The sequence below is a fragment of the Acipenser ruthenus genome, chromosome 18, assembly GCF_902713425.1.
Source record: "Acipenser ruthenus chromosome 18, fAciRut3.2 maternal haplotype, whole genome shotgun sequence".
Taxonomy (NCBI): Eukaryota; Metazoa; Chordata; class Actinopteri; order Acipenseriformes; family Acipenseridae; genus Acipenser; species Acipenser ruthenus.
Window position 1 is genome coordinate 4,671,687 of NC_081206.1, and position 72,089 is coordinate 4,743,775.

Genomic DNA, 72,089 nt, shown 5'->3' on the forward strand with positions numbered 1-72,089 from the left:
GGTGTGTCACACCAGCGGTTCACCACAGTCTTTTAAACCTGCAATTATTAGACTGTTAGGCATTATCAAACTGAACCAGCTGTTTCCCAGACAGTATCACGCTTTTGGTAAGCAGAATAAAAGTCATTAATATATGTTCATTTCCACTGGGGGAGTCACTTCACTGCTAAGTATTTCATATTGTTTTTATTTTTGTTTGTTTTTTCTTCCCCCTGAGGGCCAGCCATCTTCAGACAAGGCCATTAACAGGAAACCAGTTGTAGTTTTTCATTTATTTTACAATTTTTTCTCTGAACGTAACACTGGCCGTGTTATGTATTCCTAACACGTATGGTGTTTGCTTTTCCTTCCATTTGGCTAGAATCTGTACTTCAAGGACCCAGTAATACCTAATTTGTATCACCATTACACCACAGAAATCCAGTGTTATAAGAAAGTTTTTTTTTTAAATAAGAAAGCTAAAAATGACTTTCCAACATCATTTGAAGCTTTACACGTGTTAAAATGTTATTGTAATACACTGTCAGTCCTTGTTTATAATTGTCAGATCCTTTAATAACACAGTTATATAGGATTTATCGACAGATCCTTATAAATGGAGCCAGCAGTTTTTTCAAGGGCACGTCTCATCTCCTTTAAAGAACATAGATCTAACAAATACATTTTAGAAGTGGTGGTGCCTCTCATTGCCATCTCAGGCTCTACAGGGCTGAAGTAGTGGCCCCTACCCTTTAGAACAGGGGTCCACAAAACTGACCCTTCCAGTCCAGCTCTTTGTTCCAACCATGTTCCATATTTGAACCACTCGAACCTCTCCATGTGGATACAAAAGTAGTTTTAGTGTTAACTGTTAAACGAGGAGCGGAATGGCCATCCAGGACCGTGATTGGGCACCACAGCTTTGGAAGAAGCAAAGCTTCTCCCTAGATGACCCCGTGTGACCTAATCTTGGGGCGATGCTGGGTTGAAGACCGCGCCCTTTGGCAACCAGTTACGGAAGTCAGGGAGGCTGTTTTGTTTCATCTTTAATTGACTGCACCATCTATCACACATCTGGCAGCATGATCCTTTACCATGCAGCCAGAACGGCTGATTTTGGAGACACTAATGATCTGATACCCACGCCCTTTGGCATCCAACTCCGCACAGGTGAAAACGATCAAAATCAGATGCTGAAAAGCCAGCACACACATGCTGGTGACTGCAAACTGGGTTGGGCCTTAATCTAAGCAATGTTTGCCTTCAAGGAAGGATACCGTTTGATAGCTTGCTTACACTATATTATACTTGACGTTATTACACAGTAATAACACAGAAATTGAAACTTGTGAATACACAACTAGATGCTAAATTGCAGTGTCGTTTCAAAAGAGTTACAAGAGTGATAAAACATTTTCAATACTATAATAGTGTTTGTATTTAAATAGTAACAACACACACTGTAGCCACACTCATGGTCAGATCAAGTGGTTCTCAGTCACTATTTACCTAGACTAATGCATTTCTTTTATTAGAAACATTGCTTTAGTAGAGTAATACATAGTTCTGCAACAAATATTAAATGGAGTCTGTACTGTATACTTATGCGATGGAGTATACTGGTCCTACAAGACCCTAAGGGCTTTAGGACCCTGGGGGACATGAAGGCTGAAGGGGACATTTTGGCTTCAGGTTGAGGGCAGGTGGAAAGTTTGGCAAAGCTAATTAGTTAAATAGTTTCAGGTCTGTGTTAGCTCTGATAATCACCTCTGCCTGTCCTCAACAAACTAATGCAGTAAGCTCTATAAAAGAGAAGAGGTGACTACCAGCTTTGACCTATATAGGCATGAAATAGGTTTAATTTTGTTAATTTTAATCTGTGGACTGTTACATGTTTTTTTGCTGTCCAGATAAATAAAACCCACCGCACTGCTCATATGCCAAATAAAATGCAAGCCTAATGTGATGGCTGTTCAGCATTGGCCAGTCTTTTATGTGTGAGAGAGTGTGTGGAGGGAGTGCAGTTGCTTAATAACTGTACAATATTGATTGCTGATCCTAGACTATTAATTTCAAAATCACTAACAAATATAAAATGCATTGGATAGCTGTGTTCTATGTTTTATATTTAATATAAAATCATTAATAAGCCCAGACAATTTGTCCCAGTGATATTTTAATTGAACAGTATGGAAAGTCAGGTTTTACAGCTGTTGCATGGCAATGGATCAATTCTGATAACCGGGGTTCAGATTAGGGAGAGTCCACTAAAGTTGAATGAATAAACAAGTCTCTACCGCGTTGCCATGTGAAATTCTGTTCCCTATCAGTCGTGCATCTGGTACAGGTTCTCTGTGCCTTAAAACAAACCCCAGCCCGTCCCACCCACAAAGCTCAGTTTGTCACTCAAGTTTTGACTATCATGTGGCGCTTGGCAAAAATTTCATGTGCAATAGGTTTTGTATGGCAGAACAGAATGAAAGCATCTTTTAAGCAAATCTCTCTTTAAATATCCAAGACCATGATAGCTTTTCTAATAGACTGACAGACTGGAGTGTATTGTCTTCCTAGGTCGATACTCAGCGCCTCACAAGTCTGACCAGTGGGTCACAACCTGAAAGTGTCAAAAGCCATTTGAATAGTGGAAGGAGAGCTAAGCAAATCTCTGTGTAGCAAGCCAACCCTCTGAGCAGTGTAAGGGGATAGAATCAATACCCCATTCAAACCTTAACGAATTAGTAATGCGAGGAGGAAAGGTTATTTTAATTAAGTGTCATTCTCTTTGTGAAAAGCAATGCCTTTGTATCCTTCACATCTTTTTTTTCCATGCAATATGTAAAGAAAATACTGTTAGTACTTTTTAGAATTTAGTAGTGGCATGCAGTACAATATTTTAAAACACATTGAAATATATTCATTTGTTGTCTTTGTATTACTAATCTAAAACAATTAATTGCCCATGTTTTTCTTTGACTCGTTGATGAATGATATGTGTATTGCACTGCCTAATTACACAATGGTTAACAATGTGAGTTTTGCACAATAATTACACGGCTTGGACGTGTGCTATTACCGTGTAGTAAATGGTTCACACTTCACAGTTTGTTTTATGATTGACTAAAATGATGTGGAAAGTTGTCTAAAGGTCTAAGATTCAGTACGGTTCTCAGTCTAACCAGCTGTACTCTCTGCTGTCATTCATCCCAGTTTATTTCATTTCTTTAATGCAGGATTTCTTACGGCTGGAGTAGCAAAATAAGAATTCATTATAATACATAGTTTGTCGTTACATGATAACCCATGGTAGCACAATGCATGTTAAGACAGCAGAAGGCAATGCCTGAGCTGGGGGGCACAGTAAATTAAACTGCAATGCGATATCATAGTTGTGCAATTATTTTTCCATCACCTACATAACAGCCACCAACTTCTAATCAAATGTACAACACTCATTCGGGGCAGACCATTAAATGCTCAAGCCTGGCTGTACAAATCTATCACCTTTTTAAGCTTTTCTTTAAAACCCTCCATTTAAATCCAACATAATTTGCTTCTCACCCCGCCCAACCCCCCCCGCCCCCCAAGGCAGGTTTGTTTCCAACATCCTCTGAAACCTTGACTGTTTGCTTGAGAGGGCAGAACAGCCATTATCACACTGTAGATGACTCTTGTTTTACATTTCCTATAATACGTAGCATACTCAGCAGTGGAGTGGTATAATTATAAGTTGTCTCCCCCTCCAGATGTATTTTTCTGTTTTAATGTATGTCAGCTTTTGCCCTCGCTCCTAATAAAATTACTACATTTCAAAGCAAGGCCAGTTATGCTAATGGCTTACAGTACTTGATTCCTGTAAATTAACAAACAAAGCCTATTTATTCTCAGCATGCAGTGAACCGAGCCTCAGCATTACATGTTGGACGTGGTTAAGGAAGACAAAGGGTGTGATTGATGAACCAACTAAATGAAAATGTACAGTGGCACCTGTAAACACTTGTAATTGTATCAGTCTCGACTCTGACGCCCTGTAATTGGCTTTCACAGGTTTCTGGCTGGGCTCTAGGTATAGGCCTTGCTTTATCATGTTAAGAGCCAGACCTCAAAGTAACTGATTCTACAGGGTCCTCAAAATTAAGTTACAGTAACTGGAATTACTGGATGTGTGTTGGGGGTTTTTGGAAAAATGTTAATGCTTATTTACTGGTAATACATAACCACAGGCATGGTAAAACCGTTGCAGTAGGTAGTGACAAAATGACCAACTATTGCCATAAGTCAGTCTTTAACATAAGCAGAATATGGTATAATAAATGATTAACTTCTCCATCTCTGGTGAGACTAGGACCCCCCAATGCCCACTTAACAGCTTAAAATTGAACTAAATCAAAGGAAAGAAAGCTGTGTTTGTATTTTAAACAGCGCTAATAGTAACAGTATAAGGAATATGGAGTTCTTACCCTACCACTTTAATATATGTATTTTACATTAAACAATAACTTAATGGAAAAGTAATGAACCATACAAACAATGCATCATTGTGTTCCGTTGTTTTATCTACTGTGTTTAGATGGTTGTTTCGCAGAATAGAACCACTGAGATTTCTCATGTAATTGTAGGGGTGTCCTGTCTCTGGTACTCAGGGTTAGGATTTTTGTATTGAACTGGCCAGTACAGATGGAATCGACCTATACTGAAATATTGCCAGGACACTATGAGTAGCAATTAACAGCTTGCTGTTTTTTTAAATGGTGCAATTGGAAGTTGAATATCTGCAAAGTGGATCTTGGTAGACATTGGCTTAACATTTCAATTGATGGACGGCACCTTTAACAGCACAGCACCCCATAACACCATGCTGGGCTAATGGAAGTGTTGGTCCATTGTGTGTGTATGCATCCCAGTGAGACTCACGGGCTCCACTGTGTACACTGCAGCATCTGCTTACCCTTAAAGAAGTGCTAACCATAGTTTTAAAATCAGCAGCATTGTCACTGGCTCTTGGTTCTTTGGTTGTGTTTTATATGTGAAATGCAGATGTTTCAAAGACAACTGTACAGAAATAAGTTGCTGCTACTTCCTAGTATGATATCACTTCCTGTGCTGTAGCTTGAATGATCTAACTGCAATCAGGTCATGTGACCCTCCCTGAATATCACTAGTCTTGGACTACCTTAGTTAAGATCATCAGGGTCTGGGAAAAATTGATTCAAATCTCTAAACCAGACTTACTTTCGCTTTTCTTCTGCTATTTATTGTGGATGAAGCACTGGCAGTAATAACCGCAACTCGACTTGAGCGAAATTGCTACAGTAACAGCACTTCTTGACAGTTGTATCGCATTGTTATCACAGTGGTACAGGAGTAAGGAGACGGTATAATAATTTAACTACATTCTGTTATCTGCAGGTGCTTTTTTAAACATTTATTGCTTTTCAAAAATAGCCTGCGTCTTAAATTCGAGTGCAGTATAGTGATGTGTCTATTAAAATCGGAAACAAAAGACGTGACCTCCCAAGTACACAAACAGCAACGTGACTGACTGCCAAGAAAAGACAACAAAGGCGTCTGTCCGAATACACAAGCAGCAACGCGACACTGCTGAGAAAAAAACAAACCAAGCTTCCTGAGGAATTCCAAGAGAAACGTTTACAATTTCAGCATTTCTAACAAACAGTACCAGCTTGGACAGATTGGAAATGCTAATCAGACCCCTGTATTTTTCGACATGCCAAGCAATGTTCAGTGCTGTTGTGGTTGCTGGGTTACATGTTGCCTGATGCCGTGGAGTGTTGTGTTGTGCTTGCTGTTGCTGGGATGCGTGATGCCATAAGTGGTGTGCGTACGAGAGAGACGCCATCTTAAGTACTGTAGTACGCAGCACAATAAACGAGCTCTGTGGTTAATGTACAACAACACTGTTTAGTGTCAGTTTTGTTTGATACAACAGCGTAACTGAGGTTGTATCTTTATAAATGCACATTTATTTAAAGTTTTATTTTTTCTTCAAATTGAAGGTGGTAAAATTGGGTCTTAAATTCGAGGGCGTCTTAAACTCGAAGGAATACGGTCATATTGGAACACCAACAAGAAGCCCCAATAATGGGATGATTCTTTTATTTTACCTATTTGTATTTCTTAGTCTGAAAAAAACTTCAAATTCACTTAAATTCAGAATTAACAGGCGAACCAGTAAGCATGTTTTAATCATTTTTTTTCTCAATTTACTGTTTCTTGCAAATGAAAACCCACAGCTGTCACAAAACCTCTGGGGATAACAACCCTCATTAAGATGGCTCTCTGTTTACAAGGTAAGCAGTAAACTAGATTGTATTAACCCTTCGTCAGCAGCAATAATTGAGCCCATATGGAAAGTGGAAAGGGGTACAACCCTCCCCATACATGAATACGGTTAACAGCACTCGAATTAACATCTTCTGTGTTTCAATCATGTGCTCTAACCTCTGAGCACCTCACAGGAAAGGCTATTGTATCAATACTGATATCTGAAATACTCTGACAATACAACCCGAAGATAAAGCATGGCTTTTTGTTCAAGCATCAGCCATTAACAGAAAGGGGACAGCTGTCATACCTGCCATTAGAAAACGTCTAGTAAAATCCCAGCGGTGGCATATGTGGTTCCTAAATGTCAGGATAATTAATAGCAAGGTGCCAAGAAGAATATTGCAAATACCAATACACCAATGTATTGCAATAGAATGACACAGAGAAAAGGTTTTTCTATGTCAGGTCTCATTGAGAGCCTTCATGGAGGAGGACAAAGCCGACGCAGCTGGGCTTCTAGGGTTGGGAAGTGACCTTCACTTACCCCAAAGAGGGAGAGGTGGAGCAGCAGAATAAAGGAGGACAGTGTAGTAGGGGAGGAGGGGAGGATGGTGGAAAACAAAAAGCTGAAGACTGAGAGCAAGTGCATGGTTTAGCAGATGTTATTGGTAGGAAGGAAATCGAGGGAGGGTGAATCACACCCAAGGTTACAATACAAATGTAACAGAAAAATACAGCACACATTTTGGATTTTGACAGCCCTGTAGAAAAATGTTTTTTTTTTTTTTTCCTTTCTGTCAATTTCTGTCAATAATCTTTTAGTTCTGTGTCAGGAGCTTGGTAATTGATCGACTTAAAAGAACTTCATGATTTATGATGTTGAAATGAGAAGTGACAGACCATGGGACAGTCCTGGCCCCAGTGTTTCTAACCCTCTCTCACAGTCAGCATGTGGCCAATTCAATACAAACATTCCTCCACCCCCTACCAGTTAAGTGACAGAGTTTGAACCTTGACAGCTAACATCAAACCTGTCTGAAATCCTGCTCCAAAATCAGTGCAGAGCATTCCAAACTGACTAACCCTTTAAGAGAACAATGACTTTGAAAATAGAAGTGCAATTACAGTTACCATATTTGTCACATTGTGGAATCTGATTAAAAAAGGGTCCTAAAAGACATGAAAAAACAACAGCAGGTTACCATTACCAGTTCCCAGACACCTATAATCTGATATCTTCCTGTGTTTAGAGTGTGTATTTTTGACATCCAACAGCAGATCGTGTCCAGTTTTTCGATACCCAATTAAGAGACACCTCATTCCCCTGTTTCTTCGATATCTAGGGGTTGTTTTTGGGTTTGTGGTTTCCACAGACCTTGAACTGCAGCAATCTCCCCATTCCCAAGCACTCTTGGAAGCCTCTTCAAACAGACCCTGCTGCAAGAGGCCCCCTCATTGATATTCCCATTGGGTGCATACCGGTACTACAGCAGTGACAGCAGAGTGAATGGGAGGCTGGACCAGACTTCTGTGAAAATCAAGGAGATGTGTGAAATGGGAATGAGAGACCACCCATAGAGAAAACAGGGAGAGCAGGGGCCGAATAAGGATCCTTACCAATCCTTAAAGGGTTAACATGTTTGTATTTACCTTTACTTTGTGACCGCTTTTCCCGTTTTAATGTCATTTAATTTATGGAGCAGTTTAGAATATTTACGAGTGGGTTTTCTGTTTTATGTCTATTGATGTTTTCTGTTTGATGCCTTTTGATTTTATGCTTTCCACAAAGCGTGTGGAAAGTGTCAAATGTAAAAACCTTGTCATGAGAGTTCCAAATACACACTCATGCAGTCTAGCACTGTAACGCTGGTGTTGATTTTTATCGTTAAAGGGGTACCCTCTTCATTTTCTTAATAATGAATTTCCTAACAGAAATTCAGCTTTGAGGATTCAGTGCCAGTGGCTGAAAGAGCAAGTAAGACAGGTGTTATATATCAGGCTGACACACAATAATCAAATAGAACGCTGTGTACTTTTTATTTGATCAGAGTCATACGATAAGGTGTCTTAAAGGAGCTGTCACACCGTATTAAAGGAAAACTTTAAACATCAACTGATTGGGAAACATTTATAGTAGACATGATTTACCACAATCCTTATAGACATCAATGAACACAAGACGCCTTGATCCTACAATAAGGTACAGTAACACTCTAACTCTTTCTATTACTCTTCCAGGATCAACAATACTATAGAATAGCCTTCATTGTGAACAGCTCCCAAGCCCTGCAGTAGGTAGAAATTAAATGTGAATGTTTTTGACAGTGTCTGGGCAGTTTTCTGTACTGTTCTCTTAATTTTTCACATGTGCTTGCTCTACAGACATGAGGGCAGTGGGCTGTCTCTCTTCATTACTCAGGAAGTTGCTCTCTGCTTGTTTTTGTGGTCCTGAGCCAGCTGAGCAAGAAAAACAAATCTGAGTGACTTGAGCAATCCAGCACCAGAAAACGTCACAAAACAGCATAAGGGGTAATAATCACTAAAACCAAAGTTTCCAGACTTTATTATTACATTGGCTCTGGTGAAACCATCACACTTTAGGTAAGTAGAGAATACAAACTTGTTCTTTCGTGAGAAAGAAATACATGCATGTTGCAAAAACATTACTGCAAATTTTGCATTGACACAAAAGCTTAGTAAACCTGGCCTCAGATAGAATTGTTAAAAAAAAAAAAGGAAAAATGCTTAGCAGACAATTATTTCCAGTGGATCTACGGTAAACCCTAGTAAATCCTAAACACAACATCCTTTTGTGAAAGGAAACATTAAAGCCGCTTATGTTTATAGATGAAATTTGCATTCAAGGCGATGAATAGCCCTTCAGGTCTAATAAGACCTCTTCAAGTCTGTGGGATTAAACCAATACAACTTCCTGTCATTGTAAATACATGGCAATGTTTTCCTTTTCAACATTAAACAAGAGTTTTATGGGCTTTCGGCTGGAAGGCAGCCATCGAATTTTCTAATTATCCAGAACCTCATTAGGCACGGTGAGCTACGCACTTAATAAAGGTTTCTCAATCTGCTTTTAGGCCTGTCTTGGGAGCTGGGGATGTAATTCTGAACAGCATAATAACATGTCTATGCAGCCGCTGTTCCCAGCACTAAAAATGCAGAAAAAATTGACAATTTTAATAGGTATTCTGGTAAGCTGAAGTATTATATATTTGACGTCAGACAGACGCTTTCCTAGTTATTCAGCAGAACACATCATGACCCTCAGGGTCTCTCTCTCACTAAAGTGTCTTTTCTTTCAATTAGGAGAAAGGGTTTAAATTGCAGAAGGCAGGGTTGGGGAAGTTACTTTTAAAAAGTACTTGGTTACTGGTACAAGTTACTTGAACAAAATTGTAACTAGTTACAGTAACTTATTACTTTGACAAAATGTAAGTTAATTCACAGGCACAGTTTACATTTTACAGTTTACATTTTACAGATATATATATATATATATATATATATATATATATATATATATATATATATATATATATCAGCAATCAGGAACACATATATAAATGTATTATTTAAAGCATGTTAAATATAACCAGTATTGGTGATATTAAAGAGAAATATTGGTGTACATGAAAATGTAACTAAGACATGTATAAGAGTTACTTTATAACAACATAAAGCTTTATACTAGCAACAAGTCATTGAACTGCAATTGTTATAAGCAATTATTCATAGTTAATAATAATCCAAACTTTTATAACACATTTATAACCATTTTATAAATGGAGCCTTAAACTGATCTTTATTTTTTTGCAGTAGTTTTTGTATCTTGGAAATCTGCGAGATTACGGTAAGCGATAATTTAGTGTGTTCAAGAAGAGTTATTTCTTACAGACAATAGACACTTTAGAACATTTCCAATTCATGGTTCTGAAATTGCTTTTTCTCGCTCAGTAGTTTATAGTGAATGTTAAATTGCAGGGACATGTCATTTCTTCAAGTTTCTGACATTTCGGCACAGCTGTCAGCAGTCTGGTTCTCGACAGCATTATCAGACATGAATTTCCTTATTATAGGAGTGATTGCTCAAGTTTCCAAATCAAATTTCAATGCCTTTCATTTGCTTTAGTGCCACCTTCCCCTCAATCTCCTATTTTTGTTTGTTTGAATGTCTAAGATTCAGGTAATGGCTACTCCTGTCAGTACAACTCTGCAGCATGACTCTTTAAAGAAGGTATCTGACCTGGCTTAAAGCCTGGTGAATACAAGGTGGCACCAGTGTGGCACCAAAATACTAAAAGCTATTAAAATTGACACAAAGGCATGGACACACACTGACCTTCAGTTCTCTCGCACTGTTGTGGGGATTTTTGCTGTGAGGGAAATGAATCGGGGAGAAAAAGGGGGGGTAAATTTAAATAAAAACCATATACATTAATGATACAGGAACAAGGCAAACAGACTCTGAGGAACTTCAGATTTGTAGTGCTGTGGTACTTGTGTCTTTTAAGTAGGGCCAAAAACAGCTCTTTGTAACAAATGGGTTTAAACGGGTACTTTATATTATGACCATGTAATTCTGTAATATTTCACTTTATTACCCTAATCCTAGCCTCAGTCCTAACATTAAACTAATCATAATTATTAGTGTGTAACAGAAGGAAATAACACATAATTACCTCATTGATTGCACAGTCATTTCTAGTAATTGTTGCTCAGTTAATATATAAAGCGTGGTCAAGGCATGCATTATGAATGGTAAAACAGGATTCGACAGTGAGGTGGCTAACACAATGGAAGCATCCAGGGCTGTATGACACACTGCTGTTGTCCCTGCACTGTGTAGAAAGAGATTCATTTGCAGTGTTTTATGGGCACGTTATCTGTGCTGGTTTAGAAAGGAGCTGCCTGCTGCACCCATATGTATCAGAGCCTCAATGGTACGGCATACTGATATACACGGATAAAAGGAATTGTTAGCTGCTGTATTTGAACACCAGCTGCATCAGATTACTTCTTTACTTCTTTTATCTCGTAGAAGATGTTTATTACGATGGACTTCAGAGACGGTGTTGTTGAGTGGTGTAGAGAGAAGAGCTGTCTAAGGCAAGGGAGTTGAGTGTGAATGAGTCCAGATCAAAGTGATAAAACACATCAATATTCTGAGGAGATGAGAGCAAGAGAAAGAGACAGATAGACAGATAAACAGAGAGGGGACCTCAGTCTGCTGAGAGTGAAAACAAGCACATGCAGGAAAAGCAATTATTCAATACACAGATGAAAAAAAACAACAAGCTTCACTCTCCTGATGTTAAAGAAACCCACGAGAAATTACACGCCGCTTTTTATATGACCATGTCTTCATTCTGCTATGGAAAAATTATTCTGAGCAGAAATAGTTTCCCCAGCTTGGATTTACAATGCAATTTTTTTTCTTTTATTTTTTTCACATTCTATGTATTGCATTCAAATTATTCGCAGCCCTTTCACTTTTCCTGCAATACTTCCCCATTTCCACTGAAATATCTATTTTGTATTTGCAAATTAAATCATCCTCACCTTACAATAGAGAATGCCTACTGCTGAGATCCTGTTCTATAAGCCTTCATTATAGAAAAGATTGAATATTATCATTCTTGGCAGCAAGCCTCCCCAAAGCACTATAGATATTGCTGCTCATCCAAAACCCTAGTGTGGCTACACTTTACATTGCAGGTGTGTTACCAGTTATTACATTGAAAATGCTGGCATCTTTCATTTTTTAATCAAGCTCGCTGTTGCATTGCAGCTACCCTTTTGCAATGATTTCCCATATCTGTGATCTGTCACGCTTGTCTGTTCTTTAGCGTGTGTTTACAATCCTTGCTAGGTGTTTAACACAGTTAACTTTGATAACAGCTAGTCTTCTTTTCATCCAAAGAGCATGTGTTTTCCCCCTGTTTGGGGCAATACCAGTCACCAGTCCCATTCATTTCTGGCTCTCTTCTTTTGAAACTCCCAAAAAGGAAACTTTTGAAAAGGTGCCTTGTGCCAATTGTGCAAAATTGCTTATTGCTTTTTTGATGTGGACTACAGTCCACTGAGAGTAACAACAACAAATCTTATTTTATCTTCATTGGCTGTCTGTCACTCCAGGGATTAGCATTTGTACAAATAAGTTCTGCCTGAATACTCTACAGCATTTGCTTCTAATTTCCCAGACCGAGGAATTTGCTTTAACTCTTTACCATTGTAAACCACATCTCCTGTTTTACAGTCTGTTTCCCAGCTAAACAGAGCTAGTCTACTAGTACTTAATACCTAGCATTTCCAACTCCAAGGTAAACCAGAGTTAACCCCATGTCCCTGATTGCATCACAATCGAGGAAGAAAGGAGGTCTGGCACTTTACCTTTAGCACACATGTCTAATGTTACCAATAGCGTGCAAAACCAAGCTACTAAATATTCGGTGTAAGCTGAGTAGAGCAGTGCCTAACAGATCCAGGTATGTTTTTTACAGATACCTGCCAACATCCTACCAATTCTGACAAGCTGAGAGAAAATTACACCTTAGGGAGCCAGCATCCATTCCTTTCCTTCTTCTCAAGACACCCAGCCCGGGCACGTCCCTCCAGCGCCTGCTTACCCCCCTCTCCTGCTATTTGGAACAATAAAGACAGATCCTATTGATTTGTAGACCTTGTTTAAAGCGACTCTTTAGTGGTGTCTGCACTTGAGCATGGCCTTATCTATTGTATATTAAGCACAGAATCTGAGGTGTTATAGATGGAAAGATCCACTGAAAAGCAATATCTCATTTGCAGGGAGATTCTAGTTTTCCTCACTTTTGAATTTAATGAATCAAGGTAGAGGAGTTCAGCCATACCGGCATTTAGGATTTAGTCCTGTCTTGGATTAGCACAAAAGGCTATCATTAAATAAATAAATAAATAAATAAATAAATAAGAAATGCAAAGATTTTGGTCCAGCCTAGTGCAATGTTTCCTTTTCCAGGACGGAATAAAAGCCGTTGTGAATGTTTCTCAGTCAGTATGTGGTATGTGGTAAACGGAGAATGAGTTTTTCAGCACTCTCAGCCCTGTGCTCTCCTGTCTGTTTTTTATGAAGACCTCATACACACAGACACAATCACTAAACACAATCACTAAACACAAGAGATTGCCATCTGTTTGGTGGTTGACTGCTTGGCTGGGTGGGCTGTGTACTCTGTAAGACTGACAGACTGGCATCGCCTGTTTCGTTTCTTTGCTAAGAGGTCAGCTAAGGGTGGAAATCAACAGAAGGATGTTTTAATTCACTTGCAGGCACACGTATATGTGTTTGGTTGGGAAATGGTGGCTGCATTTGGATTTCAGTCCTGTTTGTGACCATCTGTCCGGCACCTGCAGTACACACACACACACACACACACACACACACACACACACACACACACATAAAGGTCAGTAACAAATGCACACAGCGTTCTGCTGCACTGAGTTTGTTGCTGGGCTGTCAACAGCTGTGACTGCTTAGCACCCTTTAAATAGAGGGTGTATATAAGCTACTGAGTTTGATTCCAAATTCAATATGTCAATATCCACAATCTGGAAAAGGGATTAAATTGCAGGCACGGCAGATCAGGCCAGACGTGGGCATACACATCCCCACCTGTCTAGTAATAAATAAGCATTTCTGCAATCCCCAAACTGCTCTCTATTTACATTGCGGATCTGCAGAGCTGTGAATATGCATGAGCGCTCAATCCTGTTGTTCAAAGCACACATACAAACGTCAGATGATGTTGGGCACTTGGAACACACAGGAAGTTCTGAGTAACACCTTTTCTTTTTGCTTTTTCTTTTACTTTACAAAACATAAGGTCATATCCCCTTTTTAGGTGATATTATTTGCCGTTGCTGCGGCCAGTATTATTTGTCCTTCAGCCCTTTAAGATGTACAGGTCATTAATATAGCAAAACAATCTTTTAAAAAAAAAAAAGTAAATTCTGATAGCCACCAAAATACCCAACTTCCAAGGTTTGAACAGCGCAGCATATACTCAATGCCAGTTCACCAAGGGTTAAAGTGAAAGTGAATTTCCTAACATCTTATTCTCTGTCGAACAGTTCCACACTCTGATAAGCACCAGAAGAGTGATTATCCTACCAGCCTTCCTCCACTGTCTGAATGTGTGTATCATCAGGGATGTGAACAAGAGAGGGACGAGCACTCTGGAGGTACTGCAGTCATTAGGAAGTTACGGACGGGAGTCCTGCTGTTTTTACAAGTGCACTCCATTAAATGTTTTGCTTTGAAGAGCCACTGCAGTAAATGAAGTCTAATTTGAAGAACAACGTACTGATAGCTTAAAACAGGGATGAATGTAATTAGTGCCACACTGATTTCACAGTGTAGAACACTTGAGTGATAATACAGTTTGATAGACAGAAGGATGTCAAGCACAGCAGGTCAGTTGAGTTCTTCTGTAGTTACTCATGCCACCACTTAGTGTTTAACAGTCTAGTATCGCCCCTCCCAGGAAGACACTAAGGGTATGACGCTTGATAAAGCCCAGTGTGTTTTATAACATTTGAACTACTTACTGTTCCTGCTTCTCGTGTATTGTGGCAAATTCTTGAACGGCTCCGGTTTGTGTAAATTAAATTCCTCTCAATCGTTGCTGTTGTTGAAACAGAAAAACTGCAACAACAACAAAAAAATGATGCTGAGTGATGACTGCCTCCCTCTTAGTCGCTGGATTTCCACATCAGATGCTAAAACAAAACAGTGCGAAATAAAATAATAATAATTTTTAAAAAATTAGACTTTATCTGCTGTGCGATGAACAGCCACAAAAGGGTTGCTGTGTGATTTGGAAACCTAAGTAATTCATCTCTCACTAATTTGATTGTCATATTCATGTTGCTGTTATGCAAGTGTTGACAGCCTGATATCACCGCGGTTAACATAGTCTCACGTTTATTTAAGTATCATTTTTCAGTATATGTGTTTTATCTTGCTCATCTCGTTGTGAAATATGTACCGGAGCATCTGTGTAAATCTAGAGCTTCAGGCAGACGTGTCCCTGAGAGAACCTCACCAGCAGCACTAGAATGAGCCAATATGACAAATACGTACAAGTTTGGGAAACGGTAAATTGAATTTAATTATACGCTGTAACAGCTTGGAACATATTGATCATAACATAATGGGGGAAAAAAATTCATTCTGCATGCGCTACTTGATTTATTCCAAACGTACAGTATCTATTTGAAATGCATGCCATTTTAACAACTGCCTGGCTGCCTTGGTGACAACAACCTTTACTGGGCTTTAGAAAAGGCGTACGCAATTGTGTTAGTTATTTTCCCTTCATTTTTTATTTTCAAATACGAGTAACGAACTCATCTAGTGCTATGTGTGGCCTCCAAAAAACATTTAACTGATGTCGAAAAAACATGCTACAAAAAGAATTCTCCACAAGTACTGTAATTCTGGCCTGATTGATTCTACTGTAAGGCTTGTGCATTAGTGGGTCCAAAAGGCTTTACTGGGAGAGTGCATGGCATTAGTAAACGTACAGAGTGAAAGGGGATAGTGCAGCAATTTAGTCTTGCTTACAAGTCTCACTCATGTTTCCTGTAACCCCTACATAAAAGTCAACCCCAATACACTTACGGGAAACCTAATCATCCATTAATTCAAAGCTGTAATTTAAAGATGTAGACACATATTTCAAACATAGCATAACCAATACAAATTACTTATTTTCTGTCCTAGACAACTTTTTATGCACATCTGTGTGGTCACGAGGTCAACCCAAAAAGTGTGCTGAAATGGTGGCAGCAGTTGCTTTAGATGGTACCTACTGCCAACTGGTACCATCTTTCTAAAGCAAATTGCAATCAGATGCGAAACATATTAAATAAACAAATGTGCTTGCGCCATCCTGGTAGTTGTTCTTCATGCAGTGTTCTGGCAGTACTTCTGAGTGAAGCATTAGTTTGAGATGGCTGATGTTTCTCTAAGTACAGGGTCTGGGGGCTATTGTTCATTCCTTTTGATTTACAGTTACTTTCTGGCACCAATTACCCAACATCAGTTCAAAAAAACATCCACCCAAATAGACACCAGATTTCAAGAATTTTGTTACAGACTCAACAATCCACGTACATGTTTCAAATGCATCTGACAAATGTTTATGTCAAACTTGATTAAATTGAGATGAGAAATTGTTTAAAAAAACAACTAGTAAGAAACAAATTAGTCTCAATGGAGATGCCAACACAATATGAGTTAGGGGTCCTAATGAAGTGTCAAGGGGGTATAGGCACAAGTCACAAACACCAAAAATGTCCCAACATAGCACTGTCAGTAGTTTTCTGGCACACTAACTCTTACATCACATTATGTCAGTGTGTGTTCAGGACTGGCTTGGGCAGTTCAGATCAGTGTCTTAAGAAGCCAACTGCTGTAGTAAAGCTTTCAAACTCATTTCCACAATATAATTTAGGTGCTCTCATCTTCACACTAATTAGACTGCCTGAGGGACAAAGATTTTGAACATAATTGATAGGAAGAGAAATGACCTCATAAAAGTAGACTTTCCAGACCCTGTTTGTTCTTGGAATAGATTTTCTTCTTGCTTTCTCCTAAATAGCTATAGAAATAATGCAGCTTATTGGGTAGTAAATATCTACCAGCAACCCTTGTAGACTAAAGCACAGCATGAGAGTCTTTGATGGTGTACAGTAAATTGCTCTACACACCAGCAGAGTAGCGTGGCTATGCTGCAGTCCTCATCAGCATCGTAACCAGATCTGCCATTCTACCGAGGTCAAACTTAGGTTTCAAGCTCAGTATTTATATAACTGATTGGTATTTACTATTCAACCTCCAAATCTATGTTACATGGCAAACCAACAGAGAAAATGAAGGAGTCTTTTGTACTTTACCAGAATTTTTACATGAGCATCAGCATTGATGATGCAAAAAAACACCCGAGGACACGACATCAATGTTCTCATAGCTAGTGACAGCCATGGTCCCCGTAACTGATCTTAAATGCTGTACACACGTGATGGAAGTGTTTACCTTGTAGAAGCATACTGATCTTAATAATTCATTGCCAAAATGGTTATTAATGATTGGACAGCTTCCAAGATTAAAAAACAGTTTGTAATCCTTTTCAGCCTGCACTTAAGAGTTGGAAGTAATATCCCAAAGCAGCAAAGGAGAACTATTGATTACACGATGTTTAATAAAAGCTCAAAATGATCATTAAACTTAATGATCATGTTCATTAAGTTTAGTTTTTTTTAATTATGTCTCAATCCTAAAATTCTTGGTGATGCAACACTTTTGACTATAGCTGTGCATGACCTCCTCTCTAAATTTGAATCACATAGGAGACAGAAAAACGACCTTATCGGGTAAGGAGACATTGTGCAATCTGGTTTCTGGGAAATGGATCACCCTGACAGAAAACTATAGTATTAGATAAAGCATTGATCATCTGACTAAAGACTTGGAAAGATAAGTCATGTCTAATTTAAACTCGAGGCAGAATGACTGCTGTTTAAACAGAAATACAATCCAATTAGATACAGCTTGTCCAATGCACTTTGCCAACAAAAAGATGCAGGCTTTGTTTTGTTTTAAGATTATCCTGTTCTTTTGACATAGATCAATACGTGTTCTTTACAAAACAAAACAAAAATCAATGAAAGTGAAAATACGGTATTCTTTAAATTAGAGCTTTGTTCTTTGTATTCGTTTCCTTTTACATTTCTTTTTTTTATAGCTCTTTACTGTTACAGGCATGCAGTTAAAAATATTGTATAAACACAACCTATTAAACATCTTGGGTGACCCTCTAATTAAATAATACAAAACCACATGTGTAATTAGAAGAAAAAAATGAATTTTGTGATTAGCAAAATACTACTCAGTTGATTTCTTAAACATTTTAAGAAGTGTAAAGCCTGACAACACTGCTGGCTCAGGGTAGGGCAGGTTGTATTACAACATCCTACTCTGTCACTCCCTCACCCTGCCTCTCCCTCTTACTCTCTCTCTCTCTCTCACCCACGCTCTGACTCTCACTCCCTCTCCTCTCCTCTCTCACCCTCCCTCTCTCATCTTGAAGTAGAAGATGGCCTCTGGGTTGGGTAGTTTGAATTTCTGGAGGTTGTCTTACAGGACAGTCCCAGGTGGAGCGGAAAACCAATCGGTGAAACCACAGGATTAACATTCAATTCACTCACCCTCCCGATCTCAACACGTGACGATCGCTTGTTATTTGGACACTTTAATCAGTTGAAAAACTTTTGTCAGTTTATTGTGTTGGGTTTGAACTGTTGACTGAGGATGTGCTTCCCAAGCCTCTGTTAAGACTAGAATTGTTTCTCGTTATGTGGTTTATTTAATTAGTAGTCTGTGTTTGCATTACATCACTACCTGTCTTGTCCAGGTTTGTGGGGCATTAATTGCACTGCCACCAGCTGAGCACTCCTGGTATTGCATCTTTTAAAAAAAAACTCTCAGATGTAAAGCAGAAACTCTACCATCCCCAGTATAGCAAGTATAGCAAATGCAAATTGAGGACACTTTCTCTATAGTATTGATGGAGGTAGGTCTGGCCAAGCATTCATTAAATAGTATTGTTTTGCTCTTTGCACATTACAAATAATTTAGACATTTAAAAAAAAAAAACATTCAGTAAAATAACAATACAGTAATATTTAACGATAATATAAATATCTCCAATGGAAATGTTCTCAGCCCGAAACACAAAGCAATAATTTAGAGTTCTTTCCCAACTCCAAGTGGCTGCCCTCTCCATCCTGTGCAATGCGAATGTGTTTTCAAGCATTACTCATGTGTTGCTTAGTGGGCTGAGAATTTGCTTCTGGATAGGGCTCCATAGGTGTTCACCATTAAATATAATGGGATATGAATTAAAGCAGTGTTTTGGAATCTTGTACATGATAGTTAATAGGATTATCCATGGCATTTTGTTCTATATCATCGGGACATCACTTTATTTAACATTGTCTGCCATACATGGTTCAATGGACTTTATGTGAAGAGTTTTATATTGACTTCCTCCTTGCCAGTTTCGCTAGAGTTTCCACTAGATTTCTTTGTGATGCAGACTGAGGAGAAAGATGAGACGCCCTGACGTTCATCTATGATGGAACCCAAGACACCTGGGGTTGAAAAAAAAGGAAGCTTAATACCTTGGTACCACAGTGTGGGATTGCTTCACAAGATCAGTTCAGTATTCAGAGGCATCTTTTTTTACTTAGTGCTTTCTTTATTGCGAGCTATTATCCTGAAGAAAAATATAATCAGAGCACTTTGGGAAACAAAACACCAAAAAGAGAATAGATTTTAATAGTTTAATTCCATCTAGTCCCTTAAGGCTTTGTTATGATTCTACTCATCCTATAATACCGACTGAGGCTCTTCTGCTGTTTACACCACCAGGATAGCCAAACGACTGCTTCATTTAAAAAAAGATATATTTAAATAAATTCAGCTATCACAAAAACATAATTAACGTCTTTTAGTTCTTTCTATGAAAGGATGCTTGGCTATGCAACGAAATTCTTTCTGGGATGAAAGAACTATAGCGGTCTGCCTAAACTTGTTATACAAAGAGCCTGCTGTACTGCTTTCAGCGTAATTCAGGACTGACCCACCATTCTAATGGCTAAAAGCACAATGAAAGTCTCGCAAGACACTAAAACTACTGTATGAACAATTCATGATTGCAATAAAGTACAATACAATATAATACAAATTCATTTTTATATAGCGGCCTTCACGCCATGGCATCCCGGAGTGCATACTGTACATACAATACACTCCAGCTACAACCAATTATATAAAAGCACATGAAAAAAAAGTTTTCAATTTAGACTTGAAAGAATCCGACGTTTCAACCTGCTTGATGTCAACCGGAATAGAGTTCCACAAACGAGGAGCACAACAGCAAAAAAGCTCTGGCTCACACTTGATTTAACATTATTTTTTTTGGAACAACTAAGAGTTCTGAATTTTATGATCTCCAGGAATGACTAGGAATGTATACAGGGTCAGTAGTTCTTGATAACCATACTATGCAAATGAGTGTTCTGGTGTTATTTGATGGCTGTATACTTTGTATTCGTCAGTCTTATACTTGGTCGAAGATTAACTGATCTCTAAAAGCATGTAGTTATTGAGAAACACCTTTATGATACCCTGTAGTGACAGCACAGTAACAGGGCTAATTCAGCAGCGATCCTGGCTTTGATTATTGGCAGCACCTCTCTCGGCAAACTAAATCCTACTCAAAGTGTTTCTCCTCTTCTTGGCAACCAGTCCACCGTTCCCTCTTTATAAGAATGATGTACTGCATGGGGGAATTCATGTCCAAACGATAGCTGTGCATTTCCCAAGCAGCCCTTCGATGTCATATACATGAAATTACAGTTTGCAGCTTATGTATTTTTTTTTTTTTCCCCTGTGCACTTACATTCCCAGGGATTTCTTTGCTTCCCTGGCAGTACATTAAAGGTCAGTTTTGACAGAAACTCCTCGGGCCTTTCCCCTTTTTCCATTGAATTGTGTGGATAACACACCTCCGCACTAGGCTGAAGGCTCTCACACCCAGTCTATCCCCAGTATAGACATGTACAGGAGCTTCTCCCACAGTCACTACAGAGTAAACAGAGGCTTATTTCAGACAAATGTAACCATGGGAGGAGAGGAGTATCTGCTCCAAATACAGCTCCCTGCCAAAGTAATGTAAACTCCAGGTCCCTAGGGTGGGGGTTTGATGCATTAATATTTGGTGAGCTTGGTGAGAATTCTATTATTTTATTTTATTTTTTTATTATTTTAACCAGGATCACCCTTGAGATAAAACCGTCTTGTTTTTACACAAGCTTGGTTTCACAGGCTACTTGCAAATTGGCCACCACAGGAGAGCATCCAGCAGTTATATAAACCCCCAGACAAGATTTACAGCAAACACTTTACAGTTGCCAGCCCCTGAACCAGCACGCCCAGCTGAAAACCAGCAAAGCCACACCCCTGACCAGCCATGCTGTATGTTGCTGGAGCTTCCCATGAGCGATGGAAGACTCGGAATGGACAGCACCAGCTGCCCTCACCTTCACAGACAGACTCGAACCTCACAAGCAAGCCTGCAACTAAGCAGTGCTTTCTTGTACTTTTGCTTATCCTTACATATAAAGGACGTAGTGCCCTCTGCTGGAGGTCAGATACATTACCATTCATTTAGAATATGTCAATGGCAAATTTAATAATATTTGGTGAGGTCCACATCTAATTTCCCAGGCTGTACTGGGATAGAGCAGAAATATCATTAAGTACAGCCATTACTTTAATTTTTGTTTTTATCAAATTCTGTACTAGATTTTTGTGTGTATGTGAAGCGCTTTGGGATCCTTGTGATGAAAGGCGCTATAGAAATACAATCTGTTGTTGTTGTTGTTGTTATTGTAGTGTGGAGTAGTGGCAGTGTGGAGTAGTGGTTAGGGCTCTGGACTCTTGACCAGAGGGGCGTGGGTTCAATCCCAGGTGGGGGACACTGCTGCTGTACCCTTGAGCAAGGTACTTTACCTAGATTGCTCCAGTGAAAACCCAACTGTATAAATGGGTAATTCTATGTAAAAATAATGTGATATCTTGTAACAATTGTAAGTCACCCTGGATAAGGGCATCTGCTAAGAAATAAATAATAATAATAAATTGTACTGAAAGGTCTAGAGAGGGGTTTGTGCTAGGATAGAGATCTTTCTTAATATACTGACTGTTGTTTAGATATTCAGTACATCATTACACTATGTGGTGAGTATCATAATTATTTTAATTATTGCTGGAGGTTGCTGAGGTGTTCCCACAGTGAGATATCAGGGTAATGATCTCTCTGAGAAGATATGTGCTGTTGAATTTCAAGCCAAACCACAGCCAATTGCTGCAACCATTTATTACACTCATAAACCGTTTTTAGGAAGTTGATGAGTAAAATTTATATTCAGCATCTCTGCCAAAATGGAACATCCACATGATCTGATCATGCTAAAACTATTGTCTTTTAATCTGCGGCAGAAAAACATAATTTAGTGACTCTCTGTGAATCAAAATATCTAATTCGAAGAGATTCTCTTGGCATAGGTGTTGTCTTAATTTCCTGTTTTCAAAGACGATCAGTATTTATTTAGTATTTATTTCTTAGCAGACACCCTTATCCAAGGCGACTTTCAATTGTTACAAGATGTCACATTATTTTTACATAGAATTACATTATTATTTTACATACAATTACCCATTTATACAGTTGGGTTTTCACTGGAGCAATCTAGGTAAAGTACCTTGCTCAAGGGTACAGCAGCAGTGTCCCCCGCCTGGGATTGAACCCATGACCCTCTGGTCAAGAGGCCAGAGCCCTAACCACTACTCTAAAAAGCTGAAGCAAGAAAAATATTATAAAGCTGTGTTTGGGTCCAGTTCATCTTGACTTCATTTCCACCAAACTGGATGTATTTCATTCCTTCTTTGATGAAGATGAACATAGTTGCCAACAGTGTTGAAACTGAAATGTGGATGATCTTATTGTCAATCTGTTGAGTGTGGACAACTGGTGTTGATTTGCTAATATAGTTGAAATAGGTTTACTTCTCCAGGTTCAGGTAAAATGCTAAGAAGACCATTCTGAAGTTGCCTTATGCATGGCAGGGTTCTGTCTTCAAGCAGCCCTGGCCTAACTAACTGAATGGCCTCTTCTTTGTTTCTTACATGTGTCACGCTGCCTTTAAAGACTCACAGGTTTTGGAGACAGGCAGATATAGAGCAGCCATGGTGCAGAAGATAGAGACTGACAAAAGGATCCATCACTGCTTATTTAAATTAGGCACTCCATTCGTACTTGTCTGAATATGATAAGTGTGTTGGCAAAAATGCTGCCACTGCTTTAGAAGCCGTCATTTCCATTAATCAGTAAGACAAGGAGCAGAGTTTTTTTTTTTTTTTTGTTAATCCACTAATGAAAACTTGACAGTAAACTCTATTAATCTCTTTTGCAGTGCTGCTTCCTGTTTTGCATAAAATTTGCCAGGGCTCTGCTAATGAAATCCTTGCCAAGCGTCCGCCTAGCAGCAAAACATGTGGGGTCTTGTCTTCTGGAATTGCATATGCTTTGAAGTCGGTATTTCACTTAGAAGTGTGTTAATACCACAGCAAGGCACTGGTATTGCTTTCATTACAGTGATAAATACATTACCACTCTGCAGGGAATGTATCTGAGACCCTGTGCGTGCTAGCCGTGCAGATGGTTGAAAAATATTACGATTTGAATATAAAATGTTTGTTTACCTGGATAACACCCTGAAGAGGAATGCATCAGGGTGTAAAATATATGCAATTCACACACTGTGATACCAACTTATTGTGACATGCTTTACAATTAAACAAGACCTCTACAAAACCCTGTGCTTGACTTGTCAGTGCTGGTTTTGAGAGCTGTTGTAGGATAAAAATTTAATTTGAAGAGAAATGCAGCACATACTGTATGTGTGGGGTTAGTAATAACTTTAGCACAGGAAATGAGCTTGGGCAGGAAACAAACTTTTAAACCAAGTTTAAAACAAGTTTTATTAGCCCATTGAAAAACAAAACAAAAGCCACAACACTGTGTTAGGTTTTGGTTTAATTTTAGCAGAAGGTTTGTAAAATGTGGCGAGCGTGTCCTTGTATATTTTCAGACAAATGTATCAGAGTTGGTGCTCAACACAGACCAGTAAACTCTCGCTGGGCCTGATAAGAAATCTCCCAAGGAGTTCCTCTGTATAAAATTGACATGAAAACGAATTCACCTCATGACTGGCTGACTTACAATACAATCACAAAACAAAGCCAAAACTCTGTGATGCCAAAAGCAATTCTTATTTGAACACGTCTAGGACAACCGAACACAACACTCTGAGAAATAACCAAGGACCGTTTTACCTCTTATTGTCTAGAAAGAAAGATCGGGCAACCATATAATTACTGGTGGCACTTGAGCAGATGAAAGAACCGTTGAGTCTAAACGGAATCTGTTTTTGGAATAATCAGCATCATGCAGTTAGATGAGTTCCTCTAATGAAAACTGGTTTCACCCTAATGTATAATTATATGAGCTGGTCAAAAACTTTAGCCACATCAGGCACACTGTGCTGTAGGGTCACTATGGCAGCCTAGATGGCTTTGATGTGATGCAAGGTCTGCCAGGTGAGTAGGAGGGATAGGTTTCAGCCTATCCTTTAGGAAGGTATAATCCTTTAATGGTCCAGCTTTGTACTCTTTCAAACACATCAAAAACCCTCCCCTTGTTCCCGTTACACTAGCTCTGACCCGATCACTTGACCAGGAGATACTCCAGACATCTGTCGTGCACATGGTAATTAATACTGAAAGGCAAGAATACAGATTTAGAGGGGATTTCAGAAAGGATTAGGTGTACTGTCCAGTGCAATTTTAAGTTGCTACGATTTATTGCTCGGTGTATCAAACTGCTGGCAGGCTTAGAAATACATCAGATTCAAATGAATAATGACATCAAGTGTCCCAGAGTTGTTCAAATTTGTGCAGATTTACCATTCCCAAAGTAATGGATAACAACAGTTTAGACTGTGGAATGAAATTTTTTCAAAATAAGCAAAATGAATATAGGTGAATACTTTGTCTTGTATAAACTGATATGTAAGTGGTACAAACTAAAAGTGATACCTGTCTTGGTAATTATCATTGCAGAAACACACTATGGTAGGAAATTAATAACATTTGCGGTGCCTTTGCACTTGATCGATGTCTTGCTTATTACTGTCCAAAGAGCTGACGATTATTTATTAGGGATACTGAGATATTTCTTAAGCAATCGGTCTAGTGTGGTTAAAGTGCAGCATATGTCCCACATCAAGCATCACAAACCAACCGGGATGACTTGATTTGGAGCCTCTGTATGCTCCTTCCATATGGGAACCAAAGCAAAAGATTTTCACATTGTGTCTCGGTTATTACAATCCTTCAAGTAAGGATTGGTAATCGAGTGGAGGATTTAGAACAACTTACTGATATGTATTGCATACTGTACCAATTGACTCACACCCAAGTGCAAAAAATTATGATATGCTTTTTGTTAGCTGTTGTTTAATAACGAGATGAAAGGAAATGTGAATCAATATACAGATTTCAGATGGCAGAAGGATGTTGTTGCCTCCTAAATTAGTCCATAACACAAGATTTATTCAAGTTTAAGAATCGTGTCTGCCCTCTAGTGAAGGAAATACCTCATGCCATTATTTCACACATTAAAAACGGTGCTATGAGGGCAGTAGACTGAAGTATTTACACAATCCCCCCAGCGTGCATGGAGAAATTCATTTCAGTTCATATTTTCACCTGCTTTTTTACCCAATGTGATGAACTCCGTTATGACTGAAATAACAGCACTCACACGCAATCAAGTGTTTGTACCACTTTATTGGTAAAATGAACATGAACCCTCACAAATGCTGGAACATGCTTTTCCTTTTAAAGAACTTCCATTGGACTTTAATGGTCAACATCCAGTCGTTGACGAGGAGTGTTTTACAAGCGGATGTGTGGGCATGCCCTTTGGGGAGATGGTACGGGGGGTCTCGCGGGCGCGATGGTCTGGCCGCGTTGTTCTGGTAGAGCTCGATTCATTTGCCGACTTTCTGGGCCTTCTGAGCGGACTTGGTGACCTTGCCAGCACCGCCAATCTTCTTCTCCACGCTCTTGATGACCCCCACCGCCACCGTCTGCCTCATGTCCCTCACCGCGAAGCGCCCTGCCAACGGGAACACAACACGACTGATTTCCTCATTCATTTACTATCCCTCTCGCAAGTATCACCTTAGTCTGGGAGCAGTTACTTCAAGCATAACAACATCACAACTGAAGCCAGTGCATCTCACGTTTTCTTAGCTGCGTGGCTTAAATGTAAATGTAATGGGCCCTGCTGTGTAATACACTGCTGTTACGGATTCTGTCCTGCTGTTAAAGCCTTCCTCTGTGGGGTGCACTCACCTAAGGGTGGGTACTGGGAGAAGCTCTCCACACACATGGGCTTGCCGGGCACCATTTCCACGATGGCTGCGTCGCCGGACTTCAGGAATTTGGGATTGTCCTCCAGCTTCTTTCCTGAGCGGCGGTCGATCTTCTCCTTCAGCTCAGCAAACTTGCAGGCGATATGCGCAGTGTGGCAGTCGATGACCGGAGAGTAGCCGGCACTGATCTGTCCAGGGTGGTTCAGGATGATCACCTGGAGAAAGACAAAGTATATATACATACTTTATACAATCGTACGTCTTATAACGGCCTTCAAAGACAGGTGGTGTTTAAATGGTACTGTGCTTCTCTTAATCAGAGTGGTCACCATAGACTATACCAGCAGTCTTTAATAATGCATCCTATATATGCTTACTTACTTCCTTCTTCCTTGGATTATACAAGTGCTCCTGCACTTGTATAATCCAAGGAAGAAGGAAGTAACTATTTATCCCAATCTAACCCACTAATCTATGCAGTTACAGACTTCGTCCAGCAGGTGGGGCTGACCTGTGCTGTAAACTGGGCTGCCTCCTGGGGCGAGTCGGATTTGCTGTCTCCACACACGTTTCCTCGACGGATGTCCTTGACAGACACGTTCTTCACGTTGAAGCCCACGTTGTCCCCGGGGAACGCCTCGTTCAGGGCCTCGTGGTGCATCTCCACTGACTTCACCTCCGTGGTGATGTTAACGGGGGCAAAGGTCACCACCATGCCAGGCCGCAAGACTCCTGTCTCCACTCTGCCCACTGGGACTGTGCCGATACCTGCCAGGCAAAAAATACAAAGGTCACTCAAAATGAAATGAGTCCAAGTCTGGGTTTATGAATCTTTAAGGGTACCAAGCTGTGTCAAAGTAGAACAAAGGAAAGAAAGTCTTCCCAAGCCTTCACCTTAAAATATAAAACCATGTTTGCAGTGGTTCTGAGTTATGTTGCTATAATTAGCTTTGAGTTTGCTTGGAGAAAACCTTGCTGTTTGGCCATTTGTCTGTGGTTCCATGTATATACTATACCATACAGATGGGGTCAACAAAGTTAAAAGCTCACAGTCTCCCATGGAATCAGAACCACAGAATCATGGAATCAGAACCACAGACAAAAAGGCCTTCTGCAAGCGATTCCTTCCCAGGGATTATTTGAACGCTGAATGTGTTTTTGCCTGAGTAACCCATCCCTCTGTTATGAAATCCCTCTCACTGCTCTTGATTGCCCACCTCCAATCTTGTAGACATCCTGAAGGGGCAGGCGCAGGGGCTTGTTGGTGGGCCGGGAGGGGGGCTGGATAGTATCGAGGGCCTCCAGGAGAGTCACCCCACTGTCTTTGTGATCCTTCCTCTCCAGCTTCCAGCCTTTGAACCAGGGCATCTACAACACAGGACAGCTCTGTCACCCTCTCCAACTCACTCAGACACAACCTTTAAATAAAACTTCCGTTTTGTAAGATGGATCCGTTCATGTGATTGTAAAGTAGCCAGTTCTACATGATGCAGCCAATTCTACACAATACAATTTTTGATTTGGTGGATAAAACAAATTCTCCTTCAGGGTGTTATTGTTTACCTTTGATTCTATTTTGTTTGTTTTTGTGGGGTCATTTGTTATGCAACAGTGACACCCAGTGAATAGACAATTATATTGATTAACATGAAAGTCTGGCCACATTGCTTATTACAGTATTTATTTGTAGTAGAAGTAGTCGTAGTAGTGGTAGTAGTCATTATTATTTTATTATTAAGTCTAAATACTTTATTCTATATTAAATCAAGTAATTGTATTCTTAATGAATTCATATTCTGATCATATCCATATTCATATTTTGATCATAATCATATTCTAACATGATTTGTACTGGATGAAAAAAGGTCCATGATTTTTTAGATGACAGAATTCAGGGTACATTAGGAGGCTGGTTCTTGCCTCTTGTATTTGTGTCATCTGTTGCTGCCAGCCTTTAGCTGCAGTGAGCTGGCACTGCTCCAGCTCGCTCTCACAGCAAGCAGTTAAAGGAATATCTTCACAACTCTGCTCTCATATGAAATTCAACTAGAATTACATTTTTCCATATGGGCTTTTGGGTGGTCAATAATAAGGGCCTGTCAAACATTTTGTATAAAAAAAAAAAAAAAAATACAAAAAAAACACCTTCATAGATTCCCTCCCGTCAACATTAAGGGAGATTATCTCACATCCCACATGGGTTATTCTCCCTTACTGAAGCTGGAACATATTCTTGAGGTTATCAGTATTTTGAAACTAAGAGTCATAAAAGAGATCAGCCTACCCTATACTACACTTCCAACACAGTAGCTGTCTTATTTTACTACAGTGGTGATCCATCACCAGCACCCCCCCCACCCCCACCCCCCACCCCACCCACAGAAACGTAAAGCATCATCAAAAAAATTTCCATCCATCCCCGAAACAAAATCCTGGCTAAGCCACTGTTTTACTATCACATAATTTGTCTTCAGCTCCTGACTCCTACTTGGCCATCAGCTGGGCTTTTAATTGGCTAGCACCCCTGAGCCATCTGCCTTCTGCCAATGAGAGGAGGCCCTGTGACATTCTAGAACATTACCACTGCAGTTGAAATGCTGTTGTTCAGTTTCACGGCATATTAAATAATAAAAATGATGCCAGCAGTCGAACTTAATGTTTATGAACAGTATTTAAACAAATGTGATGTGGATTTAATAATAAGGGAGTAACGGAAACGTCTCCAACACCTATTAAACCACACATGACTTTATTACTACTCTGATATCAAACTGCGTTAGCAATGGGCACACTGGTTTGAAAGGCACTTTGGTCCTTGTTGATCTCAAGCCCTCTTCTGTGCAAAGATTGCCAATTACATCTAATAAACTGTGAGTCTCTGCCAGCAAGCAGCAGGAGATACAACAAGCATACTGCAACTGAAAATTCAGATGCCTCTGATCTCATCAAACTGTAAGTAAGGCTGGGCCTGGTTAGTACTGGAATGGGGGATCTCCAAGGAATATCAAGCAGCTGCTTCTGCAAAAGGCTTACAAAATGTAATTACACAACTGCCTGCAAAGTTAAGAAGCCAATCAAGAAGACCTCAACATCCATCCTTTAGATGCAAAAATAAACCATGAGCCATGATATTGCGGGTCCTGCACTTCCCAAACAGAAAGATTGGGGACCGGGAGGGACTCACGTTGGGAGAGGGCTCCAGCATGTTGTCCCCGTGCCAGCCTGAGATAGGGACGAAGGGGACGGTGGCCGGGTTGTAGCCGATCTTCTTGATGTAGGCGCTGACCTCCTTGACGATTTCATCGTAGCGTTTCTCGCTGTAGGGTGGCTCGGTGGAGTCCATCTTGTTGACCCCTACGATCAGCTGCTTGACCCCCAAGGTGTAAGCCAGCAGCGCGTGTTCTCGAGTCTGGCCATTCTTGGAGATCCCGGCTTCAAACTCACCGACGCCGGCAGCCACGATCAGCACGGCGCAGTCAGCCTGCACAGAGAGAGAGACAGAGAGAGTGAGAGATTCAAACACTAGACACTGCAGTGAAACAAATTATTATAAAGACTGTCATCATCATTAGTATTAGCTGCATTTGCTGCACAGGAGGACTAATATTTCTGCTCATAAGTGCCGTGTCATTAGACTGTCCAAAACCACACATGTAGTATGAATTTGGAACCACAGCTCAAAATCCCATAATGGCATCTGCTTGAAACGAAGCACAAAATATATTTTTACATAGGATTTTATTTTGTCTGTAGTTGCCATAAAACCAAATAGAAGCCGAAGGAACTGCAGATGTGATGTGCAAATGTGAGCCGTATAAGTTTCTATTTTCAGAATAAGGTGTCTATCCCATTATGCATCCCATATCCCACCTCGATCCCTGCCTCTGCATGTGGCTCTGTACCTGTGAGGTCCCTGTGATCATGTTCTTGATGAAGTCTCTGTGCCCCGGAGCATCAATGATGGTGATGTAGTATTTGGAGGTCTCAAACTTCCAGAGGGAGATATCGATGGTGATGCCACGCTCACGCTCAGCCTTTAGCTTGTCCAGCACCCAGGCATACTTGAAGGAGCCCTTGCCCATCTGAAAGGCAGGCACATGTACCCTTAGACTCTGATCTGTTTGTGAAATGCAGGTAGGACACCCATGGAAATTAGATGTTGCAAAATTCATCGCTGCTGAGTGCTGTAGCCCAGGTCTGTTTATAAATGACAAGCCATGCCATTGATTTTGATCTGGAGACCCCGGTTACACAATATATCAATTAAATAAATCAATTCATTGTGTAAATCTTTTACCATGCCGCATATCAGGAATTAGAGGACTGAACTACCTGTTAGATCCGTAGTATGTAAATTCCACCTTTATTAATCCTTATTATCATTACTACACACTATTAAATTACAGTAAATTGAGATCGGAGAAAAATCAGGTTTGTACATTTTAAGGTGATGGAATTAAGATCTGTTCCTGTTCAAATCATTAAAATAGTCCCTTGATGTGGCCACACTGAATTGTTAACATGTTATTATTGAATTACAGCAAAGACAATGAGAACAAATGACCTCGAGCCATCTTTAAACAGTTTAAAGAAACACAGCTCCCACGCTTCCCTGCAGTAAGACAGATGATTTGATTAAATCCGCTGGTGCTTGCATTTGTACTCCATTTTGCTTGTGATGCTAATAAGTAAAGTGGGCCTGCAGCACTGGGTCGCAAAATGGAGTCTGGTTACTAAATGAGGACGCTAATAATGGAAACTTTCCCCATCTCTTGGAAGGGTCTCTTCCAGAGGGAGCTGGATATGAACTGGGAGGCTGGGGTCATGTTCCCATTAAAGGGTCTCAGAAATGGAGATCATTTTACTTCAGTCCATTAGAAAAGAGGTCATCCTTCGAGGCAGAATAACCAAAAGGACACTTGCATTTTCAGAAAACTGTTAACTGCAGTCCAGTCCAGTCCGTGCTTCTGTTCAGAATTGTGCTTTGTATATTTATGCATACTAAGTTACATGTGCCTATGCACTGTAGGGGGGACATGAACACAACCTAACCTAGTATTTCTCAAAAGTTCTATGTGTTGTAACATGTTTTACAGTATCGTTTGCAATGGTAGGCAAAAATATCAAATCTCCATACTTTCCTACAGAATTGGAAAAAAACCCAATTATAATTCTAAAGCTAATAATAATAATAATAATAATAATAATAATAATAATAATAATAATAATAATAATATTTTTTTTCTTTCTGAAAATATCATACAAATGTCGTTAAAAAAAGCCTGGAGAATCTAGCCTTGTACGGTACTGAACTCATCTGTAATTATATGAGTACACTGAAGAATGCCCTAGCTGAATCGTTCGTCTGCTTCACTTGGTTCTTATAAGTTTTGCCTTTGATTTTGGATTGAGTGTTTTGAAGTAATTATTGGTATGTGTCTGCTATGAAAGGGATACCATCCCCAGGCTCTACCACCACACTCACCTCAGCAGCCTCCTTCTCAAACTTCTCAATGGTTCTCTTGTCAATTCCTCCACATTTGTAGATGAGGTGACCAGTGGTGGTGGACTTGCCAGAATCCACATGGCCGATGACCACAATGTTAATGTGGGTCTTCTCTTTTCCCATTCTGCAGCACTGGTCTTTGGAGGCAAGGGGCAGTACTATATGATATAGAGGCTAGAGTGTGGACAAGTGAGATTGAAACAGGCGTGAAGCAGCAAGTGGTGAATCTACATCAAGTACCTCTATTTCACATACTTAAAATAAAGATTTTTGGTCAAAAATGGTTAAATATATATTGCAGACAATTATTAAGACGTGTTTGTGACCAGATGAATATTAGAGCATGAACAGATCAAATCATTTTGAATGTAAATAACCCCTCCCCCACCCCTTTCAACGTGTTATTGTTTGCCTTTGATTCTAATGGAGTTGTTCCTAACCCCACGACATGAACATTAACTTGCTTTGTGCTGCTATTCTGAAAGAACTGTTCAATGTTTCTTTCCTCCAGAGAGACAGTAAGAGAGGGTACAGATATAACAGTGCTATCTATTTCTAAATCCAGCTGCAAAACAAACCAATAATAAGGACCACACAAGCCAGCAGGCACAGTTTAACTCATCCCTTTCCAGATCAATGTTAATTCTTATCTCTATGTCTAAATTACAGTATCTATTATTAGCATTTCTTTTACATGTAAATATGTCTAAGACTGTAGTATGTGGCTGGCCTGTATAACAAATAGAACAGTAGGGTACTGCAAAAACAAAACGAACCCTGTTTTCATCTCTGCTGCTTTGTTGTTAAGTCCTTGGTTCTAGAAGTCACACAGATAGCTCGACAGACAGATAGATAGATAGATAGATAGATAGATAGATAGATAGATAGATAGATAGATAGATAGATAGATAGATCATTTCTCCATGTTGTTATTGTCTGTCCCCCTGTAACTGAGCTATACCTACGCCACTAGAGTTTCTATTTATATCTGGAGGCAGTAATTACCATTGTCATCATTTGATAAGAAGAAATCCAGGATGCTCATAATCCTGTAATCATATTATGTTTTTTTTTTTGTTTTTGGAGGTCGAACCCTGAGCCAGGAAAAATCTGTTACCTTAAATAAATGCAGAAACATAACCAAAGGGCACATTTAGACATGCAACTCAGTCACAAACACATTTTTGTATCGGTACGGTTATCCATATCATATAATATTTAGGTAAACATTTTAATATAAGTTATATATTGATATGTACTGGATACCACTACATTAGTATATGTTTACAATATTTAATAGCAGGAATAGATGCACTGTTATTGAAGTCCTATTTTTAATTAAAAAAAAAAAATTAATAGTTTTTGTCAACTATTATTACGTTTCAAACCGTGTTCCTTTTTGTGTGCCCCTTAGCTGCATGAAAACAGAAAACATCATATCTTAACAATGCTGCGACTCTATCTGATCTATATACTCCTATAAATACGAACAGCATTATCCTGCTAATTGAGAATATTGAAAGACAGTTCCGGCTAATGTTTCACATTCATTAGCATTTTGTGTCTACCTTTTGCCTTTGAAGGTGCTAGAGTATTTCAACATTCTGACAACATGTCTCTTAGCTAGCCTTTATCCCCAGCAGGTACCCAGGAGCATGGGAGCAGGTTCTAGGTGCTTCATGGCTATATTTGAATACAATACGAATAAGAGTAAGAGCCCCAATGCTGTAGAAGTTGTTATGGTACAGTATATGTACATTGTTTCTTACCTGTAGCTGCGATCTCAGACAGCAGGGACTACTAGCTCCAGTCCTGGCAGTTTTATGTCCCTGGGAGGGGGTTGAAGCATTGGTCTAGCCTGCGCAATGTGGGCACCCCCTGTAATACAGCAATGCGGTAGCAGAGGAGGAAAGGGAAAGACTGCAGTGAGACAACTGCTGCAGGAGAGAGCTGATTGCAGGATGGTGAAGAAGTGTTTCAGCATAGCAATTCACAGCGCCTGGTGAACTTACCCAAAAAAGGGGCAGGGCAGAAATGCTGGCACAATACCCAGGCAACCCTTTCTGTCTGTCTGTCTGATTAGTAATGTACAGTAACTGAGATACATCGCAATTGAGGGAAACAACTCGCCACATATTACCACCTCATATAAGTATGCATTAATTAAATTGTGTGGGCTGCTCCATATTCCTGTGTAGTCCTGTGAAATGGTATTAAACGATTGCAAATCTTGGTAGCCCCTCTGTACCATATCTCTGAGTTACGTCATTCAGTTCATGCAGCGAAAGCGTAGGTAGGGCCACATTTAAAACTTATGATGACACAAAGTTGCCCTTACTTTTTGATGTCCGAGTCGGCAAAAGAATAGTGAAGCTGTAATGGCCCTAGGCAGTGTTTTATTTCTACACTGCCTGTGCTCTGAGATAGTGGAGGAGGGAGGCAGAATGTGAGTAGGATAAAGAGAGTTCTAAAGACACACCAGTCTGTAGGTGTACAGAAATAAAAACAACTTTGCCCTTTTCAAACGACCACCTGGTGGCACTGTCTGCTAATTTGCAATTAAAGTCATATAAACTGCAGTTACAAAATGCTGCCATGTGGCGCTGTGTGCTATGTAAAACTTAGTAAATATATATATATATACTCTCATATTGATGCCTTACACATCTATACCAGCTATGTGCACTGCCTTCAGAAGCAATGAGAAAAATCAACTGAGAAGGTGGACTCCCTGTGTATCCAACTAGTTGGTAACCCTCCAACTTAGATGGAGGGCAAGACTAAAGATATGGCAACATTTCTGCACATCTGATAACAGATCAAGATCTGAAGTATAGCTCAAGGTTCAACAGCAGTGATATTTCTTCACTAATGAGTCGTTCATCTTGAACTAATGCTAGAAAGATTCATTTAAATGAACAATCTCTTATAATAAAAACGCAAAGCAGAACACGCCTGTGAATACCTTGTTAGGAAGTCAGAAAGCAACATTTAACACAGGAAGCGTGGACATTAATATTATTCAGAAAATGCAACACAAAATACGAAAAAATAACTCCATTGTGCTTTCTTATAATAAGCATGGTTGATTACTTAGCCAGTGCTTGACGTTAGATTTTAAAACAAAAGAATGCTCTTTTCACTTCAGCAAAAATATTAAACTACATTAAAACCCATGTCAATGTGATTCATATACTGCACATTCCGCATGAACGGCATCAAACATAATAATAATAATAATAATAATAATAATAATAATAATAATAATAATAATAATAATAACAAGTTGATGATGTGATGGTTAGTTGGCCGGCAGATGCTCTTAAGGTCGTAAGGGGGCACTGCAGCAACAACTTTGGTAAACAGAAACACTGCCGTGCTTTCCGGTTTGCTTTATTTAATCACAGAAAATGGGGGAAGCAGAAGCTATTCCTGCCGATGAAAAACAAGCGGATTCCGGCTCCAGTCCAATTGAAGAGTCGGTGATTTGGAGTCAGGAGGTAGAGGTGTGCCTGTTTCATGCCATGCTAGGCCACAAACCCGTAGGTGAGGTTACAAAATTAAAAGTACGAGTAGGTATTCGCGGCTAGCACTCGAGAGGCCTTTGAATCATCGGGCTGGAGTAGAAAGTTCATCCTAAGGAGTAGTGCTTGCCCGGCTTAGGTTGGAGCAAAACATTGATTCGTCATTGACGTACGGTGTTGTTTTGTAGCCATGGCCTGAATACAAGGCACTTTTTTTTTCATATAAACGCACACAAAAACGTACGATTATTTCGTATTAAGTATTTAAAATGGAGGCATTACACTAAATACTATTTGGTATGTATTAACCTGGACAATACAGATCGTGTCTTTAGTTGAGACCCGTAATAAAACATTTTTTAGTTGATACGGAGACTAAATTATTCGCGGTTTCCATTTTGATTTGGAATTTTCAGATGTTTCCAATTCCATTATTTTTTTTTTTTTTTTTTTTGCGGAAAAGTTCTGGAGATGTGCAAACTTCAAAATGTATTTTGTGTTTCAAACAGAAGCGCATGTCATGACACTGTAAACAACAACAGCGCGCCACAGCAACCCCCCTCACGTTTACCTGCGCGTCTACAGATTTATCGGCAGGACAACAGCTGCCTAAAGTAATTGTAAACAGACTGACTCAGGTATCACGAGGAAACTGACCATGTGGATGACCAGATCCAACCTATCAGTAAATGTTAAACTTGGTTGTCATTTTTATTTGTGGGACATACATGTCCCTTGTACCTTAAAGGGTTCTAACAACTTGACCCCCAGTGGGGGGAAATGGGTACTGGTAAAAAGCCTTAAAGAAGAATGAAACCATTGCAGGAAGCATAAATATATTTTTCTTTCTTTTGCAGATATTTTAGCACCATATAAAAATGCTCCCCGATCTCATATCGGATTGTTTTCATCGTTGCAGGTGTAAATCGTCATTTCCACATGATCTGCATTCGGGATAAATTCAGCCAGAATATTGGGCGCCAGGTGCCGTCTAAAGTCATCTGGGATCATTTGGCGACAATGTATGACATGCAGGCGCTGGTGAGTATGCAGTGGGTTGGTTAAAGCAGGTGTTAAGTGGCCGTTTCTTTTGAGATCCATTTAAGCACATTGCAAATGTATGCGATGGAAAAAGTAAACCTGGTGTTGTAACCAATATTTTTGTTATTTATGGAAATGTAGAAATATTTCATTAACAGTCTGGGATTGTGCTGTATATATTTAAAATATAATTTTATATTTAAGTTGACTGTATACTTTGAAGTCTAGACAACATTGTTTTTAATAGCAGACTGCTGTGCTTTCCATGGTTGATTAAAGTTCCCTGCTTTAGAATATATAAATGCTCCTAAACCGTCTAAACTGATGCAATTTATCAAATATATTATTCTGGACAGTGTTGCACTCATTTTGAACACTAGTATGAGAAGAGGTTAACTTGACCTAAACCAGCAGAATCTTATTGTTTTAGTTGAAAATTAAGGATGTACATTTTTACACTAAAATCTCTTTCTCTTAATCTAGCATGAATCAGAAATCTTGCCTTTCCCCAACTCTGAGAAAAGTTTTGTTCTTCCAGATGATATCATTCAGGAAGTAAAAGAAGGTAAGAATGGACTGGGACTTGGTATTGAAATGAAAAGAATGATCAGTAATATTAATGTTTAATGAGGTTCACCTGAGCTTGTCGTTAATCCAGCTCTTAGTATATCCTGGAATTACACTGATGAAGGCGCTGTCCAGTGTTTTGTTCTGCTTGAATTAATTTCATGTTCCTGGAATGGATTAACCTGCTATGCAATCTGGGTCTTTTTTTTTTCTTTCCCTGCTAACTATTGCTTATGCTTTTAATATCCCAGAAAAATAATTAATGGTAATTGCTGTTGCAGGAAAAGTTGGAATTGAAGAAGAAACTAGAGAGGAGATCAAAGAAGAAGTGGAGCAGCCAGCATTAGTAGAAGAAGGTATTTCATATTCTCAAGGTGTCTCTTTGTTTTCACTTCGATATTGGCTGTGGTAATACAGCACTTTGGCGCATTGTGCTATCAGAAAACAGTGACGCTCATTATGGCCATTTATCTTTCATTTTTAAGGTCTGTGTCCCACATTGGCTGGCCAGGAGGTTGAGAGGTATGGGCAGAATATGATTCACTCTGTTCCACCAACAGGGTATGACCTCGTTTGAGAAACCATACTATTACAGCACATGACCTTTTATTTGGAGCAGGTACCACCAGGTTTTCAGACGGCAGATATTGTAGCCACCTTGTTGTTAGGCCAACGCAGTGCAACATGGTCTCGTAAATTAACTGGATGCACAATTGGAGATCTTGGTGTGCCTCTGTATAGTTTAAGTACAGTACACTTAAAGCTCCCCCACCCCCCCTTTATCTAAAGAACAGGTGTGACAAACTTAGACCTGTCAGTATATCACAATACACTGAATCTGTGAAAGGTTGAAATTGTTCCGTTGTTCATAAGGGATTTGAGGAATTGACTGGGAGCTCAAATGTTATTTTGGAGGGAGAAAATTACCACCTCCATCTTGGTCCTCATCTGATTTTTGTATTTATTTATTTTTTTGGTCTGCGGTGTGAATATTCTTTGTCATGGCAATTTTAAACTGCAAATGTTAATCTTCTTTATGACCAAGACAGTGACTTTTAAAAATATTCATGATTCAAAGGAGTGCTCAGTGTTTCTTAATTCCCTTTTCTGGTCCCCAGGATGTCCTGAGGATCACTTCATTTTTTAATGCTGAGCATTGATCTCACCTCACACTTAACACTGTCCACGAGCGTCCAATTTGCTTTGCTCTTCACCTCGCGTGTCTATTCCCCCGGCGATTGGGATATAGTGGAGGTACCAGTACATATGTATGTCACACTTAAATGTTATAACATTGATCCTTGCAGGGAGCAACTGCTCTGTGAAACTGGCAGAAAAGGCCAGCAGCAAAGAAAAGGAGAAAGACAGAGAGAAGGGCTCAAGTGAGAATGCAGCGAAGGAGGCTGCAGACAAGCGGAAGCGGAACCGAGTGACTGAGAAAGTGTTGAACGCAAACAGTAACCCCTCCAGCCCGAGCGGGGCCAAGCGGCGCAGGACGTAACATGAACGCCACCAAACAGCAGCCGCAGAAGAGAGCCACGCTTCTTGAAAAAGGGGGGCGTGAAATAACACAGGAGGGAAACTGGATACCTTTCCAATATCTAATCTGAAGCCGAGGATCTGATTGCTTGTTTGTAGAAGTTACCTAAGATCTATCCACGTAGCTCCATTGTGTAGCTGGATAATGTCAGACTGTTCCAAGGCTTCTGATAGGTCTGAGTGTAACTGGTCCACCTGTTTTGTATTATCTGAAACCACCTTTTTGTTTATTTCATTTCCTAATGCCTCTACTTGATCTCCCCAGTAGTAAGTAAACTGGAATTAAGAATCTACTCAGACAGTGTGGTCACCCTGTGCACTACCCTTCGTTGAAGATAATGCAGCTCTGAATTATAAATAAAACTTTCGTTTAACTAAACACACTGTAAATTTCACATACTGGGTCTGTACAGTGCAGTGGGAGTCTTATTTCAATCTCTGTAACAACAGCAAAACCGCAACTAAACAAAATATAACGAGGAAGACGGTACAATACAAAATTGCCTCTGTTATTTAATACTGCATAAGATACAGATGTTTATAACCATTTTAAGCTGTATTATTACAAGATGATGCATTCTTTCAGTGTGATAATGTTTTTTTTTTTTTTTTAAATCATTTTTCAATATCTATTTGCAGCTGTGGGCGACCATTATTATGCCTCCTTTGTCTTGAACACTGACATGCTATAGAAGACACTTCAAATAAGTCTTGGTCGTTCCATATACAAACGCACTTGTAAGTCAGGGAGGCAAACACTCTTGTTCTCAAAAGTGTACCCATGTGTAATGAAAGTCTATTGCATAGTTCATTTCAGTGCAAGTTCTACTACTGGCACCAAGTGATTTTTCTATTTTTAATCATTTTTGGAACAGAATGCCTGGTTTTCCTTTCTTTTTTTTATATCCATTTCATCAGGGATAGAAATAAGACTCCTATTGGAGAGCGGTTTTGATACATTTTCAACTTTAACCTGAGCTGAAGTGTATCGGATAAATGCAGCAGTGCATCTTAAACATTTGGACCCTTGTTTTCAGTTCGATTCTGTGATGTTGGAGTGTGCCGCGGCAGACTCATGTACATGAAATTCTTCACATGTTCACTAAGCTCACAGTTTTCATTTTATTTGTACAGGTATGGTGAACAGTGCTGATTTTCTTTCAAATGAATTAAATCTGGTCTGTTCACAAGTGTTACTGGAGCCTGGCAGGATATTTACAGGCTCTGGTATTTGCTTGTTTGTCTTCTGTTTGTAAATTTGTACCATTTTTTTGTAGAGTCTTTGTGTTGTAGAGCAGCAAAAACATAATATCAAACCACTTAAAGTTATCAGTACAGCTAGCCCTGAATTTATTTGTTAATCTTTTCTTATACAGATATACATGCAATACTTGAATTGTCCATTGTTTGTCATATTTAATTTTTTTTTTTTTTTTTAATGATTTAACAATTTCATTTTAAGCATGTTTTATTAAACATTTATTTGAAAGCCCATAATACTTTGTTTCATTTTATTTTGGCTCAGTCTTGGCACTGCACGCAAACTCATTTGATTATTTTGCTATACACATTTATTGGAGGGTTTAAGATGTGGGCAGCTGTGGTAATAATATACAGCTGCAGACATGTTTTCCAACTGTCTTTTACTGGTAACCCTTTATCAATACAAAACAGTAAATTAAATAAATATGTAGGTACTGCATACTTCTAGGAGAACAGGTGCCTTCTCCCTAATCCTCCACACATCTCTGAGCAGCAGTAAACATTACCTAGCAAAGTGAATACTGGAACCATTCTTGTTCTATTCTCAAAACACAAGCAGTAGGCAGTGGTAAGTAGTTAGTTAATTGATTGTAAATTATATGTTGTCGTACTTTCACTACACTGATTGGACTAAATGTTGATAAACCACAGCAGACTTTTTAGGGCATATTTACAGAATCTATGAATCCACCTGAATTGCATCAAGTGCTTTTTCAGTGGTAATCCTCGGTGATCGCCCGGGGCTGTAAAGTGCTCTGAAAATAAACCCTGCAATGGTTTATTCCAGGGGGGTTATAAGGTTATTAAATCAAGTAGGCACATGTTTGTCTAAAGCTTTCAACAAGAGAATATTATTTCAACAGCTCTAACGCCTGTATTCGTCTTTGGAATGCTATAACTATGTTTCATTGGTTCTCATAATGAAGATATTAGCTGGAATGCTGCTTATTGTTATTTTTATACATTACGAAAGAACGAAAAAATGCTAAAATTGTATCAGATAATCTGCAGCTTTGTTAGATTTGATTGCACACCCTTATGTATTGTGCAGCACGTTATGCTTCTGTTTATCATTTAAAAGGGCAACTTGTCCCAAGGGCAAGGACACTGTCTGGCTTCCCTGCTTGCTCTCCTTGGGCTTGAATGTTAGTTATTTCTGTCTGTCTTGCAGATATCCAAAGGGCGCTTTACCAATTTGCCTGCTTCAATAGTTATCTGTCCCTTACTGGAGATGGTTTCGGGAGCTGACAGGTCGTACTTCTGTTTCACCACCATAATATTTCCACAAGAGGGCACCCTTGTAGAAACTAAATTGGCATTAAGCTCTGAAATATAGATTTTGCATTGTAATCTTGTATTGCCTTGTAACATCTGTAATTTGCCTTGGATAAAGGCGTCTGATAAATGCATAAATAATAATAATAATAATAATAATAATAATAATAATAATAATAAAAGATAATACCGAATAGTGTAATTATGTTGTATTTATTAGTAAAAGTAGGAAGATTTGTGTAATGCTAAGACAGTACTAATAACAATAAGAATAATACGCTTTAACAGTAGTGTTAAAACAAAAATGTCCATGGGACCATTTTAAACAGTCTGAAGCACAGTAATGGTGACATTCTTGGCTACGGGCATCAGTGTGGAGTAGTGGTTAGGGCTCTGGACTCTTGACCAGAGGGTTGTGGGTTCAATCACTGGTAGGGGACACTGCTGCTCTACCCTTGCGCAGGGTACTTTACCTAAATTGCTCCAGTAAAAACCCAACTGTATAAATGGGTAATTGTATGTAAAAATAATGTGATATCTTGTAACAATTGTAAGTCGCCCTGGATAAGGGCGTCTGCTAAGAAATAAATAATAATAATAATACGCGATTATTCTGTAGTAATCGTGTCCTACCACTAAAGGGCTCCACAACCTAATGCCGTAAAAGCTAACATTTAGATCTGACGAAATGAATGCCAATGCTGTATATAGGCAATTACTCGACAATGTAGAGACATTTAAATAGTAAACGATATATTAGAAATTAAAATATTTTTGCATTGAAATTTAACCCAAACTGTTACCCGGTCTTTTATACTGGTTACTTTATTATACACTTTTTAAAAGCTGGAATAACATCATTCGCTTTTGCTTTTTGGTTGGCTTGTGTGTTGTATGATATACTGGGTTATATTCCTGGAAAAGAGGTGTTCTGGTTTCGAGGTTTAACTCGCTAATGTATATTGAATACTATACAGTATTAATTGTATATAAAAAAAAGGGTGATGACATATTTAGGATTCTAAAACGTGACTCATGATTAACGCAGCCGGTAGCTTTTTCGGTACTGTTCTGAGCATTGCAGCACAGCAATGTTAAATATGTGTGTAGTATTGGTAGTTTGTATTTTATTGTGTATATGCGTACTGTACCCTGACACGTTTTGGCTATGGGTATTACAGTACTTGTTTGTCTGTGCAAAAAAAAAAAAAGAAGTGATCTTGTTCTGTTTGTCAGTCATGCTTGTTTAAATAAACGACATGTTATTATAATGAGATCGATTTCGTTATAAAACGTTATGAATCTATCATATTTTATACAATTTGCGATTTCACTTTTAAAAACGTAGCCTACTTTGTAATGCTGTAATATAGTGTACTGTTTCATTTGAGCAATAGTATAATGATGTTTAATACTTTATTATAGCGCTAGCTATAAAGGTTATGGAGAGGGGTGGTTTATCTCAATGATTTCTTTTGCTTTCGGTTCGTTTTACAGTGGATATATTCTAAAGATTACAAAACATTTCAACAGTACAAGTCAACTTTGTGGAAAACAAAAAGCATCTCAATATTACGAAAGTAATAAACCTCTCTTCCCTTCTGGCAGACACGGATAAAGGAGTGCTTTGTTTTTGGCCAGGCAATGGTTAACTGTTCGTTAAAGAAACGGCAATTCATTGTAAGATTTATTTTATCTCCCTGGTGCAATGTTGTTCCAGTTCTCCTGCAGTGCGATCCACACAGCTGGCGCAGTCATGTTTTAAAGCAAAGCCAATGTGTGATTGTGTTTGTGTGATAGTATTGTGCCAAGGGCAGGGAAGGGCAGGCGGACCCAGACTGAGCGGCGCCTCTCCACACCTGGGGAAGTTCAGGTTAAATAGCTCCACATTCCTGAGCACACAGCTGATTGAAACATTAACAAACACTAATCCGAGAGCCAGGCTGCAGATGGGCCGGGACCTCAGCCAAGAACTGCTTGAGAGAGAGAGGGAGAGAAAGGAGGGGGGAGAGAGGAGGGGAGATTTTTTACTGTGAAGGACAGATTGCCCTGAACTTTGACAAGACCATTTTTGTGCATTTTTTTAACTCTATTTATATATATAATTTGAAGAGCATGTGTTATGTAATCATGAATAATAATAATAATAATAATAATAATAATAATAATAATAATAATAATAATAATAATAATAATAATAATAATAATAATAATAATAATGAAGTAGTTAACATGTACATAAATGAATTTCATATAAAAGTTTCGGTTGTTTTGGGTTGCCATATGTGTAATTATTTTAGAGATCAAAAACTAGCATCACTTGCTAAGAAACTAAAACTACCTATTTAAAAATCGAAAGTACAAAGGTTTTGTTTTGAGTTGTATTGAGAATTAAGAAAGTTTCCAAAATATAAACATCATCTTCATCTTGTGTTGTTTCATGCAGTATGCACACACACACACACATACACACACACACAGACACATACACACACACACACACACACACACACACACACACGATATAATGGCAACAATAATACAAAAAATAAGTTTGTGTGTTTTGATACAAATCAGATTGAAGAATGAGGTATTGCAGAACTTTTTAACTCTTTAAAATAAAACGTTAACCAATTCGCCTTAAGAAATTGTTGCACTTTTCATGTGTTCAGTTAAGAAGTTAACTTTTTTTTTATCGTTTTTAAGTAGTCTATAGTGCAGTATATCTTATCTTCCTCTCATGTCACAGTTGCCTCAAATAACACACATATAGATATAGATAGATAGATAGATAGATAGATAAAAGAATTATTTAAGGTGATGCAATGTAAGATTTTTCTTTAATATTGCTGGAAAGCAGTCAAAGCTTTTCCTGTGCAGTGTGTTCTAGTTGTATTTTTTTTGCATGCAGCAGCAGCAGCAAAATGTGCACTATTTTCAAGGTGTGTATGAAGATTTTAATCGTGCACGGGTGGAAGATGTGTTTGCTATAGGATTAATACAGGAGTTTTAAGTTGTGTGAATACTTAATTCTTCCCTCGCTCTTATGTATTGTGCGTTTTATATCGTTGAAATATTTTATTTTTGAGTAACTTTGTGTATGTATCATGTGACTTACGGTATCGTTTTTTCTTGTGCTCAGCAAGGTCACTAAATATGTATTGTTAAAATGTTGTATTTGAATGAAACATCGTGTATGGCTTGCTTGAGCCCATGCAAAGTTTAATGGTGATGCACTTTGCATTATTGCAATACAGTAAAAGCAGATCAGCCTGGCAGTTAATCATTTGTCATTATCGCACTCTTTGTGTGGCCAGTGTTAATTGTTAAAAAAAATAAACAAATAAATAAAGCACACCCCAAAAAATAACTCAATTTTCAAAATAATTTTGTTTTAATAAAAACACCATTTGAATACATTGTAAAAAAAACAATATAAAGTTCACATCGTAAGACATTGTAATATACAATACAATATATAAAAGCTCTCAGGAATCTGAGAAGTTAACATTTTTTACAAAACATATCATCTCTCCTACATGTAAACTTTAAAAAAACAAAGTCTGTCTTGTAAAAGTCAATGTGAAACACCCACTGGACTGTCGATTGCGATGCTGTTCATGAAAACGACACCAGTTTCTGAAGGAGCTGCTACTGCTCCCGCAAGCTACAGGTCCAGAAGCGATGTCCCGGGTCCCAGCTTAACTGGCTGGTGAGCGGAAAGTGAGCTCTTTAGCAGTGAGGTGTTCGTGGGGCAACCCCCTTGCCAATTCGCGTTAACAGTCTTATACACTCATCTACTGTAGGACGCTTTCTACTTCCATGCTAGGTCAAGGTTAAAGGAGTGACGAACCGTCACTCGACAACACCTTGTTCAGTTTATTTCCTTATTTTTTTCTGAAGACGTAGATTCTCTAGTCAACTCCTGATGCGAACTCAACGGCACAGGATTCTGTCATCTGCGCAACCATTCTGAAAAGGGAACACAAATAGAAAAAAACAGACCGTAAGTTTAACCGTGCAAACAGATGGCCACTTGTTACAGGACTTATCAACCGAGTACAGTTATGAACCTAGTAATAACGACCACAGAAGTTAATCCTGTATTGTAGAACACGCTGTTATTTGGCAGTTTGCGTTTAGTTTTGACTTGTGACGTTAGATTTAAACAGTTCTAAAGATATTTACCTCAACGGTAATGCCTAATTCGGCATTCAGGGTGGTCAGCGGTGAGCGGGTCAGCGGGGAGTTGTTTGCGCCCTGTGCCCGTGCCAACCCCGGGGAGTCAAGCTCGACCTGCAGGTCCCAGATGTAGTCGATGACGTGCTGCAGGATCTCCACCTTGCTCGCCTTCTTGTTGGGTGGCAGAGTGGGCACCAGCTCTTTCAGTTTGCTGTAGCATCCGTTCATGTCGAGGAAGACGCTCATGTGCTCGTCCAGCAGCGGCAGCTTGCATTTGGAGATGGCCAGGCTCTGCTCTGACAGGCACCTCGCCATGTCCTCGCTGCTAACCTTGCTCTTCAGGGTGCAGGTAGATCCGACGACTTTCATGTTGACTTGGTGGTGGGGGTAGTGCCAAAGTAAGTTTGTGGACTCAAAGCAAAAACGCACACGGCGAAGGTTGGTATGTCGAAGATGGAAAATAAAATAATAAGTAGCAAAGGCAGCAGTTGAAAGATGTTTCCTGCTTCTTGTTGTATTTTTCTTTTACCTTTCTGTCTCTCTCCCTCTGGCGATTACAGTGTTGTAATGAAGCACTGCCCGGCGTTTGGTATTTATTTCTGTTGCCGGCTTTCTGGGAGGGGCCTAGTACAGTGATACGTGCCCCGAGCGACCAATGAGAGAGTGAGGATTCGGAAAAGTGGGCAGGGAAAGCGTCCTGGTTTGAGCCAATGAGAAGTTGGAGCGGTTGTCAAGGTTTACAATCTGTCAGGGGATGGTGTTACAAATGGAAACAAATGTGTGTTTTTATGGGTGATATGTGGGAACCCAGCTGCCCCGCTAAGCAAGGCTGCAGGTGGACGGTTTGCCGGAGGGCATATTCATAAGAATGGTGCAATTACAAGATAAATAGGGTTTTAATTGCCGTTAACCAGACTTAGCAAAACTAACATATATATATATATATATATATATATATATATATATATATATATATATATATATATATATATATATATAAAATATAAAGAAAATGTATGCAATAAATATAAGAACGAGTTATGACCCGTTACTTTTAAGAATCAGACTTTCTTGAAAACATAATCCATTCATCTTAATGCCATTTTAATTATAGTTTATCTTACCATGAAACCGTATGTCTGTATTCAATAATGGGATTAAAATAATGCTAACTGGTCTACTTAACATTCTTTATAACAGATTTTAGTGCAATACATTTCAACCACGCAAACACGCCTACGTTCGACTTAATCCACACATTGCACGTGTAATAGTCTGCTAAATGCTGTGCAGAATAAGCAGTACCATTATATCTGCCTACTAATTATCATTAAAAAAAAAAATAGGTCTGTTTGTTGACCGATAGGAATTTTACAAATCGGGGGAGGGAAGGTGTTACATTATCTGGTATTGGGAAAAAAAAATAAAAAACCATATGGTAGCCCCAGCAACAAAATACTACTTGAAGAGAATTCGATTAGCTGAGAGGTATTTCACTAAAATTCCTATATAGCAGCGTTTAGCATATTAAAGCGCTCTTTATAATTACAAATCGCATACTTCTACACCCCCACCCCGACTTATTAAAAAAAGTTCTCAGTGAATAGCTTTACAGATTCTTTCACATATCCCCTCTGTGTACTTAGTGTTGTATGCATTGAAATTGAATTGCTCTGCTCTGAATCTTCCCCAGATTGTCTAAACAAGCCGAGGCAGACTGGCAGGCGCCAGCCCCGTGACGTCACCCATTCATACAATCCCTGACGCCTGTCAGCCTGGCGCCGCGCGGGCGGTCTCCATGGAGACCACAAACAAGAGGCTCTCACTCCCCCATTCACCTGCGCAGCGCAAACCCTGAGAACAAACTGGCTGCAGAAGATCGTCATTCATTTGTCACCTAAAAGCGCTGTCTAAAGAGATTCCCGCCCCGCACACCTGCAAACTGGCGTTGTCGCCAGCGCGCTCGGCCGGGGAGGGAGGGAGAGGGAGAGAGAGAGAGAGAGAGAGAGAGAGAGAGAGAGAAAGAGAGACAGAGAGCTTTGCATTGCAAGATCCTTTATGGATCCCTACAGTGTGTTGTTTTCTGATGGGAATGTTTTTACTTTTTATAGAAAAATCATGCAGATTGTGTCAGAGCCATTCATTAAGAGAGGATTTTTTTTTTTAAACAGCTGTCCATGTGAAATGTTATGCAGCAGTTGCATTGTATATAATTTAAATACTTTGCAGATTATATTTTGGCTAATGTATTTATTTTTCTTTGTTGTCGCTTTTTAAAAATTTCTTTAACATTGCATTCGATTTTACTTTAATCCATATTTAAGTAAAAGTACTAATACGGGTTTGCAAGTGTGTGTGGGGGGGGGGGGGGGGAGGGGAGGGGGGTAAGATTTGGGGAAGAACTACAGTACTATACTGTCACATTTATTCACATACGCATATAACTATTTAACATAAAGGTATACGAATATATCTATCTGTGTCTCAGCTTTTTAATCAATTCAATAGTGTAACCACAGTTTAGACAAATTGCCAGTACTGACTTTGTCTGCTGTCTGCCGTTTATTTCAGTGGTTCTTTGATACTTCAATTGATTCCCATCTGTCCCTCATTACGAGAAATGGTCTTCATTTTAACTCCATAAATGTGACACAGTTCTGCTCACCAGCATTCTGCTATTACTGCCCATTTTATCACAGTAATTTGTAAGTACCAGAAAAATCACAGACAGAAGTAATTTTTTTCTGGAGCGGTTCACAGATGCTTAAAACATCTTTTCCTTATGACTTTTACAATTACGTTCCGTACTATTAATGTAATTCCTTTTGATAACCGCTAGTCTAAAACTATTAATCGTTCTAAAAGAATTCTTCTGAAGTAAACATATGTTTAGCATACAGTCCACATTCAGTGCCCATTAGCACATTAGTGATGGATAGTTGTTAGGGTTAAGGTTCAGTATGAAACGCTGTACACTTCATAAGGAATCAGTACATTGAACACCATGTTGTGTAAGGCTGCAAGATTTACTTAGCAATTGTGTCGGTGCAAAACAAAACTACCAGTATCACTGTTACAAAAATTGTTCTAGACAAAATACATGTGGACAGACAGAGTTATTTGTCTCTGGTTTTGCAACACTAAGAAAATATGATGCAAACTATGTGGCAAGCAAAAACATATTGTTATCCCATTGCAATGTCCGAGGGTGGCCACATTCTTTTGTTGTTTGTCATATTCATGTTGTTATTTAAAGTTTCTGAGAACTGCCTTTCAAGGCTTGTAACCCTACTTTGTGAATCTGTTCCTGAAAACTATTTAAGCGTAATCTACAGACTGCAGAACTGAATGGATCTGAAAGTGTATCGCATATGTTACAGTACTTTTTGTTTAAGGAATGTCATCTAGTTACATAAAAACGTATTATAGGTTGTCTCAGAGCTACTAATGTTCATTTCATTTCCAGTACTACGACTAAGACGATTCTGGGTTTAACCCCCTGATTCTTTTTTTTTTTTTTGGCAAAGTGACACCGCTCCACCAGCAGAGTTTTACATCCTGTTGCCCGAACAGGCCCTTGTCTCAGGTCATGGCTCAGAAAGTTGAGGGCGCTTGGAGAACAATGGGAGATCAGAGCAAGGATTGTGGGAGAAATCCAGGCTGGAGCCACTGTGTCTGGGACTCCTCTTTGCTCTCTCATCCAGCCTTTGTTCAGCTGCAAAAGCTATCAGCACTTCCTACTGACACCAACAATAACTCCCCACAGCTGGGCCCTTTTAATCTTGTTTACAGCACATCAAGGCAGAAAAAAAAGTGAAACATATTAGCTCCTGATTTTAACTGACAGAGAAGATCTCCCCCCTACTGGTCAGCCCCTTTTTACAATGGTTAATTAGAAAAGTTTAGATTATTCGTGGTGGGTTTTAAATGAGCAATTAACTGATGTGTAAAAAATGGTCTTTGTGCGCTCCCCTTGCTTTTTTTATTTAGAAATGGCTGGAAGCAAACAGGCTGTTACAGTTTTGGAGTTTTTACAATAGTGGAGTGCCACCAGTCACACACTCCACCCTGAGGGACTCTTAACATGCATAACAGCTTTCTTCAGCTCTCACGGATTCTTTTTATAGCAGTATTTGCAACAAGGGAACTGTGCAAGAGTGGAAACCTTTATTTTTTTTTTTTGCGTGTATAATTTAGGGCCAGATTTCTTTAAAACAAAAAAAAAAAGATTTTACTGTCATGGCAGAAAAGTTTGTATTGTTTTTTTTTCCTCATAAAAATACACAGCAAATGTATTTATTTATGTATTTGTATATACTTTAGGTATCAACAATACAAGGGCTTTTAACAGGGACTGTCTTGCACTTGTAATATTGTTATCTATGTACTGTGGTGATTGTGTTGTAATCCCTATATAAACAACTAAATAAATATAAGCCACATACTGTACATGGGTTCACAATGAATAAACGGGGGGTGGGGTTAAGTGAAAGTTCATTAAACTGACACAGATAAGCATAGTGTGTAGACACTGAATAAGCCTTCTAGTGGACAGGTTTGTCTTTGAATTGACTGTGTTTTTGTTTAAAAATGAATTCAGTGCTATTGAAGCAGTATGGAGTAGTGGTTAGGGCTCTGGACTCTTGACCAGAGGGTTGTGGGTTCAATCCCCAGTGGGGGACACTGCTGTTGTACCCTTGAGCAAGGTACTTTACCTAGATTGCTCCAGTAAAAACCCAACTGTATAAATGGGTAATTGTATGTAAAAATAATGTGATATCTGTATAATGTGAAATAATGTATAATGTGATATCTTGTAACAATTGTAAGTCGCCCTGGATAAGGGCGTCTGCTAAGAAATAAATAATAATAATAATAAATAATAATAATAATATTGAGTGTTTAATGGTGATGGATGGCATATTATTTGTTTTAAGGCAAATGGAATAGCATGATATCTACATTATTATTATTATTATTATTATTATTATTATTATTATTATTATTATTATTATTATTATTATTATTATTATTAATTTCTTAGCAGACGCCCTTATCCAGGGTGACTTACAGTTGTAAACAAAAATACATTTCAAGAATCACAAATACATTTCAAGAATCAAGCCCTTTATAGTGCACTTTCTTATGTTTTTTCTCTACTTAGAGGCAAAACACGTCTGGCTGTATATTAGAGGAGTGGAAGAAAAAGAAACTGTTTGGTGGGTAATGCACCAGTCATGCCCAGGCAAGCTTCAAACACTCTATCCTGATCTACAACCAACAGTCCCATTGCCAGCTGTGAGCAGTCTGTATTAATTAACCACTAACCATGTCCCTGTTAGCAATGAAAGAAACATTATTACTGACCACGGATGTGCAAAAGACCCGAATATTGCTGTTTACCAATCAATTAACAGCCCATTAGTGAATGTAGCTCATTTCATTTCTTTACAAACCTAACCTGATTTACATCGCTAAGCAGGTTGTTTACAATCAAGAACATGCAAATACTGCACTATACAAAACATTAATTAGCTGAGAAAAACATTTGCACTCACTAGCCAGAAACTCTGGCCAGTTAATTGATTTATAAATTGATCCATAGCTTTAACTGCTATGGATATGGGGTGTGGTAGGTATGCACATACATAAGTTAAATAGGTCAATATAAAGAAAATATTGGGGGTGTTCAAATCTAGAAGGAACCTGGTAACATTAGTTCTAAAGGGCAGTCAGCCCTTAGCTGTGCAAATTGATCCTTTCAGTGCAAATTCAAAACTATCAGGAAAATCCAAGGTAAGTAATAACAGGGTAAAGGGGAGTGCCATCAAAATCCTAAAAGAATAAAGATAACCAATATAATCTTAAAGGGGTGGACATTTTCTTTCTTTCTTTCTTTCTGTCGCTTCTATCACTTCATGTAACCATCCTCTGTTAAAAGTTTGAGAATTCTCTCGTCAGAAGTTTGAGAACTCTCTCATCCCCTCCCTGCAGATTGGGATCAGCTCAGATGTAGGCAGGTGTGTGAGGCTGGGAAACAATAATGCAGGTGAGGCGGTGGATGAGACCATAACCGTGGGAACCCGACGCGATGTCAAATATTAACACATTTTATCAGCTGCTCCTGTCACATTCCACAGAAAATCAGTTGCATATGTACAGACTTTATTGTTTTATGGTCCCTTATTCACAATTATGTGGTCGATACCCAAGTTTCACACGGTCAGGATCAATTTGTTACAAGCTTCTGTCACTGTACTTCATGAGATAAGCATAACATGTTTTGGCAGATCATCATTCACTATTGATATTAGTCAATTATTATATAAACTATATACCGGTATACCAAATGTAGAAATTATTTATTTACATAATGAAAAACAGGAAAGATTAGATATCAAATCCTTAAGAATATTCCAGTCTTCATGTCAAAGTTGCCACTGTTCCTGTACATGGAAATGCTTTGGTGGTGCATTCACTTGATTGCCTGACATGAATGCTGCTTGTTGACCTCTGAGTTGAATGCATTGTGTGGGTCAGGGGGGCTCACAGAATTACAAGGAGCCCAGAGTCTTTGAATTGTGAAGCTCTCAGTCCTGCTCCTGCTTTACAAAAGCAGAACCCCAATGGGATCTGGGATTTGAAATGGAACCTACCTTGTAGCTACGTCACAAGTTGTTGGTTGTTGAATAGCTCTTTCACAGCAGCTGAAGTTAAATAACCAACTCAGAAGGTTAATTTCAGTATAGGTTAAACATTAATATGTTTTGTTTTCCTGGGGAAAAAATACAGTGCATACTTTGCAGTTGAACAAGAAGTCCCATTTGCAGAAATCTAATCGGAAAACAGTCACTTCTTTAGCGGAAGCAGTGCTGTTGGTGGCTGTTTGGATATAATTTTGTTTAATCAAAGCCGTTATGAAACGATACTGTGCTTTAAGACTTGCTGAAGAGAATTGATTGAGTTTTACAGCAAAACAGCTGATAGGAAACATGTTTTAACTGAAGGTCAATTCAGGTTTCAGGTTTCAGATGCCAGAAGCCTGCAGCCTGTGCAGTAGCCAGGATTCTGGTCTTGTCAGATGTCAGGCGCTAAGTAGGGGCAGGCCTGCTAAGCACTTGGACCCTCAAGGAACACCTGCTGCTCTGTATAAAGCTGTGCTGCTGTCTGTGCCCTGAAGCCTGGCCAGCACACCGGCATGCTGTTGTGAAGGACACCGGGCTGCAGGAGGTGTCGTTCGCTTTGTGGACAGTGTTTTTATTATTATTATTTATTTCTTAGCAGACGCCCTTATCCAGGGCGACTTACAATCGCCAGCAAATACATTTCAAGTGTTACAATACAAGTAATACAATAAGAGCAAGAAATACAATAACTTTTGTTCAAGCAAAGTACAAGTGTGACAAACCACAATCCAATAATACAGCAGATAATAGTGATAGTTACATCAGGATATGATTAAATAGTGATAGTTACATCAGGATGTGATTAAATACAAAGTACTACAGGTTAAACACTTGGCAGATTACAGTATTCTGAAGTACAGGATTAAATGCAGTAAACTAGGGGGCAGATAAGAGCAAAATAAGGCACATTTACATGAAGGGTGATAGTGTCCCAGGATACAAACAGAGGAGTTCTACAGGTGCTCTTTGAAGAGGTGAGTCTTGAGGAGGCGCCGGAATGTGGTCAGGGACTGGGCAGTCCTGACATCTGATAGTTTGAATGACACGCAGAGTTTCAAGGGGTACCTAAGTTCTTTATCTATGGTGCCACAGCCTCACAATTCATAACAATTTACCATATCACAAAATTAGCCTGATTTATTACGATCCAATCCACGTGAAAAGTAGGCACCAGGAAGTAACCATGGTTACTATGATATAGTAAGAAACGACTCTGGTGTGCGTAGGAGCCATTTGATTTACAATCTGTTTGTTTATAGTTTTGTACAGAAATATTTTCTGTACCTATCTATGTGTTTGTGCGTTTCTTTTATTAACAGTGTCGTTCCTTTCAAAATACAGCCTCCTCCAATATTTGGACCTTTTTTGTACATGCACATAGCTATTATGAGTGTTTGTTAAGATAACATTTTACAATAGTCATACAAATAAAGCTGATCATTTGAATAGTCAGCCATTGCCATTATTGCTGCATTAGAATGAAACAGTATATTTTTAGGTATTATAACCTTACAAGTCCTGACACTTTTTCAGTTGTTTTTTTTTTTTTTGGTATCTTGGAAGTGATAAATAGCTAAATCCATTTTTCCAGTAATACACCGGTAGTTATTTTAATCCTGCCCTTGCCTCAGCTGACCCCATGGCTGCCCTCGCTCTCACACCGAGGGGGAGTCGCTGGGTAGGCACTCGGAGCAGCTTGTCCCCTTATTCAGAGCCAGAGCAGAGTGCCTTCTGCGAGCCCAGTTCCCACACAAACTATCAAAGCACTTAATAGCTTCTAATTAGCTCGCCATCTGCTAGTGACAGTGCACCAATGGCATGCAAAGATCTATTGAGAGCATGGACATTGTGTGCTGGAATGCTTTCCACTCCAGTAGCAATTGCTTGGAGAAGCTGGCTATGGAGGCTAATACGCAGTCAGAGGCCAGGCTGCACAAAGGGAGACACTGTTACAGTGTGCAGCAAATCTAATACCACTGGAGCCTGTTACTGTGTTGTCCTTCCACTAGGTGCAGCGTTCCTGCTCCTCGGAGACTGAATGAAACAGTTAACTGGCAGTGCATGGGATCTCTCTGACAGGCCAGTCTTATGTTTAGGTTATAAATACAGTCAATCCCCCCTTTGTGGAAACACCCTTCTTTGGAAATAGTGATTAGGTAGGTTGTAGGAGGTACCGCACTCAACGTTATATTAGGTGGGTGGTAAATCCTTGCATGCAAAGATGCACTTATATGGGGTGGGTTAACACTGCTGTAGCAGTTTCCACATGGTTCCTGAGAACAGGTGTCAGCAAACAAGGTGTAGTGAGGGCCATACCATGGCAAAGCAATGCTACGTGGCAACATTGTTGCGTATAATTTAAAGGAGGCTCTGTATAGTGAAGTAATCCATGTTTCCAAGCTGTTCAAAAACTTTGCTTTTCTACTGGTGGTATTGCAGCTTTGCTCCATTGAAACCCAGATCTCCAATTCACTTGTTTTTCAATGTTAAAACCACTGTCTATTTCTTAAACATGCAGATGGTCCAGGTTATAAGAAATGTCCTGTTGAGAAATCGTAGTGTGAATCACCATTTGTGTCTGTGTTTTTTGTTTTGTTTTGTTTTTTTCAAAAAGGAGACTCAAACCAAAAACAAACTTTTGAAAGACGTGCTGGCAGCTCATATCATGTGGAAATAAAAAAACATTTTGCAACTCAGTTCTTTTTCCTGCTGAAAGAGTTTTTCCTATAGTAGCACCAGCTGTTCACAGCTGGCCAACCGCAAGCAGTCTTCAGAGCTCAGAGGATTTATAGTCTTTCACCAGCTGTCACCCCTGACAAAGATCTGCAGTCGAACAACTTTAGCTGTGTTATTGGTGCTGTTATTGAGAATATTTTACAGGAACGATTTTTAAGGCAATTAAGGAGGTGCCAGCACGGATTGAGTTAAGGTAAGTATTTAAAGTTCTATGTATGGGAAATTCCACCTGTAACTAACAATACATCAAGGCTGAGTAAGAAAGTGTACACTACAGATATTCATTGGGGAAACTGCAATGTATTGATTGCAGTGTTTGGAAACCCTCATCACACCACTTGGGTAACAGATTAGCTTTGTTCGCAAGGCAAGTACATGTAAGCAACAGGTGTGCACACCTGAAACCCAAGCTGAACAGGTTAATCATAGATAAGCCCTATTCATAACGACACCCTTTGTACAGGCTTGATCAATCTTTCTTCTTTTCAAAGACATCTAAACAGCCCATGCAAGGGGCGTTACCTCAAGTCTTCCCGTTTCGTAACATCCTTTACTAGCAATATTGCAACGAGGCTAGGGGGCTTGCGAGGTCAGAAGAAGAGTAGAAAGCAATGTGATGACAGGTGAATTGCTTGATAATTTAGTAAAAGCATTACTGTGCTGTGCTTGTGAGAGTGAGACTATACAACTGCCTCTGTAGAGTACCTTGAGGAGAAAGAAGATTGAAAAAGCCGCTTGCATGTTACACCTGGCAGGGTGCAATGAGTTGTTATAAATCTGCTGGCTCCTTCCAGAGTACCGATTGTTTGCAGGTCATATGTAGGCATTGAAAAATAAAATGTTAAGGGAAGGCAACTGTGACAGGGATGGCTGAGTGGTCTGACGTCAGGCAGAAGCAGGAACAAAAACACTGACACCGGGGAAGTACTGCAGTTCAAAAAGGCTTGCGCCGTTTTTATTAAGCAAACCAAAAATAAAATAAATATTTAAACAAAGCACTGTGCTCACCGAGAAAAATAAAAGAGTAAACAAAAACAAATCTCGAACACAAAATATTTGTGGCTGACATTTCTCTCCCACGTTGTTGAATAATGAATTTCGGGGGGGTTTCAAACCCCTAAAAGCACCCCCTAGCAACGCCACTGCTAGCAGCCAATATTTGTAACCCACTCAACACATACACTCACATACTGTATTCAGTCAATAGGCAGTCCCACCTGTATATCAATGCATGTAATCTGTAGGATATGAAGATTTAGCCACAGCTGTGCAGTGTTTACAGTTTGCATTGTATACCTGTCTATGATGGCTGTTTGGTTAATGGGTCTATCCCTTTTCAACCCTTAGCTGATGTATTAAGGCAGGCCCACCCATTCTTGTTTTTATTACAACATAGTGCACATTGAACCCTTTAACCTTATACCTCATTCTTATGGTTTGTCATTCTGTTCTTCATACTGCACTACATGAGTCTGTTATAGAAATGCAGAAATAAACTACCATACCTCGGGGGTTGATCCTTTGACACATGATTACAACATCATTTGAAATGGTCTGACTACATGAATAGGTGCATTGCAGCAGCCTGTTATTATATCTATCTGCTTGATAAGCAAGTTCCCAGAGCCTGTTAATGTGTAATGATTGTGTACAGCAATCCTGCAATTCTAGCTGGTGCAAAACTTTTGGCCATAGCACACAAATTATTATTATTATTATTATTATTATTATTATTATTATTATTATTATTATTATTATTATTATTATTATTATTTTGTGTCAATGTAATGCACTAGTTTTTAACGAAACATAATCCAATCAATATTAATTTGAATGGCAATTCCATTTTACCTTCCACTAGAGTGAAGAACCTGGGTGTTACTCTGAACCCTGAGCTTTCTTTTGATTTCCATATTAATTCTGTTACCTGAATAGCTTCTTATCATTTGAGAAATGTTGTCAAATTAAAATCTGTATAGGATGTGAGGGATTCAGAGATGTTGATACATGCATTTATAACTTCTCGTCTTGGTTATTGCAATTCTTTGTTTGTTGGTATATCTGCCACTAAACTCAGAAGGCTTCAGCTTGTTCAGAACGCAGCTGCCAGACTGCTTTCTCACACTCGTCCTTCTCAACACATTACTGCAGTGCTTAGGTCCTTACATTGGTTACCAGTGATCTACTGCATTGATTTTAAAGATGTTGTAATAACTTATAAGGCCATTCATGGATTAGGACCATCCTATCTCCAAGAACTACTAACTCTGTGTGTCCCTACTCGTTCTTTAAGATCTGACAATGCAGAACTTTTAATTGTTCTAAAAAATCGTCTCAAATCAGCTGGAGCCGGAGCTTTTTGCTGTTGTGCTCCTTGGTTGTGGAACTCTATTCCAGTTACCATAAGGCAGACAGAAATAACTGGATTCTTTTCAATCTAAATTGGAAACATACTTTTTTGACTGTGCTTTTTAATAATTGGTTATAAGTGGAGTGTATTGTATACATGAGCAATTTTGTTTTGTTTTTAACATTGTACAGTACTCTGGGATGCCTTGGTGTGAAGGGCGCTATATAAAAATTAATTTGTATTGTATTATTGTATAGTTAGAGGGATATATTATTATTATTATTATTATTATTATTATTATTATTATTATTATTATTATTATTATAGTTTCACTGCAAACACACTCACACATATTTGGCTCCAATTTATGAGCAGACATTAATCTTTCACCACTGTTACAACCTCCTGTTTTAACAACTGGCAACTAATCAGTCAAGGATTTGCACCAGCATGAAAACTGCGACAGCAAACTGTGCTTCACACACATCAAATGATGAATTCACTTGCCTAAATCCTGGTTAATATATGTTCCCGCTAATCCAGTGCCTTCAACACTGCTCTTAGTCATACGTGCTGCATCAGGCATTGCTGCTCCCGAGATTGAAGTATGAGTGTGGTTAGGTGGGTTGTGAGAAAAAGGGGCAGTGGTCTTGTTTTGGTTTTTTATTTGGTCCTAACAAAGTGTTAGAAAATTAGCTAACTAAAAAGCCCTGCTTTATAATGGCGTGTATGCCACCTGTCCGCCCATTATGAGTTTTTTTTGTTAGCTGACTGCTTTATACAATGTGAATAGACCCCACCCTGCATAGAAAACCCTGGGAAAATGGAACAGGTGTTCAGCCACAGACTGGCAGCCTATGCCTGCAGCAGTGGGAGAGCTTATTGAAGCTGCTGGAACTTTATCAGTCAATAGAAACTTTGATGTTTATCAACCAGCAGCTAGTTTATGTATGGGAGCGACTGCTGCTTGGAAGCTAAAATCTCTTTCAGTGACGTGGGAACAGCTGTTTGTTTATCTGTGTATTTATGTATCTATTGATTTATTTATTTGAATTGTATACAGTATAATAGTAGAAAGCACTTAATTAATGGATTTAAATTTTGACCTGTTGCTAAATGCGAATCCCAGCATTAATAATAATAATAATAATAATAATAATAATAATAATAATAATAATAATAATAAAGAAGTTACGGGAACTTATATGTGTCTCATACAGCGGTGGAATAAATCTCATACTTGCCCCTCCAACCCCTGGCAACCCCCATCCAACCCCATTGTAACTGGCATGAGGATTCACAGGGTGTGCTGTGATTCTATTGAATGTTGTTTTTGGCACCATGGTTCTTATGCTGCTGTTATGTCTCAAGAGAGAGGCCCTGTTAGCTTTAATTGAAAGGAATACTTGAATGTAACAGAAGGTGCCCTACTTTTTTTTTTTCTCGGATGCTGTTCCGGCATCAATGAAGTAGAAAGAGAGAGAAGGGAGACCGCCTTGAATTGAAACTGTACCAGCAGTGGTGGGGACACATTCCTCTGCTCTTCTAAAGCTTTGCCTAGCCCATGGGAAAATCAAACAGGTGGTTTAGGCAAGGCTGGCAATCTGTTGCAGCCAGCGGTGGGAAGGTCCAAAGGTTGACTATCAAAAGCATCCCATCCAGCCTTAGACTTGTGCTGAGTAAAAGACTAATGGCTTAATTATCATGTGAATTCTGGGAACAGAGGACAGCTCCTAGTAACACCAAGCCCTGCTCCATATGGCACTCGCTCAGCAACGAAAGAAGATCATGGTTCTCAGAGAGCACAGGGTCACTGTGCCGCTATTGATATCAAAGGCTGGGTGTACACTGTGTCCAGCATGGCGCAGAGTCTTAGCAACTTGTTCTATTATGGTAGGGCTGGACCACACAGGCAAATGTGCTGCTTGGTGCTGACACTCTGCTTTTTAATGAGCAATAAGAAGGGGGACTTTTTAAAAGGAAACTTTTGTTGATGTAGTTTTTGAGTTCTTTAGCAGCAGTTTACAGCTCAAACCCCCTTTTCAGTGACGGGGAAAGAAGTGGTTAACTTGATGTGCTTTGTTTTGTGGTGTTGTGTTTTGCCTGGTGTTTGATCTGTTCATTTATCATATCGGTCACATTATTCATGTCATTTCACAGTGTGTTTTCTTCTGTTGTGTGTCTTTATGTACTGATATAAATTGATTGATTTTGTTATTTTTTCTGTCATTTTTTTAAGTGAATCTTTTGACATATAGAAAGGATATCACTGTAGGCCAGTCACTTGGATTCTAGTTGTAACACTATTGGAATGACCGCGGTCCCATTGGAAGTTTGTTTCATAAGGTGTTGTATATGATGTTTGCTGGGCTGTAAAACTAGGCTAGAAAACTTTTCTATTTAAATGATCACTCCTTAATCTTTTAATTGTTCTTTCATATTTTATGTATTTGAAAAAATGACCCCCATGTAAGTAGTTAATCTAAATTACATTTTTTTATTATTATTATTTTCTTAATGAGGAACAAAGCTAAATTTGTACTGAAGTTCTAATAACAGCATAAACAACCAAAATAATAATCACATTTTATTATCTGAATGCCTGCTTTTCAGCTGCTCAGAGTTGGTCTTGATGCAGGTCTTATGAGCTGGCTGTGCAGGTTCAAATGGCTGCCATACTGGTTCTTCAAGAAAAGCCAGCAAAGTGATTATTTGACCCTCTCTCTATACTCTACAGTAAAGAAGCATGTTGTCTCTCTATTAACATTTAATATGCATTAATCAGTGCTGTATTTTTTTAAAAAGCAAAGGAACCAGCAATGGGGAAAACTAGGACAGTGACTCCTTTCATGCTTGTGTGTTAAGGTCATTTTTTATAAAGAAACACCTCTCACACACATGTTACCCTCCGATAAATACTCAAACACATTTTTTGGATGTCCCACCCAGTCCTTCTGCAGTCGCATAATAATATTATTTAATGCACTGAATTGCAAATGCGGCATGGATTTGTTATTAAAACTGTATTTGATCATAATATTTGATCATAATATCATATCTAACAATACCAACATATATATATATATATATATATTCTTCTGAATAGAGTCAGATGATCAGGGAATGTCCCAACCTCGGTATCCTTTACTCAATGGGCAGATCCAATACTTGTTTTCCATTTTACAGATTCTATAGTTCACTAGCAATCCTGCTGCTGCTGGAATTCAAGAGGTCTACAGAGACGTCTCCACCTCAGCCTTCTGTGCTGCCGCAAATCATTTAGTTATCTCTAAAAGCATGATCACAGTCTCTGTGTGAGGATGAGTTGGGTGTCTGTAATATTAAAAGCTAAAGCAAAATGCTGGGAAGGTGGCAGTGCATGTTGTTTGAGTAGCACCAGTGGGCAGTCCCTCAGATGCCCCTTGCTGATTTCACCTATTTGAAGGGACATCTGCCCTCAAGATGTCCTGCCAAAGGGAACATTGAACTCAGCAGGAGAAACTACAATGGGGTTTGTGCACTGCTGGTCAATTCTAAAGCCAGCTGCCTGGTTTATCAATGGTTTAGCAATATGGTGTGGGCAAACATGCACACACACACACACACACACACACACACACACACACATTCACATATATCTGTACACATATCGACAGGGCTATTTAAATAATAAAGCCACAAAAACACTGAACTTAAAAAAGCGGGTTTCAAAAGATATATTAGTAGTAGTCATAGTGGCATTGTTGTTGTTGTTGTTTTGTTGTTATATTTGAATGCATAGAACTCTGGGAGTTACAGTTTGATCAGTGGCCCCAACTCCGACACATCTACTACAAGAATGTTTAACTAAAACTTTTATAATCCCTTCTTCCTGTTGCTCGCTGCTGTAAAACAAGTGACTGGCTGTTTCAGATGATGTCCTTATTTTATGAATCAGGCAGCCTCGTGCTGGGCAAACACAAGGCTTGTAAATGTTTGTTCTGGTTGCCATCTATTACTGCTTAAAAACCAACCAGTATCCCTAGTAAGACTTGGCTGTGGTACATGGTAAAAATGTATTCAAGCAGTGTGGAGGTATGGTGAAGAAGACAAAGCATGGATAAATACAAATATTGTAAAATCTATGTTCAAATTTACCACAAACTGTTCCATAGGATTTACTGGAAACCCATGCATTTTATACACAGTAAAAGCATTGGATTTGCATGTATTTATAGTTTTTTAATGTAAACGCACAAGTATGATACAATGCGACTTTGCAAAGCTGCATGTCTTTGATGACTCATTGAACTATTTGATGAGGCCCCCAGGAGTCCAGTGTTGTTTACAGGAAGTCCTGTCCACAATACTCCAAGAAAAATAATTACACAATGCTTAAAATAGATGAAACACTTTCTATATAAATCTATTGTGCTTCTATTAATAACACATCCTCTAATACTAGAGTAATCAGTCCAGCTAGACTACAGTCAAAGGCTGTATATAAGGTTTAGCTCTATCAGCATTGCATTACCAGAGTTTGCACATAAGATACGATTGAATTGCATCACTGCTGTTGAAATAGGCCAAACTATTCATATTGGGTAACGCTGTACTAGCTGGACTATTTAACAGTAATAACAGTAATAAATATAAATTATTTCAAGACGTCCCATGATTTGTCTTTTTGGATAACGGTCAGGTTATCTAGCTGTGTTGTTAATCTGGCTTATTCTCGTGATAGCAATAACATAAACAATGTCTTGCCAAAAAATAGTGCCCCTTGTGGTCGTTGCTTGTAGCAAGGGAACCCTCTGCAGTGACAGCTTGGGCTCGCTTGGCTATGGAGCCTACACAGTGTTAGAAGGCCTCCTGGACTGAGATATTAAAAATCCCCCAGTATCTACCTGTACTTATTTTAGTCCCTATTCACAGCCCCCTCCGTTGTTTTACAGTAGGAGCATCTCTGAAACTTTGACTCTACAATATATTGGAAATGGACTCTATGTATCCAGCGAGTAAAGCACAAGAACCCAGGGAGGTATGGGGAGAGGACTGTGGTAGCTTCAGGTGTTTCTGCAAAGGAAACGTATTGCAAATGAAAATAACGTCTTCCTTACTGTATCTGCAATAACAAGCATTGTTATACACAGGCCTGTACATGCAGCATATATTCAATATCCATGTACAGTAGTGCAAGTCATCACTGGTCTATGCAAGCATGTATTTGTGTATTAATGTTTGAAGGAAAAACAAACACATTTGCTTGTGTTATCATGAGGGTGCCAAAACCTATGAGCACTACTGAACTATTTACCATGTCTGTCAATAGACATGCCGGAGGGCTGGTATTGTTATTGAAAAACTGGTAAGAATATGGATTACTCTGCCTTCTGAGGAGTGTTCAGTTGATTTAAGAATCATTCTCTAATGTGACTCATTGTCTCTTCTGTGTGAAAACTCTCAGCTGTCATTATACTGCATGCAATGTTATTATTTTGCAACATCCTCTGACATGGGATATGAGACCCAGCTCTGTTGAAACTTCACTGATGTGCAACAGGTGTGAGTGAGTGATTAGTTAGTCATCTAAACTATGTTTGAGAATATTAAACTACCACCTCCAGAAACCCCCCCACACACACACGCACACACACACACACACACACACACACACACACACACACGCACGCACACACAAGTTTTGCTATTGCATTGGTGTTGTGTCTGCATGTTTGCTGAATGCAGAAATAGGGAATAACTTACAACCAGGTACACATTATTAGAATGAAGAACCATTTTTCTAATTGGGATACAGTAACAGGAGGAGACAAGATCATAAAGTAGGAGGACTGTGAACTTATCAATGATTACAGCTTAGCAGATCCACTTTATTACTGCAATAAATGTGCTTGTTATTAACTGAACGGTGAAGCCAAGCCTCCTGTTCTCTGAGGCTATGTGAGGGCCTGAACTGGGTGAAGAAAGCACTAAGCAGGGATGGAGCATCACGACTCGAAGCAGCTGTGCTGTGACTCAGGCATGCCTGAGCATTGCAATATCATATCAGTTATTCCAGTAGGGGTGTGCCAGTGGCCTAGTTGAAAAACCGACTGACGCAATCATCAGAGGAAAAATGGAAACCTACGCAATGCTGTGAGTCTTTCTAACAGAACTTCTATTTTACAGTCTGCAGGCCCCCCAGTAAGTATGTGTGTTATTGCGTTGACAGTGATACAGTATGCAGGACAAAGCAAACTTTTGATGCAGTGTATTCCCATTACTGATGCAAATCTACTGACTGCATTTTACAGTAATTTACTGCAGTAAAATATTAAAATAAAATAACAAACATAAGAAAAGAATTACTCAAAAACATCTCAACTGTCCGGGTGCGCTGATAAGTGTAGAATGTCATCCAATCAGATTGTTGTATTTTTTCCAAGCAGTTTTATAATGTATTATAGTACAGTCTTTCAGAGGAATGGTGTTTCATTATACTGGTTATAGGTAATACCTGAATATCTAATGATTTACCTATTCAGTGAAAACCTTCTGAAATCTTTAATATACAGCATGTATGTCTGAAACTAAACAGATTTACAATGAAGACCACAAACAAAAAGTGTGAAAACGTGAGACCATCTGTGAATGTTGGTTGAATGGATTTTATTCTTTTTTTTCCACCACAGCCTTGAAATCATAATCAACCCTCTCTTGTATCCAAAAGAATTTCTGGAAAGAAGTTTCTGAATTCCGTGCGGTACATAAAAGGACATTTGTGTTAACCCAACTTAAAAATAAAAAAAAAACTAGCCATATAAAGAGAAATCATTTACTCTTGTAGCTAATTAAAAGTGGAGTCATCATGTTGGCATCAGAGAAAAATAAGTTGTTAATGGACTTTTTTAAACACTTTCTTAGAGGGTTTTTTTTTTTTTTTAACCCACTTCTCTTCCCTGGTCTCTTCAATAAGCTTTCTTTTCTTCCCGCTCTGTTTTGTTTTATTTCTGCTCTCCTAAAAGGGGATGAGACCCCTTAGCAGATGGTGAAACCTCTAAAGGAACAGAGAAGAGAGAAGAAGAGGGAGAGAGAGAGAGGGAGGGAGAAAGAAAGAGTGGGAGAGAAGGGAAAGTGAATGAGTGAGAGCGAGGCTGTTTTCTCAGATCCAAGGCCTGTTTTCTTCAGATGTTCAGCTCCTTCAAATGCTAATGGCCCCGTTTTCTCCGGCTCTCTTAGCATGACAATGCTGGGAAAGTTGGAGACCTAAACTCTCCCTTTGTCCACCCAGTGAAAGCATTCGAAGGGACCTCAGAGGAGACTGGAGCCAGTTGTGGGTCTTTCATTCCTGCTGATTAGCAATGGAATAGTTACCAGGCAAAGGGATAGCTTTCAATGAAGGTGTGTAGCCAGGGTGAGACACTTAATTGATTAACCCCTTCAAAGCTTCTCCCAACTGGCTTCAGATAGGGGGGGTTCGGGGAGCCTGTGTCACATGATCTCTGTTTCCTGTCAGGCTATATCTAGCCTAGCAATAACACAGACAGGAAATGTTCATAACATGTATAACTTTTAGTATGGTGGTAAATTTGTGTGTATATTATATATATATATATATATATATATATATATATATATATATATATATATATATATATATATATATATATATATTCTTTTTTTTGCGACTTGCTTCAGTATTTTTTAATGGTGGCAAGCAAGTTATCTTGCGCCATAAAAATGTTAACATTACCACTGGGATAGCATTACAATACCAGTCTAGTACCCTAAAGATACATGGGCAGATCCACTAGCAGGCCACAGCATTCGCAGCCATGGCAACAGCATGGCTTTGGATCCAATCATGGAACCAAGGTGCATTGCTTCAAACCTTAAAGATGACAATGTTACCACTGTGGTACCATTCTAGCAACAGATCATATCATTGTCCAACCCTCAGCTTGTAGATGTCAAAACCTCCAAATCAGCGACTGCAGTAGTCGTAAGCAGGTCCCATGCATGAGTCGATGAGAGAATTCTGAACTTGAAGCTCTGCACACCCAGACACCCACCAAGGTTGTAATGAATCGCACATTTGTTTTTCTGTCTTTAATTTTGCATAAGGAAATATTTTACAAGAGCTTGAGCTCAAGCTGCTTCAAACTGAGAACATCCGCAGTGCAGTGGACGCTCAGCTCCCATGTGTCAGCATGTTTGTGTTGAATCCAGTCCCAGAGCGTCACAGCTTTGGGAAACATGACTTAACTTGAGGCTTCTGGAACGTGAGGATTTTCAGCTCCGCAGCTTGGGTGAGGTCAGCTCAAGCCTTGTTCTCCTTAACATCACTGTCCTTCAACCTGCCAGGAAGCCCTCCTCCTACTCCTCCTCCTCCACTACCACCCTCCATAACCCTTCCATTCCCTCAGCTCTGCGGGCGGTGCCAACGCGTGACAGAGCTCTCAGCACACGCTCTCTCTCCGCCCAGGACAGACCTCCCTCACTCAAGTATTCCAGTTCAGTTTTAACACGGTCTTCACAACTACAGCCGTCTTTGCCTAACAGGGTCAATCACACCAGTGTGCGTTCGCAAAGGATTTTGCTCATCTCTTCATTGTCAGCGTGTTTGTTTATGGGTTGTTTTTGAGGAACGGTTGAGAATACAAGCCTGCAACATGCCTGTTTCATTATGCAGCTCTGTACAAATATTCAAATCAATCCAACCAAGCGTTCAGAAGTTATAACCTGCACAAGCTTTCATAGAAACAAACCAACGCCCAAACAAGTTATAAATATAAGGTGTGTATTTCCACCTGACCGTTCACACTCTTATAGTCTCTTGACTCCAGAGGAACTGTCACCCATTAGTTGTGTTAATTGAGCCAATGTAAAGATTACAGATATCCTTTAAATCCAGTTAGATTCAATAGTATAGCTTTTTTTATATATATAGGGGATAGTTAAGCACAGTAAATACATGCTCACGGGTCTAACAGTATGATGTGTATCCCCTCACCTAACACATTACAGCATGTGGATCATGAATCTTGACCAGAATATAAACAGACTGTTACAAATATAATATATGTTAGAAAATCAGTCACTTAGCAGTGACTATTGCACACATTTAAAAGTAACCCCTGAGGAAATGAGTCCTCGTTAAACCGGCCCATTGCCCCTTTTTGACCTGTTTATAAAGGTCAATGTAAAAAAAGCTCTTGGGTTAATATCACAAAACACGACCTGCATGACGAGAAAAGAAAAACCCAGTGTTTACATTTTTTTTTATTTCCTATAAACACATTTAAAACATGTTCAAATGCATCAACTAAATATCAACATGTGCGAAGCACAGCACATGCTTCCTGTTGCCTGGTAAATGCTTCCTAAATGCCCAGCAATTAGCAGCCAATGTGCTATTGGTGTTTTTCACACTCTGGACCAGAAGTTTATCTTGTCGTCTTGCAAGGAAACATTCAGCTTTCAGCACCCAGCACACCCTGTTCTAATGCAGATCAGAGCCTTTTCTACTAGGTGTAGATACTTAAAGGCTACATTTCCTTCCAGGACAGCTGCGTGGTTTCTTCAGCTCATATCCAAGTAATGAGGCTCTGTGAAGGTCAACCAAGAAATAAACTTCCAGCCATAACAAATGAAAGAGCACAGAGCTTTGAGAGTTCTACATCATACCTACGTTAGAAATTCGATACTATGTTCTCTGTTTGGCAAATGCTTTTTAGTGGAAAATAGTAGTGGATATACAGTTTTAAAATATAAAATGTGGTAGGTGTACTCGAAACGTATTTAATTGTATTTCAATTCAGAAATAAAACCTTATTATTTAAATGTACAAATAATCATAATGGTAAAGGGAATATAAAGGTTTGAAAAGGCTCAGTTAAGTTCATATTGGGTTTTAGAAATCTGCATCAATTTTCTGTTTTCTCATATCAGAATTTTGCTTTTTAAATAGCAATGCAAGGCTTACAAATTACCAGCAGGACTCCAGTGAATCCAAGCTGCACCTGTACAGCAGAACCGCCCTGAAGGAAGAGCCTACAAAGGACATATTCCATTGGGTTAAATCCTGTTTATTACAGGTTGTAGGGAGCTCTAAGCAGGTTTGACTATATTTCAATTATAGTGCTTGAGTGGATTGATGCGTAACAAATCAGAAGTCCTCCAGTGATCCAATAACAACACCTAGGATATTGACTTGTTTTTAGTACCTCTTCCAAGTATGATAAAACGGTGATGTGCACATATAATAAGCCTTTGATTAAATATTACATATTTATGGCATACACATTGAGCTCTTATTTTTGTTCTTTTTTGTAATTTTTATTTACTTACTTATTTTTTCCCAAACTAAAAAACAGCAACTGGGTAACAGTGCTGTAGTGTTAAACGGAGTGTGAGATCATTTAGTGGCTGCCAGATGTTGATCTTCACTGGTTTGTTTAATAAGAGTAACTGCGCACAGCTGGCAGTGACCAGGCCTGCAACCACCCTGCCCTGGGAAAGCTACTCTAGATCTGTGATAATCTCTGTCCTAATGGGCTATTTCTTCCTCCAAACTGGCTCCATCCCGTTTTGGCCCAGACCGACTGGAGCCGCGGCTCACTTCCTATGATTTTGTGCTGCATCCTGCCACACCTCTGTGATTAGGCCTTTTACAGCACCAGCTCGGGCCTACTTCCTGTAAGTGGCCACTGCAGCCTTCACTGAGGACAGCTGCGGGGAGATAATATCCACATTTGTATTTTTTTAAGGGTTTATTTTTTTTTTTTTTGATTCACGATTTAATGTCAATTTGAAATGTGGGTTTCTCTTCTAAAACTGAAACTGCAAATTAGATGCAGACATACAACAACATGTATTTACTCAACCAATATAAATATAGTATAGCATCGCAATTATATATTATAAAAATCTTGATAACTGTTGTTACTGTATGGAGTTCATCCATCACTACAAAAAAACTCAATAGAAAGATATGTTGTAATACTAATGAACCTGATATTAATGTTAATGTACCTGGATTTTAACTGTATCCCAGCATTCATATGACCACCAGCATGTCTTTTAACATGGTGCTGTAGTGGTAAAATGGAGTGAGCAAACTAACCTTTTTGTGTTCCAAGCCAGGCAGTGGCATGGTAGGCACTGAGGTAGGCACTCAGGGTGTGCAAAGATGCCCTTAGTAGATTACATGCAAGACCGTCGTGGTGGTCGTGCAGAATTGTGGGCTGAAGGTTAACTGGAAGAGATTCTGCACATAAATAAATGAGCCTGAGTCGTTTTATATAATACATTTTAATATGCCAAGGCTTTAACCCTTGACATAGCCAGGGTTTGCTTATTACAAGAGAGGGAATTAGTAAACGCCTTACATGAGAAGTGGGTAAATGCCATATTTCCCAAATGAGAAGTGGGCAAACTCAGTTTACCTGCGTTTACTCTCGACCACACTAACGATTTAACAAAGATATATTCAGGTGCCCTACTTCCTTTTCTACAGCCACTATATATCTGTTGAATCTGTAATACTCACTAAAATCACACACTCTAGGCATGCGGGCCAGTGATGGCTTGACTGAACAGAGTCCCCCAGTGGCAATGCTCTCAGCTTCTCCCCAACATCATACAAGTCAATTATACATTAGGTTGGAAACATCACAGAGCTAGAAAGGCTCCGGCTAACCAATCCTATTCTGCAATTACCTTCTAGTTTGAATGTATACCCTGATAACCTTGCTCACTAGCCTGAGGTGTTTTTAAACAGAGTGTCAGTGTTATCACTGCCCCAGCTGTGTGTGTGTTAATGTTGTTAATGCTGTTGGTGTGAGTGTGATATAAACATTCAGATGTGCTGTCAGGCTTCTTACTGTCTCATGTATAAGACACTCTGAAAACTCACTGATATAAAAACAGTGCAGTCCATGTGTTCCTGTGGCATAAGCCATGTGCCTGCCTCTTTACTATTAATGTCAGTTCATATGAATACATGTTGGAACAAGGCTACATATAAATATATGGAATATTTATTTTTTAAGCCAAAATGCAATTAGCAGTAAGGAAAAAAAGATGTAAACGTTCTTAAATAAAGAGACTTATGAGGTCTTGAAAGCGATTTTTTGTATATGACATTAACTCTTAATATCTATCATTATTACCTTGATTAACACAGCGAAAAAAAAAACTCTTTTCACTAAAAAATGTAAACACACAGATCTTAATGTCATGCCAAAAAAGGTCTGCTTAAACCTTTGACATCGATGAAGACAATTCTTTTTTACTCTGAGTATTAACCTTTTGAGTTGCTTGCTACAGTTTTATTTGACTCAATAGATGGTGTGAACCGTACTTTGGTAACTGATCCAGCCCTCATTGTGAAGTGTCCCATGCTTTGAGTTCCACAGAGATCCTGAGAACAGGTTGCTTCACAGACTCTCCCTCCCCTCTGGACACTTGGTCAGCACTGGTGCCATGGAGCAGTTCTTTTAGGCCTTCAATGAAGATGACTTTATCTGGTTGGGCTTCAGCCCACCGCCTTGAATACAATATGAATGAATACTATATATAGTGCGTCTTCATGAAGGGGATCATCGTCACTGATTGGTATATTTGTAAAGATAAACAGAAAAGTGCAATCCAGTTATTGGATATTGGTAGATAACACATGGTTTTAAATACAGTGCATTCTAAAAAATAAACGCTGATGTATTTTAAAGTGCTAAACCATTTGCAGATGACGCTACTTTACACTGTGCTAATTTGCACATCTTCCTCGTGGTGTCATGTACCTGCTATCGCTTGCTCTGCTATGATAAGCACTGTAAGCCCCAGATAGCTAATCATGTCTCATGGTTTTCTAATATCGGATGGCTCTTTGATTCAGAATACAGCAACGCTGCTCTAGCGATAACTTAACGACGGGGTTCAGCGATTTGGGACAGGCTCTCTTTTCTAGGCTCCTCATTGCTCAGCAGGACAACTCTGATAAAGCCTGATAACATTCAACCACATTCAAACAGTGAGACAGTGCAAACCGCTTCCTCCGGCGCTGGGCATAAACTCTGGAAGAGGATGTGCCCACATTCCACAGCACATGTTTTAGGAAGCTGACAAGAAGGAATACTTTTGAAAAATGAGCTGTTTCAGCAGCCAATACCATTTTTTTTTTTTTTTTAAATTGTTATTTAAATGATCACGCCAGGATAGACTCTTGAGTTGTAGCAACAGCCGTGTCCCAAGGATATAACACTGAACATTACCTTGCACACATTGTATCTCAAACACTGTATTAAGAAGCACAGGAATCTTGAGACAGCAAAGGCAACAGCTACAAGTAACAAAATCGACATCTAAACTTGCCTGAGTTGTATTTTTTTTTAAAGTTTACCGTGATGCAGTATTGCAATGCTTTTCCAGACATCCCTGGTCCCATCCTATTTACTTTTGACTAGTGTGTGTTTATCTATAGATAACTTTACCTACTTCCCTATGCATTACCATGCATGTACATGCTTGCACTATGCATTACTATTTTGCTATGCTTTTACCATTGTAACATTTGCAAGGGTCTCCTTGTGTACGATAGTGTGCTATCACTAATCAACTGCAGTTTGACCTGGACTATTGTAATGACCCAAGCAGTGGTGGGGTCTGTTTAAATAATTCCAGTAGGTAAGGTTGTACAATACTGTGAACAATGGAAAAACAATGGGACCATCTGGCACATCCTTATGCAGTATTTTTTTTTACTTGTGTATCTATCTACCAATAAAATATTTTGTGTGTAAAAAGCATACTTTTTTTAATTGGCAAGGAAAGCCCCTTAAATATGCCAGATCAGCTTAAAAATGATATCATTATAAATTCAAAGCAAAACTTCAAAAACGCATCCAATTAAAAAGTCCTTGAATTAAACTTCACTTCTCATCAAAAAAAGAGAAAAAAAGATCTTGAAATGAAATGGGTTTACTAAAATGCAGTGTGTGATTTTCTTAACACATTCCCACAGAAAATCTGTTCACGTGACGGATAAGCATGACACATTGTATTATTTTCTGTCTTTGTTTTTTTTTTGTTGTTGTTGTTGTTGTTTTATTTCGTAAGGGGAAACTTCAAAACCGCGTTAATTAAACTTTTAAAACAAGAAAAAAAAATGCTAATAGTCTTGAAATAGTTCAGCCCTAGCATTTTTTTTCTTCTTTCTTTTCTCTCTCTTAGAACATGCCTTTCCCAGCTGCATGGCCCCACAGCGAGTAACAGCTCAAACTGACATCCCAGCTCCACAGCTGGCCAGACTTTCTGGAGCCAGTCATCAAGAGACATGAAGCAATACCCGCCCTGTTTTCCTATGCAAACATGCCCAGGTGTGGGGCAGGCCAGCTTCTGATCTGTAGCCATCCGGGAGGGTGGGGGGGGGGGGGGCTGTGTCAACACTGCATGAAGGGGGACACCCGTGGGGGGGTGATGGGGGGCTGTTAACAACAACAATTACGGCTTTATTGTAGAATCTATCCAGCAAGCCCCTGTGTGGCTAGTTGCTGGCTAGGTCCTGCCTTTACACTAGGGGGCTGGAGACATTTCAGAAAGAGACTTTAGAAATATATACAGTAGCTCAATTACCACAAACATATAAGTGTATTGTAAGGAATGTTGTTAATTAGGATACCAACCAGTGTGCTATTTTTAGTAATTGAAGCGACTGATTATGCAATTTTAAATGGGTTAATGCTTAGGAGTGAAGAGGTTAAAAGTGAGCAGTAAAGAATACATTGTGATTTAACTCTTTCTTTGCTGTACCCCAGTCTCTATGTGTTGCCCCAAGTTCAATATTATCTCCCGTGTAGGATTATAAAACATGTATATGTATGAAAAAACTGTACAGCTGTATACTAAGTTGGCAAACACTTTATACATAGACTACATATTTTTGTAATTGGGGAGGATGCAGTATATAGTTTTTTTTTTTTAAGAATGCTATATCATTTTATTTTTAGAATCACTTCTGTGGAAAGCTTGGGAAACTTTATCACACATATTTG

The 72,089-nt window shown here is 39.1% G+C and overlaps 3 protein-coding genes across 5 annotated transcripts; 1 reads left to right on the top strand and 2 right to left on the bottom strand.

Annotated features, from left to right (window-relative positions):
* Window positions 1–25,780: 25,780 nt before the first annotated feature.
* LOC131698584 (elongation factor 1-alpha 2) lies at window positions 25,781–33,849 on the bottom strand. The gene is made up of 8 exons (XM_058990916.1): window positions 33,664–33,849; window positions 31,874–32,068; window positions 30,291–30,470; window positions 29,573–29,869; window positions 27,606–27,756; window positions 26,900–27,156; window positions 26,369–26,603; window positions 25,781–26,129 (listed from the first exon to the last, which is right to left on the bottom strand). The coding sequence occupies exons 2-8, from the start codon at window positions 32,015–32,017 to the stop codon at window positions 26,002–26,004; spliced, it is 1,392 nt and encodes a 463-aa protein (XP_058846899.1). The 5' UTR covers window positions 32,018–32,068; window positions 33,664–33,849; the 3' UTR covers window positions 25,781–26,001.
* Window positions 33,850–35,217: 1,368 nt separating this feature from the next.
* On the top strand, window positions 35,218–39,175 carry LOC131698585 (MRG/MORF4L-binding protein-like). Of its 3 annotated transcripts, none has more exons than XM_058990921.1 (6): window positions 35,218–35,440; window positions 36,338–36,459; window positions 36,943–37,024; window positions 37,308–37,402; window positions 37,512–37,548; window positions 38,334–39,175. In XM_058990921.1, exons 1-6 carry the CDS (start codon window positions 35,305–35,307, stop codon window positions 38,525–38,527), a joined length of 666 nt encoding a protein of 221 aa, XP_058846904.1. In that variant the 5' UTR covers window positions 35,218–35,304; the 3' UTR covers window positions 38,528–39,175. The 3 variants fall into 3 exon arrangements, with proteins under 3 accessions (XP_058846904.1, XP_058846903.1, XP_058846900.1); XM_058990920.1 differs by having other exon boundaries at window positions 35,220–35,440; window positions 37,308–37,382; XM_058990917.1 differs by lacking the exon at window positions 37,512–37,548 and having other exon boundaries at window positions 35,220–35,440; window positions 37,308–37,382.
* A 5,299-nt stretch (window positions 39,176–44,474) lies between these two features.
* LOC117417627 (DNA-binding protein inhibitor ID-1-like) lies at window positions 44,475–45,859 on the bottom strand. The gene is made up of 2 exons (XM_034029779.3): window positions 45,292–45,859; window positions 44,475–45,075 (listed from the first exon to the last, which is right to left on the bottom strand). Exons 1-2 carry the CDS (start codon window positions 45,652–45,654, stop codon window positions 45,040–45,042), a joined length of 399 nt encoding a protein of 132 aa, XP_033885670.3. The 5' UTR covers window positions 45,655–45,859; the 3' UTR covers window positions 44,475–45,039.
* Between the last annotated feature and the right edge of the window lie 26,230 nt (window positions 45,860–72,089).

Bases quoted from the DNA above. Each gene is read 5' to 3' on its own strand.
- LOC131698585 (XM_058990921.1), top strand. From the start codon at position 35,305: ATGGGGGAAGCAGAAGCTATTCCTGCCGATGAAAAACAAGCGGATTCC. The intron at 36,460-36,942 runs GTGAGTATGCAG...CTCTTAATCTAG, and splicing joins TGTATGACATGCAGGCGCTG to CATGAATCAGAAATCTTGCC. The intron at 37,549-38,333 runs GTATGGGCAGAA...TGATCCTTGCAG, and splicing joins GCTGGCCAGGAGGTTGAGAG to GGAGCAACTGCTCTGTGAAA.
- LOC117417627 (XM_034029779.3), bottom strand. From the start codon at position 45,654: ATGAAAGTCGTCGGATCTACCTGCACCCTGAAGAGCAAGGTTAGCAGC. The intron at 45,076-45,291 runs GTAAATATCTTT...TTCCCTTTTCAG, and splicing joins AATTAGGCATTACCGTTGAG to AATGGTTGCGCAGATGACAG.
- LOC131698584 (XM_058990916.1), bottom strand. From the start codon at position 32,017: ATGGGAAAAGAGAAGACCCACATTAACATTGTGGTCATCGGCCATGTG. The intron at 27,157-27,605 runs GTGGGCAATCAA...TTTGCCTGGCAG, and splicing joins GGATGTCTACAAGATTGGAG to GTATCGGCACAGTCCCAGTG. The intron at 26,604-26,899 runs GTCAGCCCCACC...GTCTTTCTCCAG, and splicing joins CAGCCCAGTTTACAGCACAG to GTGATCATCCTGAACCACCC.